Below are 72,089 nucleotides of genomic sequence, written 5' to 3' on the forward strand. Positions count from 1 at the left end.
AAAAAATATTATCACAGTACCCTCCTTCCCGATAGAACTCCAATGGCACCCTCTGATAGCCTGCATCATCAAAACCAGATGCATCATTCAAAAGCCTTCACAAGGAGCACCTCAGCTTATCTTGCAAACAAGCTCACCAACTCATTCTCTCCCTGACAGACAAAACACCCACTGTAAGAACCAACTTCACCAACTGCATGACAATATAACAACCTGGATCTGAATAAGCTGCTTGCAGCTCAACTCCAGCAAGACAGAAGCTCTGGTCTTCAGCAACAAGAACTCCTCATGGGACTCCATCTGGTGGCAGTCGGAGCTAGGACCAACCCCCACAGACCATGCAGGAAATCTAGGGATCATCCTAGATGACAAGCTTAACATGGCTGCTCAAGTCAACATAGTGTGCACCTTCTGCTTCCACATCCTATGCATGCTGCGAAAAATATTCAAATGGTTGACTCAGAACACCAGATGGACCATCATGCAAGCATTCATCACCAGCAGGCTGGACTGCAGCAATACTCTCTCTAGACCTGAATCTCCAAACAACTCCTACAGAGACTCCAGACTTTTCAGAACACTCCTGCAAGACTCATACTCAACCTCCCATGGGGCACCCACATCACACCGCACCCCAGGAAGTTTCACTGGTAACCCATTTACAAGCACAGCAAATTCAACTTTCTCATGCACACATAGAAAGCCCAACACATCACAGGACCCCTGTACCTGAACAGCTGCATACATTTTCACCAAATCACCAGACACCTACGCTCTGTCTCACTCGCACACATTCCCCACATCTGCAGAAGCAAAACTGGAGGTCATTCTTTCTCCTCAATTGCACCCAAGACATGGAACAACCTCCCTCAACACATCATAGCCTCCTCCTCACTTCTTGAGTTCCGCAAGAAGCTGGAGACCTGGCTCTTTGTATAGGCACCCAAGGGATCTCACACTTGCCCAAACACCTGGATGCCCTCTTGATTGATTAGTGTGCTATATAAATCAACATAACATAACGTAACATAACACCACCTCAGGAGGTTCTTGGCACCCTTGCAGCCAGGATACCATCACAGCAGACTAAGAAGTGTAAAAAGGAACAAATAAGGCAGCAGACCTTTTCCATCTACATACCCAGGATCTGGAACTACATTCTTGTATCTATAAGAATCTCACCCCAATGCTGCTCAAATTTAGGGAAGAGTCAAAGACTTACTTCTTTAAACGCTACATGAAATTTTAGTGGACCGTCCATTTTCCAATCAATTGTTGATTTTATGCTCGTCTAATCCTACAGCCTTTTGGCTACACCTGAGCTAGAGAAATACCATACACATAACACATAGCACATGGTCATGTATGAAAGATTAGCACGAGCCAGTGGGTGATTTCTTTCTATTTTAAACAGAAACAGAAGCTTATCTGTTTTTGACCAAGGCATGATTGTATTGGCCATTCAGAAAGCATGGAAATCCCCAGGAAGTTGTAAGTCAGTTGGATGCTTTAGGGCTCAATGCGCATGCAGCTTGATAACAGTTACGTACAGTTTTCGTACAGTTTTCTGTTAAGTACATCTAGATTTGGAATTGGGGACAAATGGTGCGCGCTGAACATTGCCGGACTTGGAACATTTCAGAACTGCCTGTAAACCTAGGACTTACAGGAAAATGTATTTTGAATACTGTGCTGTAAAACCACCAGTTTTGCCCTAACAGCCTCCATATTTTGCTCAATTACTGTCAGGGGGGTTCAGTTAAATACTTATCTGCAGGTCACAAGTTCGAAACCTGATGGGGTCAGCTCTGCCTTCAAACCTTCTGAGGCTAAATTGGGTGCTGCTAACATGTGTTACTCACAGTGCATATAAACGACAGAAGTGCTGTATAAAACGATATATAAAAACAGGTTATTACTTTTATTTCTGTCATTTAAGAAAATGCTGTAAGGCCTAATCCAACTGTAGAAGGTGAGGCACGCCTACTCTGGGCAAAGCTCTTGTCTCCCGGGCCATGGTTAGACAAAGGTCACCGAGTACAGTCGATTTCACTCGGACTACCCTGTCAATACATACAGACAAAAATGCTGCTCTGTGCGCAGTGCTAAAACAGATGAGCAATCTCCCGCGCTTTTGGAAGCCGTCAGAGTCGGTGCTGGCTCACTTCCGGTTGACTCGGCTCTGACGCGCTCTCTTGCCTGTCTCTCTGAGTCACAGCGCATGTTACTGAAACAGCAGTCTGGTACCCCTGATGCATCCCAGAAGAGGGAAGCGCCGGGAAGACGGGGGAGAAGGAAACGAGAAGTTCTGCCCAAGTTCGTCACATTTTATGACAACCGAAATCTGTCATTCACCGCGGTTGTGCAATAATTGAAATTCTATGTTTTTTGCTAGCACTGCAAATCGTTTTTGTTGTTGTGCCCACGCTGGGAAGGAAGCTGAACCTGCCTACACCAGCAAGGTGCGTCACTGCCACTGAAATGACTCAAAGTAACGAATCCCCACCTTTTTTCCCCTTGGAGTTAAGAAAAAATCACATAAACTGTTAATAAATCCTCTAATATAAAACTACATTGGGTCATAAAATCTATGCTAGTTTATTTGTTATATATTCAGCGGTTTAGTAGAGGCCTGAACATCTCCTTCCAGTGTGCAGTCGCTGGAGACTGTCCATGCACAGTGGTGTAAACTACACTGCGTTTTCAATGTAACTCGCGTCTGGTGTTGGGGGCTTATGTGTGCACTTTTTACAGGGCGGCTCCTCCACTACGGCGGAGGAGTGTCACCTACCCCCCTCCCCGCCAGCAGCTGCAAACCTTTAAAAAGAAAACAATAATAAACGATGTCTATAATCATTTTATTTTTAGCCCTTTCACTGCCAGACCTTTTCCCTCTCAGGTGTTTGGGGCAGTTCGCCTTAGTCCCTCATAAATGTTTGTCCACATAAGCTACCCATGCCAATTTTGCGCCATTTTTTCCAACATCCTATGCATTCTAGAGGTACCCAGAGTTTGTAGGTTCCCCTGGTGGAGACCAAGAAATTAGCCAAACTACAGCAAAAATGTATTTTTTTTTAAATGGGAAAAAAGGGCTGCAGAAGAACGCTTGTGTTTTTTCCCCTGAAAATGGCATCAACAAATGGTTTGTGGTGCTAAAATCACCATCTTCCCAGCTTTCAGGAACAGGCAGACTTGAATCAGAAAATCCAATTTTTTCAACACAGTTTTGGCATTTTACTGAGATATACCCCATTTTAACTATTTTTTGTGCTTTCCGCCTCCTTCCAGTTAGTGACAGAAATGGGTGTGAAAACAATGCTGGATCCCAGACAGCTAAACATTTCTGAGAAGTAGACAACATTCTGAATTCAGCAAGGGGTCATTTGTGTAGATCATTTAAGGATTTCCTAAAGAAAGTAACAGCTAAAATAAAAAAAATAAAAAATTGAGGTGAAAAAAAGAGCCTATTCCGTCCATGTTTTCCTCTATAACTTTTTCCATCTATGGCAGATTTTGAAAGCAATATACCATTACATCTGCTGGACTCTTCTGGTTGCAGGAATACATAGGGCTTGTAGGATCATCAAGAACCCTAGGTACCCAGAACCAATAAAGTAGCTGCACCTTGCAATGGGTTTTCATTGTATACAGGGTAAACAGCAATTCATTTGGTGAAATATAAAGAGCGAAAAATAGGTATAAAGGAAACTTTTGTATTTACAAAATGGGCCAATATAAGGTGTTGAGAAGCAGTGGTTATTTGCACATCTCTGAATTCCAGGGTCCCCATACTAGCATGTGAATTACAGGGCATTTCTCAAATAGACGTCTTTTTTACACACTGTCTTACATTTGGAAGGGAAAAATGTAGAGAAAGACAAGGGGCAATAACTTTGTTTTTCTATTCTGTGTTCCCCCAAGTCTCCTGATACAAATGGTACCTCACTTGCGTGGGTAGGCCTAATGCTCATGACAGAAAACGCATCATGGACACATCACATTTTTACATTAAAATCTGATGTGTTTTTTGGAAAGTGCCTAGCTGTGGATTTTGGTCTGTAGCTCAGCCGGCACCTAGGGAAACCTACCAAACCTGTGCATTTTTGAAAACTTGAGACCTTGGAAAATCCAGGATGGGGTGACTTGTGGGGCTCTCACCAGGTTCTGTTACCCAGAATCCTTTGAAAACCTCAACATTTGGCAAAAAAACACTTTTTCCTCACATTTCAGTTATAGAAAGTTCTGGAATCTGAGAGGAGCCACCAATTTCCTTCCACCCAGCATTCCCCGAAGTCTCCCAATAAAAATGGAACCTCACTTGGTAGGCCTAGTGCCCGCAACAGGAAATGTCCCAAAACACAACCTGGACATATCACATTTTCCCAAAGAAAACTGACCTGTTTTTTGCAAAGTGTCTAGTTGTGGATTTTGGCCTCTAGCTCAGCCGGCACCTAGGGAAACCTAGCAAACCTATACATTTTTTAAAACAAGACACCTAGGGAAATTGAGAATGGGGTGACTTGTGGGGCTCTCACCAGCTTCTGTTACCTAGAGTACTTTACAAACCTCAAAATGTGGCAAAAAAACACTGTTTCCTCACATTTCGGTGATAGAAAGTTCTGGAATCTAAGAGGAGCCACAAATTTCCTTCCACCCAGCATTCCTCCAAGTCACCTGCCTGTGTTGGTTTGAAGTACACAACCACCAACAAGTCTGCCAAGTATGTTGCTCAGTGCCTGTGATCATTAGGGGGGCTAGACAGTGATTAGCAGCTTTTTGCCTTGGCACCGAAGTTCAAGAGTGTGAGAGGTCATGCTAGGTCACTCCTGGCAGCACAAGCATCATTCAGGAGGTAACGCGGTACTGTGACTGCATGTGCCTCGAAATGAGCAGAAACAAATGGGTTCTGCTAATACTAGCCTGTGCCGGTATAGATTTGTTGGACCTAAAGACAATTGATCAACCCATGGACAAATCTTTATTGTAATCCCTAGTGACCTGCACCTTTGCCAAGCCTATACCCATATCTTTTCCTGAGTCCCACGAAAGAGAGAGGGGTGAGGAAGCGGGCACCACATGGATATCTGCATTTAATTAGACTCCATAGAGTGGTGTTTTTTAACCTTTTGACATCTCAGGACCACCACATAATCATTACTAGAATCTGTGGATCCCCCGATTTAATCATTATTGCAATCCTGGGATCCCAGGCAAGGTAATTTATTTCAATGGTTTGATCCACAATACATTACACAAAAATACAGAAACAAGCAGCCATCAAACAAATACACATAGGAATAAATATTTTATTTAACTCAGAAACAAATATACAAAAATCAAAATGGGAAGGTTGGATCTTTTCTGCATCCAGTTGGAGCACATTGTTCATGATGTGTTCTGTTTTTGGCACTTGCGCTGCTCCCAGGAATCAATCTGTGGATTTCAACTCCATTTCTAGTCTCCAGTTTATAATTTCTTCACATTCACAGAACATTTTAAAATTTTACGTTTTACATTTTGCTTATTAAATCATTTAATTTTCTAGCCAGTTCACGGATCCCCTGAGTAGGTGTCGCGGACCTCCAGGGGTCCCTGGACCACAGGTTACGAACCACTGCCACAGAAGGTAAACAACAATGTGACTGAACCCCCTTTGGAGTGGGTAGTTAATAAGGCCGTTTGATCACAGTACTTTCTTTTACTTAAGACACCAGCACTGAGCTGGACAACACTTTATTGTGTTTGTTGGTTGTTGATTTCCGAGCTCCTAACCACACACTCCTCACTGAGAAACCTGTGACTCTTTGCCCTCACTACCATGAGAAGCAAGCGTGGGAGGCGTTGTACTTGACCCAGTCTAGAGAGCCATAGTAGGATGAAGCTCAGGACATTAGGAGAAAATGACTTATACCACCAGGTTTGAGGAACTGTAGCCCCTCTCTACCCTGTAAGCCCCACAACCAGGCTCTGACAAAGTACACTTTATACTTATTGCATTGCAAAAAGGAGTATAAAGAAGCGAGTACAATATTTAGCACACATGGAGTTCTCTATTAAAAAATCGGACCTTGAATAGAAGTAAAGGCTGTATTTTTTGTGACAAAACTGTGTAAAATGAATAATCTATGAAAGCAGAGTAAATAAGTAGATGCAGAAAGGATATGCTACTAGAAATTGGGAAACAGGTGAGTATCTACGTTTGGGCCCCTTTTTGGTTACCAATTATTTAAATTATATTTAGGACAAGTGCATTTTGACTAAATAAGAGTTTTGGTAAACTCTTTGCACTTTTTACTTAATTTGATTAGAACCAAAAACTTTGATAGAATCATACACAACACTCAGAAGAAAGAGGCAATTTTGAAAATTAGAACTAACATGCCTAAATGGACCACAGGAGGAAAACTCAAAAGGAAAGAAGGGTTATTACGGTTCTATCTGGAAGGCCATTTTATAAAAGCTTTTTTATAGGATAGACAAGTTGAAATATCAGTAGCACTAGTTAAAGCGACTCCACATCAAAGATAATGTTCATATTATAAACTTTCAATTGCTCTCATATATAAAAGGGCATCACAGATGGACAGGCTTTAGGTATCCACCCCAAAAAAGGTATTCAAATTTGTGAAACAGTCTACCCACTCACAATCTCCCATCATCAAGAAGGATGCCTTTCCATAGCATCAGTGGTCTGCAGCATGGCATCCCTGAAGCTGCACCACCAAAGTGGGAGCCTATAAGGCTTTTGTCTCTTGATGATCGGAGCGGTGTCAGTCGCCTACCATCCATGAAGCCTGACATTGAGAAAGGTGAAAAAGAATGCTTAATGTCCTTGGTTCACTCTGACTTTTGAGTCTCCACCTGGGTGTCGGGGGTAGGACACCAGATGTTCACAGATTTAGGGGGGGCAGTTTGGTATCTTGGCTGTGGAGCAGGCCCTTGCCACCATCCAGATGTGAGAGTATGACGACTTACACAGAAGTTCTAAAGTCACTTTCTAGGAGAAAGGGTTGTAATTTCCTTAGACGAGAGAGCTGTTGTAAGGTTGTATTGTTTTGTTTTTACTATTGATTCCCTACGGTTAGGTCAGTGTCCAGGATGCAGGGTGCAAAAAATGAATGTTCCTGATTTTGCAGGTGGAGTTTGATTTTGTCTACCCCTGGAAGTAAATGGCACAAACATTCCTACAAATGAGTCTTGGTACTCGTCGGCACTCAAGCAGTATTGTAGAAATCTTCTGCACTGTGATGGCATGATATTACAGTATTTATCCAGCACATATTCTCTTTCCCTATGACTGCTTCTACATTAAGCACAAAGTTACAACTGGTCAGATTTCCAACATGTTCAGTGATGTACAGCGGATTGTCTGTTGGCAATCAAAATAACCTCTTCTCATTGTCATTTGTAAGTGCAGATGGCTAGTTATGAGTGGAGGTGGACTACCTCTGCTCTGTTGCAGTCAGCCGTCATCTGCTTTGAGCCCCCACCAACAGGACTGTCCCATCCCCAAAGCCACCCCCAATAACAGAATGTCATGGTTACCAGCCAAATCTCCCTCAATGATGCCCCAACCCATGTCCGCACGACATCACCAGCTCCATCTCCCACAGAGGACTCAACAGCCTAGCCTACCCAGGCACCTTATACATGATTGTGATTTTCAAAGACTACCTCCATCTGCAGAGTGCCCTTCTCTATAAGGCAGGACATTCCAGACAGGAAATCATCACGCCTCGTCGCTTGTGATAATCTTCACCTCTGATTCAGTCAGATTGACTTTGCATGACGTCACAAAATGTGCAGTCCCCCAACTTGGCAAGTGAAGTTTAAACTTAACCAGCACCTAATAAAAACAGCTCCTAATATAACATGACTAACCTTCGGGGCACTAGCTTTGTTAAAACTGCCCTGTTAAGAATTGTTGACTATACATAGTTATGCAATATGTCCCATTTGCCTTTGTCACATACACAGAACACAGTAGCACAAATCACGACAAATATGTGTCCCTTATGTGTATTCATTATTCTGCTTTGCAGATAAATTAACAACAATCAACCTGTGTCTCGTGGCTGCAATATGCAAGACCTTCTGCAACTTGTGTAATCTGCCACTTGTTCAGCCCTCTGCGAGAGTGGAATGCCGCCCCCTCACAGACAGACATCCAATCGCAAATGTGGATAACTTGGAATGGCCTGGAACTGTCTTGCCAGGAAAATGTTCCAGCAAGAAGCAAGTTCAGCACCAGGTCCCCTTATCATCGAGTACAATGGCCATGCCTGGCATCGACTCCAACAGCAGACAAAAAGGCAGATTTCTGAGGCGCAATGATCCAAATAGACTGCTCACTACTCAGTTACAGTGGCTGGGGAGATGTCTGTTGATACACATGAAAAGGCATGGAAGGGGTGTCGAGCAAACAATGAAGAAAGTGGACTAGCAAGCCAAAGGCCGATTTTTCAATGATCTGAAAAGAGGAATTTCCAGAGAAACTCCTTTTCATTTAAACAAATGTTGCAGCTGCTGCAGCAAAAAATGTACCCCAGCCCGCAGACCTCAGACATTGAGATTACACCCTAACACGCGTGGTTCAGGAGAGGGGCAGATGGGATACGGATGATGACCCAAACATATTGCTGGAAGGGACTGTAGGGGGAAACTGAAATACACACGCAGTGTCAGGGAGGTGTAAAGGAAAAAAGGGAAGAAAACTGTATTGGCCCATTTGTGTGGTTGTTGGGACTCTGCCCTCTCCATTTGTTTAAGTGTATAATGACTGAGGCCCTCATTTTGACTTTGCCGGTCTATTTCACTGACCGCCAAACCCGCCACTAGACCACCAGTGCTGGCGGTCTGAAAACCGCCATACTACGAGTGCTGGCAGCGGTCCACCATATTTGTGGTGGAAAGTCGGCAGCACTCTTGCTGGTGGTCGGCGGTGCAGAGGCGAGTGCATCGCCAGCACCGCCACAGCAGCAGGGCTCTCCTTGCTGTATTACAAGCCGTAATACGGCTTGGCGGAGTCCTGCTGGTGATGGAAGACCACCAGGACCCATCCCCTCCCAGACGTCCTCCTCATCGGGGGAAGGTAAGTGGGCATCCGAAAGGGGGGGGTAGGGTACCTGTGTGTGTGGGTGCATGTGTGCATGACTGTGTAAGGGGGTGGTGAATGCGTGCATGTATGTGAGTGAATATGAATGTGTGTGTGCGTGTATGTGCGCCTGTATGGGCGTGTCTGTGTTGATGGATGTGAGTGAGTGGGGTGTCTCTGTTGATGAATGTGAGTGAGTGGGGATGCCTTGAGTGCATGTATGCGTATGCTGAATGTGTGTGTATGTGAATGCATGCGTGCATGAAGGGGTCAGGTGGTGTTTGTGAGTGTATAGACAGGTGGGGGGATGTGTACATGTGTGGAGACATATGTGTATGTGTGTGCCGGTGACAGGAATGGATATTCCTGTCTGCGCGTGCGTGACCGCCAGGGTTTTCATGGCAGGGTGACCGCCACAGAAAGCCTGGCAGTTTGCAGCCTCATACTCCAGACGGCTAGCTGAGGCCTGCGACCGGGTTGAAGGTGCTCACTGCTGGCTGCGGCTGTGTGACTGTACTGGCGGGCCAGGTGGGGTTGTGGAGGTCGGCGTCTGCCAAGCCTCACAACTCATAATGTGGTGGTCTTCACTGCCAGCCTGTTGGCAATGCAACCGCCAAGTTTACCCTGGCGGTCGTCATAATGACCCCCTGAGTGTCTGTGAGACTGACTAAAGGCTAGCCTGATAGACACTCATCTCAAAGTGAGGCGCTTTACAGCACTAATGTGCCGGCATCATGCAGCCAAGGTCTAACCCTGAGGGCAGTAACATCATCAACCCATCAAAGCCATGTAGTAATCCTTCCCCTGATCAGAAGGGAGAGTGTGACTGAAAGACTCAGCCCTGGGTGCTCTAAGTTTAAACCCAGAAGTACCCAGGGATGACTGTCATCTTAATCTTTCACAACTCGTTACAGAGTTGGATGGGATCTGCAAGACTCACTCATTTTACTTCAACCTGTGATGAGTTAAGAAAGGTCCTCATCTCATTGGCTGATGCATGACAAGGTTAGCCAACGATAGGAAGCAGCAGGATCTTCAAGTTCTTGCTGCCTGAAGTATCAAGTCCCCACTACCCAGGTCAATCAATCAATCAATCAATCAATCGCATTTATAAAGCGCGCTACTCACCCATCAAGGGTCTCAAGGCGCTGGGGGGGGGGGGGGGGTGCTCGAAGAGCCAGGTCTTGAGCTGCCTTCTGAAGGAGAGGTGGTCAGGTATGGCGCGAAGGTGGCTGGGCAGAGAGTTCCAGGTCTTCGCTGCCAGGAAAGAGAAGGATCTTCCTCCGGCGGTGGCTTTGCGGATGCGGGGTACGGCTGCCAGGGCCTGTCCGGTGGAGCGCAGAGTGCGCGGAGGGGTGTAGAAGGAGACGCGGTTGTTGATGAGTTTGGGTCCAAGGTTGTGAAGGGCTTTGTGTGCGTGGGTGAGTAGTCGGAAGGTGATCCGCTTGTTGACGGGTAGCCAATGGAGTTTTTTCAGGTGTCCGGAGATGTGGTGGTGGCGAGGGATGTCCAGGATGAGTCTTGCGGCAGCGTTCTGGATCCGTTGGAGTTTCCTCTGCAGCTTGGTGGCGATGCCGGCGTACAGGGTGTTCCCGTAGTCCAAGCGGCTGGTGACGAGGGCGTGGGTGACGGTTTTCCTGGTGTCGGTGGGGATCCAGCGGAAGATCTTGCGGAGCATGCGGAGGGTGTTGAAGCATGCCGAGGTCACCGAGTTCACCTGTCTGGTCATGGTGAGGGAAGAGTCCAGGATGAAGCCGAGGTTGCGCGCGTGGTCGGTGGGTTGGGGAGTGCTGCCTAGGGCGGGGGGCCACCAGGAGTCGTTCCATGCGGTGGGAGTGGGGCCGAGGATGAGGACATCCGTCTTGTCTGTGTTCAGTTTCAGACGGCTGTCTGTCATCCAGTTCGCCACTTCCTTCATTCCTTTATGTAGTTTGGTCCTGGCTGATGTGGGGTTGTTAGTGAGGGATAAGATGAGCTGGGTGTCGTCGGCATATGATATAAGGTCGAGTCCGTGTTTGCGTGCGATGTTCGCCAGTGGGGTCATGTAGACGTTGAAGAGAGTGGGGCTGAGGGAGGATCCTTGAGGTACGCCGCAGATGATCTCCGTGGCTGTGGATCTGAAGGGGGGCAGGCGGACTCTCTGAGTCCTTCCGGAGAGGAAGGAGACGATCCATTCCAGGGCCTTGCTTCTGATGCCGGCGTTGCTGAGGCGGCGTATCAGGGTGCGGTGGCAGACCGTGTCGAAGGCTGCAGAGAGGTCCAGGAGTATGAGGGCCACGGTCTCTCCCTTGTCGGCCAGGGCTCTGATGTCGTCCGTGGCTGCGATGAGGGCGGTTTCGGTGCTGTGGTTGGCCCTGAAACCGAACTGTGTGGGGTCGAGGGAGTCGTTGGTTTCCAGGGCGTTGGTGAGTTGAGCGTTGACGATTTTCTCAATCACTTTGGCGGGGAACGGCAGGAGAGAGATGGGCCGGAAGTTCTTGAGTTCGGTGGGGTCTGCTGTAGGTTTCTTTAAGAGGGCGTTGAGCTCTGCGTGTTTCCAGCTTTCCTGGAAGGTGGCGGCGGTGAGGGAGGCGTTGATGACGTCACCTGCTGGTGCTGCCTTCTATGCAGAGCCCTGAGCATAAGACAGGATAGGTAAGTGGTTTATTGAATGTTTGGTGCATGTTTGTATGTATGAATACATGTGTGAGTATTTCCCCGAGTGTGCCTGTGAATGGGTGGGTGTGAGTAAATGCATGTGTGTGCTTCTGAATAGGTAGGTGGATGCAAGTATGCATGTGCATGTGATTGTGTTTTGAGAACCCCTATTCATTAGTTTAGAAACAGCTACAATACAGTATAGCTCACAAGACGCAGATGCTCCCAACATTGAGCAAATTACCATATTGAAAGGCATGTCAGCCACATCCAATAAGGGAGAGGGGCTTGCCTTATCACAGAGGAACTGTGATCTTTGAGTTCTACAAATGCTGGGGTAAAGTGCTGAATCTGTAAATCTTGCAGACAAAAGGTACACAATACCACTTCTGCTATCCCTGATGTTGTGACAAATCAACAATCATTTATTTTGTTGACTCCCAAAGGTATAATGGACAGGTAGACACTGATGATCGCTTACAGTCCAAGGTGGTGTGGAATGTGTCCTAGGTTGCGCACGTGGCTAATGGATTGTTGCTGACTGGAAGAGAGGTTCAAGGCTTCCATTGGCCAGCGTATTTTAAGGGTTGGTGAATATAGTACTGATGACAGAACTGAGGAGTGTGTGTGCAAAGACTACTGTGGCCAATTATAGACCATTTTTATTAGAAGTGTGCACATTTATAACTTCACCAGCGAAATTGCAAGCAGCATTTTTTTCTGTACTTTGTGAGATTACGCAATATTAGTACTTTGCTCAATTTTGCCTTGGGTGGGAAAAGGTTCCCCCCCAGCATTAAAAGTAAGTTTTGCCGAGTTTTCTCCTTTAAAATCTTTTAACAACTTTTTTGACCGGTTCGTTAAATAAAGTAAAAACGTCAATTTAAAAAACATCTTAAATATTGTATGTATGGGCTGTGTCGCTTTTGCACCACACAACGGGGTGCAAGCGTGACACAACCCTTAAATGCAATTTATCAAGCCACGCAGGCCACCTTGCATCCCTGATAAATCCAGAGTAACGCAATGAAGCCCAAGTCACTGCTCTGCTTTGCTGTGACCCAGGGTGTCACTCCATGGGTGGTGTGTGGGTGTCCCATGCAACACCCATGGATTTTGATGGTTTCCCAGGTTTACCATATTTGCTAGACCAGGGAATGCGCTAAAACTGCTGTGCCTGCCCAGGTGAGGCGAAACGAGGAGAAATATGTTTATTTCTCCTGGTTTTCCCTGTTTCTGTGTGTGCTGCATTCTGTCACATGCATTAGAAGGAAGAACATGGCTCAGGGGTATGGTTTTGTGCAGGAAGGTGCTCCTTCTTGCAGAAAAAACAATGCTGCTTACAATGCAGGCACCCTTGCAGCATGGTGCAAGAGACCCTGCACTGGTGCTAGGCCGCACAATGTGCTGCAGCGCTGGGGAAAGGCAGGAATGTGACATATTATTTGAAATAAGGCCATTCCTGGCCTTTTCCTGTCACCCAGCGCTGCAAGGTGCCTCGCTGCCTGCACTGCGTGACATTTTGATAAATGTGACCCTGAATGTGTAAATGAGTTCTACTGAGCTTCCCTGTCTGCACTTCGCTGTTGTGTGGATATCACGAAGGTCTTACTTGAGTCTGGCTTTAAACGGGAAAAAAGCACACCCGGGTGCCTCATCAGGGGCTCGCTCCCAGGTAGTGACGTAAGGTTAGGGCCTGGTACCCTTACCAAGGTTGCTTCGAGTAGAATGGAGGGTCAGCAAAAGAGGTCTGATATCCCAGGTGGTTTCTACAAATGCTTTATTTATTAGCAGACCGAAGCATGGCTAAGCGCTTTATATAGGAGCTTTATCACATGATCAATTATCACAACGCAGTTATACAGAGACCCTCACAGGGTAGAGTTATACAGAATCAATTCATGTACAGGGGATGAGAGGAGTGAAAGTCTATGTCTACGAAAGCGCATAGTATTTACTGAGCATAAGCAGAGGTGAACACGGTGACAATGACTGACCATGCCCTTAGTATAGGTGTTTCTGTTATATTAGTTCTCTCTTTAAGGAACTGATTTAGAGTGTATACTTTGCTTAGGTTGTTTTAAATTTCAGTCGTCTAACAGTAAAATTGTGTATTGAGGGAAGATTTGTTTACAGCAACAGATCAAATGTGGCCTTAAGCATGCACTGTTGTTAAACAACTCAAACTGTATTAAAACACCAGGGAGCATATGACATATGAAAACAAAAAATGGATCCATAAGTATACATATACATTATAATCGTGCTAATAAAAACGATTCAAACACAGACCTCAGCTCTGGGCCTGTTTTGATCAATGTAATGCACAGAATGTGTTAAATGAATGCAGAGGGTAATGAAATTTGAGTGACAGAATTTATAAACCTGTCCACTTTTGAATCTGTACTGATAAGGTTAGAGTTCTTTATATAGTGATAGGATCAGGTTGAAAATGTGTACCAATGCACTATTAAAAACAGGAAGGAACAAATAGGCCAACTTCAAAATATAACAAATATGTACAAATATAACAAACATAACAAATATAACAAAGGCTGTACACACCCAAATACACAAATTACATGTGAAGTATTGTATTGGTGATGTAAATGGGGCTTTCCACGTCCCTTACGACCCAAAGTACTTTCCTTGGTGGCCCTTTGCATTATTCACATAGCGCCTCACACCCCGGTCGCCTAGCATTCGGATTTCCTGAAGGCACATTCTACACAAATATATCGCATTTACCAGACTGGGTGCATCAGTTTGTACAAACTCTGAACTATCAGTATTTCAGGACATTTGTGAGTTAAAGACAGGTTCTAAAATGCGCAGAACGTGGAAAAGGAGATGGGGAGGAAGCTGGGCGAAGAAGAGATGGAGAGAGGGGAGCTTGTTACATTAATTAGACACATATTTAGTGATGAAATAAGCGTTAGAAACTGCTAATACATGACTAATACTCAGCTGGCTGGTGTGCCTAATAATTGGAGTAATTTGTGACACATTTATTCACACAAATCAAATAGAGCTGCTGGCAAAAAGAAGAAATATTTATAGCCCGTGTGTCCGCGTTCATATTACCAGACAGAAGGTGGTGGGCGTGATCATGACCATTAATGAAATATTTTGTAGGTGTGGGCACACGAGAGGAATGCCTGGACAGCTTTTTTGAAAATTCTATAGTTACAGGTTTGAGGCCCTCATTACGAGTTTGACGGACGGGAAAGCCCACCCGTCAAACTCCTGACAGGGTGGCCGCTGCCTTAGTGGCAACCACCCCGTTGGACCTATTAGGTGCTTCCCGCTAGGCTGACGGGAGAAAATCGAGGCTTCTGTCCATCAGTCTAGCGGGAAACAGGGGCACATTGTCTTCAGCTCGTAATCGAACCAGCAGCAATGCTGTCGCCTGCAGGGCACACCAGCACCCTCGCAATGTTCACTGTCTGCACCCTCGCAATGTTCACTGTCTGCACAGCAGACAGTGAACATTGCAAGGGTGCTCGGCAGGGGGACCCCTCACTGCCTATGCTAATGCATGGGCAGTGCAGGGCCCACTCTGTGGCCCCCTACACCAGTACTCTCCCAGCCTTTTCATGGCGGTGAAACTACCATGAAAAGGCTGGTCGAAAACGAGGTTGTAATCCGCAGGGCAGCACTGCCCTGGCAGATTACGATCTCTACCCGCCATCAACCCATCGGGATCACTGATACCAGCAGAGACGATGGAACCGTGGTGTCTGTCCACCAGGGTCCTTATGTGGCAGTCACACTGCCACAGCAGCAGCGGTCCTGACCGCCACCGCGGGGCTGGCGGTCTTAAGACTGCCAACCTCGTAATGAGGCCCGGAGCTTTCAATGAGCAAAACTTTAATAGTATGCCTTGTTTATGAGTCTCTTATTACATTCAGGCCTCCGCATGAATTTTTGCTGTAAAAAAAAAACCTATCTGTTTCTCCGTATGCTACTGAAACTATAATCTTTAGCATTTAGTACACTTAGCCATCCTGATGCATATTTTTCTCTCATTACAGCTCATACAAGGAGTACAGTAGCTGCTATATGCATACCTGGATTCAGTTCTCCACACTCAGTGAGAAGTGGCCAATTTCCTGCGTGGTTTCCATTGGCTGGATTAGGAAAAGACTAAAATCGGGCAAAAAGCGCATGAAGCACATCCCGCTGCGACCATCACTTAGTTTATTGCAAAGGACGTCTAACTCAAGTGCTACTGTTTGAACTGCAGGCCGCCCAGAATTCAAATTTAAACACGCATTGGTAAAGTCAATAGGTCTAGCATTGGTTGCCAACCTTTTGGCTCTGCCAGTGCTTGTTCTGTTATGGTTTTGGAAAAACATAATTGTTGGGGAAGCTGCTAAGGAAGTGGGGGCACCACACACTAGTCCCTAACACTGAAGGGATGTACTTTGTGAAAGAGCAGAATTCAGTCACTCACAGTGAAGTTAGCCAATGGCTGAAGTGGGCTGACCCAAAGCCCATGCTGTATGCTGTAGCAGGCAGAAGCAAATGTGAATGACACAACAGCAGACCAATGGATTAAGAGGACTGGCTGAAAGACCCCATACTGAAGTATATTTTATATGTAATTTTAGTAAAATCAAAGGGTTTTGGCTAACACCAGACCTAAAAAGAAAGGTGCTTCATGCACTTGCGGTTTGACAGCATTCACATAATTTCAGGCATGGCCCTTAAACAGGCATGCTTTATTAACATTAATCCACATTTTTCAGTATATTTCTAAAATCACATTTACCGTTTAATACACAAGCTCCTGATCCGTGTTTATAAACTAGAATATGAAAGATTGTGATTACCATAAACTCATTTGTGTACAGTATTCCACATTCAAGGCAAGTGCCAATTTGTGGCAGTGAAGTTGACAAACAGAAGCTGGGGTAAATCCTAATGGATATCTCCTTGTGATAACAAGGTTATTGTCATATGGACCTCACCGAGTAACACTGATATATCTTTCCTGTACGTAATTCCATGGCAACCCTATTACTACACTTCAGTGTTTTTGGTTACTTTATTCCCAGTGTGAAATTTGACAGGACGTACTAGGTGTAGGTAAGATATTCTCGTGGATTGATGGTCAAATAACAGTTTGACAATATGTTTTCTTCAGCAGATAAAAGTGGTTGAAACATCCTCAAGATCACAACCACAAAACACCAGTGAGACACCAGTCCGACAAGAGGAACAGCTTTGTGCTACATGTACAATCATGAAACTATTAGATCAAATAAAAATGTAAACATTTTTGACGAGCATGAACTACTCATACAAGCAGTTACCTCTTCATGAACCCTGCAGAAACTTATGAATCCTCTGATCCTACCTGGCATGGCAAAAAGGTGAGGCAGTCAAAGAAAGCTAATGCTCTGGGGTCCTCTAGAACACCTTTTCTCATCTCTGAAGGCTAACATGACCACTTACCAATAGTGGAAGAAGTCAAAAAGATACAGGACTCTTCCCATCTTTCATTTTTCAGTGCTTAATTTGAGCAAGTGGTTGCAGGTGGGGCCCAGTGGCACTTATTTTTTGTGGATTTCCAGTCATTTCTTCTTCCAATCCAGAGCAAGAGAAAGAAACACACGCAATGGGGAAAGCAAGAGAAAGACGAAAAACAGTGACAAGGAACAAAAATATAGAGGAAAAAGAATGTGCAAGAGCGAGATAAAGATGCAGGGAGTGCCTGTTGGTGGATTAAAGAGACATGGGGTACAATCATGACTATTCAGCCTTGTTGTTATTCGGCTCTCGGCCCCAAGCTCTAAACAAAACTTTAGGCTTGGTACTTAGGGGCATATTTAAGAGCCCTTAGCACCACAGGAGTGTCACTTTTCGTGACGCTCCAGTGGCGCTATGCCCTGCGCCACCTTGTAAATACAGCCCCTTTACACGCAGCCCTTTGCATGGAAGGGGTGTGCAGTGAGTGTTGCTGTGAGTGTGCCACAGCATCACCCATTGCATTTTGACCCAGCCTCAGATTTACAAGTTTTTGTAAACCTGTGGCAGCACCAAAATCTAACGCCACCTCGAGGGGTGTTTATGTGCAAGAAGGGACACCTTCCCACACAAACAATCACACCCCTCAACGCAGACATCTTTGCACTATTCCAGCCAATGCAAGGAGAGTCCCATAGGAAAAAGCCCTGTGTCAATTTTGTGACTTTTCTGAGCCGGTGGTAAAATTGTGACGCAGTGAAGACATAGAATGACGCAGTGAAAAGTTGTAAATTTCACTGCGTCAGTTCTACGTGGCTTTTTACGAGGGAACGCCTACCCTGCATACATTATCTGCATACATTATACCTAACGCAGGTAAAATGTGACGCAGGGCTTTACAAACTAACGCATTAGGCCCAATGCGTACGTTTGTAAATATGGAGATGTGTAGTGTACTGCTAGCGCCCCCGCTGTGTAAAAAAAAAAATGATGCAGTAGTGGTCAAAAGGGCTTGTAAATGAGGCCCTGAATTTGAAAATAGTTAACACTTGGTATCAGCACCTAGACACCAATTATAAGGCGTTCCACAGAATTGTACCAATTATGATTTAGTGTGGTGTGGGTTTGACTTCAGCTACCAAAAAAAAGTCTCCGGTACATCTGTTCTTCACTTAGGAGACAATCGCTGAAATACTAATTTGTCATGTTTTGCCACAAAGCCTCAAATCATTACGCCATACCCTTGGGGTAGTACATTTCCATTTACTTAGAGTCCAATGTCAAGCACTTCCACTTGGCCTTAAGTGAAAAATCCAGACAAGAATAGATACCAAGCTATGTCTATCACATGTTATGATACACACATTTGAATAGAGCACACCCTGCCTCTGGCATGACTTTTCATATGCTTTGGGCTTACCACACCTGACCAAAGTCATTCTATTAGAATGTTTTATGGCTTTTGTGCCCTTTCCTTTTTCTCATTGGGTGGCCACATCTTTTTCACTGAGATGTGTGTGCATGGTTTTGGTGTTTAGGATCACTCCTACCCTCCTTGACATTGTACATCCAGTCCCAGCTGGCCTCTATGCCCTACAAGTCTTTCAAAGGCATCTTTGCTCTCTGCAGAAAGTTTGTACCTCTTGCCCCAACCAGAGTCCCATTAACAGGTCCCTATTAGCTGCATTAAAGTGCCTTCAACTCCCCACCTTGCATGATCTGTGACATGGAGCCTGTGTGCAACCCTATGATTCAGTGAACTGCTTCTGACATGCTTAACAGCAGTTAAGTGCTCTGCCTTTTGCACATGTTAAACACTTACTTCCCAACACTGAAGCGACAAAAAAATGGGGCATTCCTTGTATGCCAGTCACTATACGGTATAAACAATGCGTCATTCGATTATTACTGCCTGCCCAGCTCTTGCAATGTTTCTACAGGTCATACAAACTGATATCAGACTGGCAGGAATATCATTGTAAGAACGACCAGGGCCCCTGGACTGGGGGGCGCTGACCGCAGGGGGACGCTGGGTTCAGCAATGACTTACGGAACCTGCGATTTAAAAAGACCTGCTATAAAGTTCCTTGTGCGTCCAACCTTCAGGAAACAATTAAAATGTCAAGCTACCTCTTGTGGTTAATGTTCCTGCTTAGGGAGAGAGATGGAAGTTTTGACTCGCCATAAAGTAGCATAGAGGGTTAATATGGCTCCTGTAAAGAACAGAATCATGTTTTATGTGGTTAGCTGAGTGGATTAGTAAAGCGAGTCTTTACAAGCGCTTTAAAACAAATGATTGTATGTGAAAGGGTGGGCTGTGGAGAGATGAGGGGCACATTCACAGGGTGATAGTGAGTGAATCCGAGGAGGTTTTCATTGGATGGGGGGGCACCAAAAAAGACTGTCGCACAGGGCGCCACCAGCGCTAAAGCTGGCCCTGAGAATGACAAATAATATTACTCTCACTTTGACGTCACAAAACCTCCCACTCTGCTCGGTGACCTATCTCTACTTATATGGGTGAACTGATTCTGGGCACGCGAAGCAAGGCTCGAACCCTCTTTCTTGTGGGTTCTGGTCTGACAAACAGGTGAGCCAAGCATTCTAGGCACTACTCTTTCCCCTCCATATTGCAGTTTTAAAAGACAAAAAACACTAGACGCATGACAGACGAGCGCACAAAATCTAAAAAGGTGTTTTTTTTTGTTGCAAGAAATACATTAGATAGATAGATAGATAGATAGATAGATAGATAGATAGATAGATAGATAGATAGATAGATAGATAGACAGTGTCAGACTAAAACTAAGTGGCAGATAATTATTTAACAACGTGTACTGAGTTCATTGAAAAATAGAGCACAAAGCATTACCCTTTGGTGGTAAAAGATAGAAAGATGGAGGTATTCATCCAGTGACTGAATTGCGCAATGCATAACCAGAAAACCCAGGTCCAAATCCCAGTTTCCCTACTGGACTAAACTGTGTGTTGCTCTACAAGTTACTTTACTTTAGTGTGCTACATTTTATTTGAGTGTCAAATTGAGACCACCGTGAAATTCAACGTATGGTGTATGCTATACAAAAACCTCACATGAAGACACTAAAGTAGCTTAAAGTACAGTAACCCTATTGGCCGTATATACAGCACACATCACAGACTAACACCTCTTCCTTCACTCACTGCAGAGCACTGGAGGTGGGGAAAAGTTCATGCTCTAATATAATTTACTTTAAAATATGTCACTGCAGTGTGTGAAACACTGGCATGCAAGAAAGTATTTACTTAACCTATGCATTATATCTCACATACCCTTTGCTGTAGATTTATTTTCTGAATCTTTTTAAAGGCTCTGTTGTGCTTTGAGAGACATACTAGGCCCTGACTCTTCTCCCGAAGAAGTTCATGGCTTGCCCATCTCTAGGATGAATAATTAACCAAAGCAAAAGATGCCAAAAACCCAGATCTTCACTGGATCACGCTGGGCCTGACAGACTAAAATATTCGAACACCTAAATTACACCGAGATATGCAAATGACCTAATTTAAAGTTGTAAATAAAGCTTTGAGCTTGACTTGGATCAACTTTGCAAGGGAAATCAGAACCCTGCTCATCTTTTGGAAGATTTTAGTGGGAGAACAAATATAGCAGCTCCACTTCGGAAGGGGCTAGCGATCTCCAGCCTGGGCCTGAGGTGTCACAGTGGGGAAGGGTAAGGTGACAAAGGGTCACAGCTCAATATAAATAAATCAAGATTAGCATTATAACACTTACCATTACCGAAGACAAGGCACCAAGTTACACATGCTTGCATTCACTCCTACTGTGTGAGGAATGGGAAAGGGTGGGATCTATGCCTGTGAATGATGGATGGCTGCCCTCACACAGGGATGAAGACTCCCAATGGAATCCATTGATGCTAAAAGCGCCACTGGCCTACAGTGGATACCAACATATACCACAGTGGAAATGTAGTGCTTTAGAAAGCTAAGCCCTGCATCCTGAGTCACAGTGCAGAAAAGTTGATTTACTGCCTGGCATCTATCTCCTACTTCAAAGTGAGGCGGGGCAGGCAGGCAGCCTAGGAATGACAGCCCAGAGTTAAATTCATTGATTTGTTTGGAGATACCATTGTATATCCAAACAAATCAATCTATTTAATATTTTTTAATGTAGATGTACAGGAATTTCCGAGGGGCGCAGTCCCTTATCCCTAATGGAAATACTGCCCCTGTGTAAGACTACATAAACATAGTGTCTTGTACATCATGACGTTATGAAAAGTAACTCCTGCAGGTCTCATCAATCTTTATGTAAACAATGAATACTAGAAAAACCTCTAAAAAAAATACAGGACATTAAACGCATGAAGTACCATAGAAAATCTATAGGTGTAAAAAAAAAATCAAAGGCAATTATCAAAGATGTTGAAACAGTCACTGATTGTCCTGTTGAGCTGTGATCAGCTTAGGCTATAAGATATGGCACCTCGATTGTCTTTTCATAACTCTACCACAGAACCTGTCAGATTTCTAAACTTAATCCATTCCCTCCACCCCACATCTGCCTGTGAAGGGGATGGTGTGTCGGGTAGTGCGGCAAACAGCCCGGGTATTCCATCTATTAAAGGTGTCTCCTCCTCTCCACCTGGAGTGGTTTTCTACTGATTCTGTCATAAAATATGTTTTCTTGGCTGCACAGCAGGAGCTTACACGTTGGACATCGGACGGGTATATTGATTACTCTCTCATTTCTCATCAGGGCAGAATTTCGACTGGCACATTATTTTGTAAAGGGTACCTCTTTTTAAGATATTCTTTAAAGAAAGGGCCAATCTCTTGGATCTTAGAGTGACCTTAATGTTGATCAGCCATTTATAATGTTTTTCATTCTATTAGCGCGCTCTCTAGCATGGCTGCGTCACTCGACAAATAGGAGACCTCTACCATCAGGCGCACTGAGGTGCATCCAAATAATGAGACTTAAAGGGAATATTTATGAATACAAACAACGTATGTGATTCCCTCCCTTGGAAAGTGTGAAATAATTTTTATGCTGGAGGAAATGCAGAGAATACACTCGTAACTACACTCAATTAACTACGTTTGGAACCTAGTGCTGCCTATTAGTGGTGCTGAAACATTTTTTAGAATGGGGGTGCTGCTATTAATGTTATGTCCCTGAAGACATAGGGACTGTGACAAAATCCAAGTACCATACAAAAAACAAATGTAGCAAATGTACCAGGCCCATTCAGCAGGAGAGTGGTAAAGGTGTGGTATGTAGCTGGGGCTGCATTTTGGAGCAGTGGTGTGGTAGTGCACTGTTACTGTGTATCAATAAAACAATAATGTGTTGAAATCGGGTTACATTTATCATTTGCGCACTACCAAGTATAGTGTCTTGATGATTTGTTTTGATTCTACTAAAATCTTTGTTTCCACAGGAAAGTGCTTCATTTGTGCTTTCCTAATTGCTGATATAATTTGAAATTTTTATAGTTCATTTCCCTATATATATATATATATATATTTCTTTTTTTATTTCAAAAGTTTTTATTGAGGATTTTAATACAAGGGAAAAAAAGAGGTTGGCATACATACATGAGGTAAGTTCAGTTTGAACAATGAAGTAGGATAGTGTATTACAAAATGATTTGTACATTGTGAGAAGACATTAGTCAGAAAGCTCAGTGGGTAGCAGAATTAACATATACCAACTGTACGATGGGAAAGTAAAATACAGGATAATAAGTGGGAGAATGAGAGAGAGTAAGAAGAAAGGAAGACAGAAGGATAGAGAAACAAGCAGGTGAATAACATGGATGGTCTGCAAATTTAAGTAGGACGTGCCAGCCAAGTCATAATAAGAGGTTATAAGAGTTTCAGATATATACTAGTTGGTGTGATGTTTGTAAGGTGGCTAGAGAAGAGACAGAGAGGATTGTCTCAAAGGGGGGGGGGGTCAATCCGCGCAAGGTGTTGATCTAGCTTGTTCCATAGAGCGTTATTAGCCAAAATCCAGGTATACTGGGTGGAGAGGATGGAGTGAGTGCCTCTAATGTATCTCATGCAAAAACAACGATGGATTAAACCCAGATCTTTGTGACTGGAGGTGAATGTTTGGTTTGTTCTTTTTGCATTTTTCGCCCCAAGTGGGAAGGGTATACCCAGACGTCGGTCCCATGCTCACTGCACCACTGGATTCAAGCTAGCCTAGCTGGTGAAGGGTTATACCCTGAAACCGGTCCTAGGATGCTTGTTTCCGGTCCAGGAAGGACCTGGCATGGCAGTTCAGGCTGGGCTGTTCCCATGAGGAACAGGGTCAAGACTGATTTGAATATGGCTAGGTCCAAACTGGGGTGGCGTGGTGAGCAAAAAAAACGATGGATTAAACCCAGATCTTTGTGACTGGGGTGAATGTTTACATTGTTCAGCATTCCATCCATCATTTGTTCTTTCTAATGTATCTCAGTCATTCCTACCATGTGTTATAAGATACCTTCCATAAGAACAGAGAATGGTTTTATGTGTCAGTGTGAACATTAGGTCTATTAGGAGTAAATCCTCACGTTGTCGACCTGTTGTGTATGAGGATTGAAAATGCCACAAACTGAAAAAGAAAATTTGCTGAGGACTTTGGTTTGAAAGATGTTGTAAATGGTATTGTGGATGGAAGTTCAGAAATTGTGCTATTGAGGGCATTTATACATCCTGTGGCGTAGGTCTGCATTTACTGAGTCACAGCTCCAGCAATTTTATTGATCTATATGTCCAAGTGTAACTAGGCGGTGCAGAGTCCCAAAGGATCTATGAAGCATATGCAGTTTGGTCTGGGCAAAGTTTGGGGTAATTCTCTTTGTGAATGGTGAAACCCATAGTTTTGGCCAGTCAATATCCAACGGGTTAGATAGTCCATCTTGAGAGTAGTCATTGCACCAGTTTTGCTGCACGACGTCACATATCAAAGATGTCATAGGCCTAAGTTTGGTATATATCTTAGAGGTCATGTGATTGCCATTTTTGAGAAATGTTAAAATGTTTGGAAGTAAAGCAGTTTTAAGAGGGGAGGCTTTGTGCCTAGAAATGGCAGCTTTAACTTTGAGGAAATCATAAAAGTCGGAGGAGGGAACATTGTATTCATGTGTGATGTCAGAAAACAATAGTGGGTTTAGTTTAGAGCCAAGATCAACAACCACAGAAATTTCCTTCAATGTCCATAAATCTCCTATGGAGAGGCTGGTGTCACATTTAATATATTTTGTTAACCAAATTGAAGTTTGTAGTGCATGTTTTATTTTAATCTCTGAAAAACGATGGTCAAGATGTAGTAAAACATGTCTAGTATGTTTAAGAATCAGGTTATCAAAGATGTGATAGTCTTTGGAGATGGTTAGAAGAGACATTATTGGGAGACTACTTGCTAGCAGCCGTTCAACTGTGATCCATGGCGATCTAAAATCAGGGGTGTTGTCAAACTATTTCGCCCCTTGGGTAGGCAGAAAAGCAAGTTGATATTTTCTAAAGTCTGCAAGGTTGGCTCTGCCTAGATGTTTGGGTAAGCGGAGTTTCTTTAGGGAAATAGGATGTTTTGGGGACTTCCAAATGAATTTATTAAGGAGGCGGTCTATGTTTTGGAAAAAATCATACAAACACAGAATGGGGGACACGTTTAATAAGTAATTAATAATCGGAGTGATAACCATTTTCATGGATTCAAGTTTACCCCACCATGTCAGGAATTTAGGTGACCATCCATCAAAATATTTTTTTACATTTTGGAGAACTAGGGACTCATTGTGGCAAATGGATTCAGTGAGGTTATCATTAAATTTGAGGCCTAGATATTTAAGAAAATTGGGTTGCCACGCGAAACCTGAAGAGCTCAGGACCTCCTTGGTGCATATAATGTTGAGTGGGTGAACTTCAGATTTATCCTTGTAAAGGATATATCCCAAAGCCAGGGAGTAATCCTAAATCTTGACCAAAATTTCAGGGATAGTGACGTCTGCATGTTCTATTATCATTAAGATTGCGTCCTTATAGGCCACCATTTTAAAAGATTTGCCACTGATGCTTAGGCCAATTAAATTGTTGTGATCATTAAGCAATAGTAGGTATGGTTCCATAGCTAAGAGGAAAAGTGATGGGGATAAGGGACAGCCCTGTCTTGTGCCCTACTTAACTGGAAATGTGTCAGATAATACACCATTGGATCCAATTCTAGCGCTAGGGTTTGAGTATAAAGCCATTACCATTTTTACAAAAGACTCGCCTAGATTAAAGCTGGACATCATGGCTTTCAGAAAGGGCCAGGCCACTTTATCAAATGCTTCTTCAGTATTGAGTGCTATGGCTACAACTTGAGAACGTTTGGCTTTAGAGATTTGTAGGATATGACCTAACAGCCTAATATAATCATTGGAGATCCAGCCTTTAAAAAAGCCAGCTTGGTAAGGACCGATCAGCAATGGCAGCTTCGCTTCAATATGTTTAGCTAGAATTTTGGCGTAGAGTTTATAATTTAGGTTAATGAGCTATATTGGTCTATAATACTTAGGGTAAGTATGGTCTTAGCCTTCCTTAGGTATTAGGGTTATAATTGCTTCAGCAGAGTTCTTTTTAATATGACCTGACTCAACATAGTTATGAAAAAGGTCCAGAAGGGGTCTTCGCAATTCATCTAAGAATGATTAAAAGAAATGTGCAATAAGGCCATCGGTTCCAGGTGCTTTAACTAGCTTAAGGGATTTGATGGTTAATTGTAGCTCCAAATCTGTAATAGGCTGATTGAGTGTAGGCTGGTGCTGTTCATCTAATTTGGGGAGATTGAGTGTGTTAAGATAATTTAAACTGTCTGAAGAGTTGATAGGGATATTCTCGTCGTACAGTGTCTGGTAGAATTCTAGAAATACTTTGGATATTTTATGAGGATCTAAGTGAAGATGACCTTCCTTAACTCTGATAGGGGCCATTTTTTAGTTGTTTTGTCTGTGTTTTAAATAGTGTGCTAGAATCTTACCTGCAGTGCTGCCGGCACATAGTTTTATTGAATTAACTTTATGAACCCATTGGCTGGCCCTGGTGCTCAAGAGTTTATTAAATTCATATTTCTTTCTGATTTAAGGTGTCTAAAAGCAGAGTGCCCTTTTCAGAGTAATGCCTAAATTCTCGCTGTTTAAACTTGGCTTCTAGCTTTTTCATCTGCATGTTTGCTGATTTGGTAATATGGATGCTAATACCTATAATTAACCCTCTAAAAGTGACCTTAAAGGCATCCCAACGTATCTGTGGTGAGCAGTCGTTAGGGGGATTTTTGTGGAAATTTATTTTTAACGGCCTGTTGAATCTTTTCCAATTGGGTTGTGTCCTGTAATATGTCCGAGTTAAGTCTCCGGGATTTATCAATTGGGTTAGTTGCTGTCCCTTCTAATGAAGCCAAAATTTCCGAATGGTCTGAGAAAACTCTTGGTTCGATGGAGGAAATCAGAGATCATTCTCATCAGGTTACTATATAACAATATATGGTCGATTCTATAGAAGGCTTGGTGAGGGGGGAGTAGAAAGTATAATCTGTAGTGTTGGGATGCTGAATCTGCCATATGACTGTAAAGGAGTATCTAGAACATATTTTATGGAATACTTTAGGAGATGAGGATGGCCTAAATTTGGCTCTTGAGCTGTGGTCTACAGGAAGGTTGAAGTTGCCCCCCCATTACCAGTCTGGAGTCATTGGAAAGTCCTGCAATCAGCTCATCAATATGTTTCCAAAAGTTTATATCGTTAGCAGTTGGCACATAGATGTTCAGCGAATACAATTCTTTATCAGATTTCAACAGTTTATTGGGTATCCACTTGCCGCTTTGGTCAGAAAGCGTGTGTAAAACTGTACTTGTGGCTTGTTTGGTAATGATTGTAAGGACTCCGTTCCTCTTCTTGTGCGGGTGAACCTATAACGTCTGCAAACCATGGGGCATTAAAGGAGGTAATATCTGAGATAGTAAGTTTAGATTCTTGTAAAAGTAGAATATCACATTTGAATTTGTATATATACTCAATATTCTTCCTCCTCCTAACTGGATGATTCGTCGCTTTTGTGCTTAGTGATATAATTTGCAGAGAATCACATTTTGGCATGGGTGATGTAGAGAGGTATTGAGCAAGTGTAAATATATAGGGTCATCCTGCTATGATGTGCAAGAAGGCTGCACATGTTACGAACATAATAAAAAATAAGTAAATAGATTAGTAAACCTCGCAATGAAGACCTACTGCTATAGGCAGTGAGAGAAATGCAAGTCAAGACCATCCTGCTCATGTTATAGAACATAAAGTAATCAGAAGAGAGAAAGAGGAAGAGTGAAGAAAAAATAGAATGAAACAAACAATTTGAGCCCACCAACTCCATAACCACCACCCACCCTACCCCCAACCTGAAAAAGGAATACCATGGGACCCAAAGAAATGACCAACCATCTTCCAGGTGCCATGATATAAATTTGTAGTCAAGTGAAAGAGCCCCAACATAATCACAATAATGCAAAAATGAATCACAGCGTGTGATTAGCTAAAGCAATGGGAATTGGTAAATAAATCTAACATAGAGCGTATGTAAATTGAGAAGGATGACAGAAAAACAAGTAAGTAGACAGTCTAACAATCAGCAAAACGAACAGCAGTTATTTATGAATAGGTGCTGTAGTAAAATCAAACGTAACATTGTGTAGTACATTGCATACTGTCTAGGTAACCGTCACATTTTGTGGTGCAGAGATTATGTACTGATAACAATTGCAAATGATGTTGTGAAATGAGTCCATATACTTATCACGAAGTCCCTGTAGCAGCGGAGGAAGTGTCTATCTCGGCTTCTAAGATATTATCTAGGAAGGAGGCCAAGTCTCAATGGTCTTGAAACAGATGTGGTGAACCTTTGTAAATGATACAAAACTTGGCGGGGCCTGAGAAGGAAAAGGGAATGTTCATCTTACGTAGTCTAGGTCTGTGGGACAGAAAGGCTTTTCTCATTTGGACCGTAGCTTTGGAGTTATATTGTGAGATTGTGATCTGGTGACCCTCCCAGGTGACGTACCTCTTCTTACGTATAAAGTCCAGTATTAGTTCTACATGTTGATAACACAAGGGTTTGCAGATTATTGACCTGGGGGTCTAGTTGTGATGATGCAATCACTTTGTTGTGTAGGGATAAAGTGTGCTCTCTCAAGTTCAAAGCGATTATCAAAGGAGATGTTAGCGTTGCAAGGAATCCAGTCTTCCAAAAAGGCAGTGCATGAACCATATTGTTTCTCTCTGTTTTTGGGAAAGCCAAAAAGTCTTATGTTGCCCCTTCTATTTCTATCTTCAAGTTTGTTAATAGCTCATTGCATTGATATTGAGGTGATGTCTTTCTTTGTCAAAAGAGATTTGTCTTTGAGGTCACTAATGCATTGTTCAGCTGCAGGCTGCTTGTCTGTAATTTGCTTGATATCAGATCTCATACCAGCCACATCATGTTGTATGATATCCATGCTGATGTTTGTTGTTTGTGCAAGCTGGAGGACATCTGAAAGTTTTTTGAAGGATGGTGTCTATTGTATCTTTCATCTCATTTTTGCTTTTGATGGGATTTTCAGTGTAGGAGGTTCTGATTTTATTATTTTCATAGAATGTTTAGAGTCTTTCTCAGCCATCTTGATGTTTTTAATCACTTTAGTGTTTGTAGTCATTGTGGAAATAAGAGGGGAAGTATATTTGCTTGGCTAGGTATGGTCACTCTTGCATTATAGGTCTAACAGTCCGCAAGTGTCCTTAGTAGGCAGCTGGGGACACAGCTATTTATGTAAAATATTGTAGGTATTAGTAGACCTTGCGAGGAATAGGTCTTGCTGATAATCTGCAAATATGTGATGGACAAGTACACAGCAGGCACTACACAGTTTCACAATAAGCTCCCCATTGGCTGTGTGATACTTGATTACAGCAGAGGGTTCCTATCAGCAAGGCATAAGACAAAACAAGGACTATCTTATTGCTCTTTTAGGAAGGCGGGTAGCAAGTTTATCAGGGTCTTGGTTCAACAGCTGCTCCCTTAACACCTTGTTAAAGCCAATCTCGGCCGGTCTCATTTGCGATCTAACCATGTTAGAGATCGGTATATGGTGGCGAGTATGGTTACACCGTCTTAGGTCGTGTTGAATCGTGGCAGTCTGGTTCAACAAAGGTAGCAGCGATAGCACAATCTCTCAGATCAATTGTTATACAATCAGGGGCTGCCTGCGATGATTGCAAGAATATACTAATCACTACGTCTTAAAGAGTAGTGATTTCCCCACAATGGAGGAGTCTAGGTGGCTGGGCGGCAGGGAGCAGTTCAAATGTATTCTAATCACCGCATACCAGCGCAAGTGGAGGCGTAAGCTCTGCAGTGGGGGTCTTATTTGTCTAAGCAACCAGACAACAATTAGCGTTATAAGCAGTTCTGTCAGAAAAGTTTAAATAAACAAAGTCAAGCACTGTATTCAGTGTAGGGAAGGATAAATGGTCGCAGGTTCACAGAATATGAAGTGATGATGTCGGATCTCTAATAGCGGCCGAGGCGTTGAAGCATGAGCAGCCATGTTGAAAGCCGGCTGCGGCTCGTTTCTAGTCATGGCGGTGCATCGGGATAAAAGTATCCGAGAGCGTTTCGGACTTGAGATTATTTTCTCTTTACGTTCTAGTGCCCTTTCCCTATGTTTTTAGAGATTAGTTTGTGATTTTATTACAAGACCGGAGGCTTATATTATGTAGTATTTTCTTGCTTTTATTTAAACTGCAGCCAAGAAGAAAACTACATTTCCCAAGAAAAGTAAACTACAAAGTGACATCACAATGAGGACAACCAATAGGACATCGAGTACAGCTACTAATACATTGATTGCAAACAACAAGTCCTCTTTTCTTGCTGCTCGCAGTCGAGATAAGTACTCCAAGTTCATTCAAAACATTTCTTATACTCATGTGCATTTATTTATGTGTGTATTTCTATGTAAGCTTTATTTTATGTAAGCTTTATTTCATATGCCCAGTCGCGCTCGCACTCCCACTCTGTTTCGCCTTCATGATGCCTCACGCGTCTACCAACGGTTATTTCTAGCCGTTATGGATGTGTGCAGCCGGCGCTTCATTTCTGCTTCAATATGCGTCTACATCTTACCGCAATAACTCCTGTTTTCGGCCGTGTTGCCAATACACAAAGCATTCCTTTGACTGAAACTCCCCTGGGAGGAGTTTTCTAATCCCCGTTTGCAACGCAAAGCATTCTTTCTGACAGAAACTCCCCTGGGAGGAGTTTCCTAATCCTGTTACTGCCTCCTGTGTCGCCGTAGGGCTTTTAGCTTCTATTGTTCACACGCCCACCCCTTCAAGGCCACTCCCTGCCTTCATAACCTGATTTTAACCCTTTATCTACTGGGTTAAATTTAACCTTCCAGTTTTTTCCTCAGTTCTTTTGATATTTTCTATTGTTTCTGTGAATTTTCTTAATTCACTATGTCTGACGAAGAGGATTCTCAATTTTTCAAAGAAACCTTAAAGTCCTTTATTAAGGACTCTGTTCAACAAGCAGTTTCTGTGTCAATGTTGGACATATCCAAAAATTTAGAAGCCTCCTTTTCTAAAATTATTTCTGCTACTGACGTGCTTTCTGCGAAAGGCAAAAAATGCGCGGCCACCCTTCCTGGGCCTTCAAAAGGTGTTTCTGTCTCCTTTGGTCCTCCCACCGAGAGGTTTCTAAATCGGGAATCCCTTCCTCCCCTCTGCATATTACCCAATTAAGAGACACTGATGATGATGACTCTCTTAGTCGCATAGATGATATGGACGGATCTTCGGATCCATATGCTTATGGGGCTTCCGAGAAAAGGCGCAAAATTTCTCCTATTGACCGTGGTGCCGTTCACCCTGTATCTCAGGTCTTGGTAGACCACTCAGGTGAACCTATGTTCGACCCTTCCTTCATGATTCACCCAAACTCTAAAGAATGGTTTCCCGCTGACCATGTTGCAGACTATATCTCGTTTTATTTATGCTATTCTCTTGACAAAGCTACCAGAAATAAGTTGAAATCTGAGTGTCCTCGTCTCTCTTTATCTGACAATGTCACTGCTACCCCTGTGATTGACCCAAACATGCTCATGTTTTTCACAAAATTCAGAAAAGACCCTAAGAAAGGAGTGGACAGAGCCTGGTCTGGTTGCTAGGATAAACTTTTGGATTTGGTGGGACCTCTCACTAGGATTTTTGATATGGCTGAGGACCATTCCCCAACAGACCCTGTGGTCCTTTCCAATTGGGTGTAACGCACTATTTGTATGCTTGGGAATGCAAACACCCAATTACCTATTGAAAGGAGGAAGAGTCTCCTTTTAAAGATAGATCCTAAACTGGCGTCTTTGGCCTCCAAAGAAGAGGGCCCTTCGGCTAAACGTTTATTATTTGGAGGTTCCTTCATAAAGGAACTGAGCAAGTACGTCTCCACCTTTGCCACCCTGGACAAAGCTCCTCATTCTATTAAGATTTGTTTTTCGTCATGGGTTTTCGCCAGGGCCGGCAAAGGCAGGAGTCGCTTTGCCGGCCGCTCCCTCAGAGATCAATATCCCAACTGAGACTCCTACAACCAGTAAAACCAGCTTGATACCTACTCAGGATACAAACCATGTTTCTATTCACGTCGCTCAAGAGGGTATCGTAACAGAAATTATGCCAACAAAGGAGAGCAATTGTCTGGTAAGTGTTTCCAGTGCTGGCCTTCCTCCAGTAGGAGGCAGACTGGCTTTATTTCCAGATTCATGGTTGCTTCTCACATCAGATCCCTGGATAATTCAATCCATTCAAGGTTACCTTTTAGAATTTTGCCAACACCCAAGTCAGTTCCTTTTTCCTCTTCCCCTTCTGTTTTCTCAAGAGCGAAGCCAACTTCTCCACAACGAGACCCAGTCCCTCCTCTCCAAACAAGCCATAGAACCAGTTCTGTTCGACTCCTCCAGTTTTCTCAGTACCATTTTCTTGGTTCAAAAGAAAAACCAGAAGTTTTGACTAGTTCTGAACCTAAAGAAGTTCAACAATTGTGTAATCTATCGACATTTCAAGATGGAGACTATCCTCCATCTCAGAGATATTTTGCTACAAAACGATTGGTCGGACAGATTGGACCTTCAAGATGCTTACCTCACAGTACCAATTCATCCCTCACACAGGAAATTCCTTCAATTCCAATGGCAAAACTCTTTTTACCAATTCAAGGTCCTTCCTTTTGGGCTCTCTTCGGCCGCTTGGTGTTTCACCAAGATTCTCAAGCCTGTAGCGGCCTTCCTTCGATCTCACAGTGTCCGTCTGATCCTTTATTTAGACGACTTTCTCCTAATGGTACAAGACAAAAACCTTCTACTTGTTCAGTTACTTTTTGTCAGGATCTTCTACTCAAGTTAGGTTTCCTCATCAGCTTTCAGAAATCAACCCTCATTCCAACTCAGAAACTGGAATTTCTCAGTTTTCTCATAGACACTACTCTTTCAATTCTTCAACTTCCCCAGCACAAGGTCTCTTTAATCAAGAAAGAGATTTGTGACTCTTTATCCCTTCCTCACATCTCCCTCAGAACTTTAGCTCGTCTAGTGGGGCTTCTCGCTTCCTCTATTCAAGCTATTTTTACAGGTCCTCTACATTATCCCGCCCTCCAACATTTGAAGATACCATCTTCACAAAGGCCTCGCCTATTCCGATCCACTGGTTCTAGATTTCGAGTCCAAAGAAGAACTTCTGTGGTGGCTAACACACCTAGATGCCTGGAACGGGAGAACTATCTTCTCTGCCGCACCAGATCTTGTATTAGAATCCGATGCAAGTCGGACTGGTTGGGGCGCAAGATGTGGTCGGTTCTCGACTGGAGGCGCATGGTCTCCAAATGAGTCCTTCTTGCACATAAACAGTTTAGAGATGCTTGCAGGTTCCTTTGCCATCCGCTCCTTTACAAAAGACAAGGTAAGTTGCATCATTCTTCTCAGGATGAACAACTTAACCGCCGTCAAATACATCAACCATCTAGGAGGCACCAGGTCCAAGATTCTATCTACCCTAGCAAAGCATCTCTGGGAATATTGTCTTCCTCGTCAGATATCTGTCAAAGCGGTTTACCTACCAGGGAATCTGAATACAGTTTCAGACTGGTACTCCAGACATCTTCACAATTCCAGCGATTGGCAGTTACACCCTTCAGTGTTCAATCATCTTATTTCCATCTTTGGTGACAAGTCCATAGATCTTTTTGCTTCTCGTCTCAATTCCCACCTTCCTTCCTTTTTCAGTTGGAGGCCGGATCCGCAGGCTCTTGCCACGGATGCTTTCCTTCAGATTTGGCCATCCTCTCTTCTTTACACTTTTCCTCCTTTCCTTCTGATTCCCCGAGTTCTTACACAAGCATGCAGACAACAATCCACTCTAGTTTTCATAACCCCCTTTTGGCAGGCTCAACCCTGGTATCCAACTCTTTTGGAATTAGCTGCAGACCGTCCGGTCTGGCTGCCTCAATTCCCCAACCAACTGTTGGATCCCCAGGGTCGACAACACCACATGGTCCTCGACAATTCCTTGTTCCTCATTGCTTGGAAGATTTCGGGTCGCCCTGGAGAACCCCAGGAATTTCAGAGCATGCTCTTAAACTCATCCAGCAGTCTAGAGTCCCGGGTACCTCCAGAGCTTATAAATCCGCTTGGGCCATTTGTTCCAGCTGGTGTATGGACAGGAGTTCAGATCCCTTTTCAGCTGATGTAGTGTTAGTTGTAAATTTCCTTGCTTCCTTGGCCTCCAAGGGTAAGGCCTACCATACTATCAACACTTACAGATCAGCCATTTCAGCCAAACATCATAGAGTCAACGGCAGACCCATTGGTAAACATCCCCTTATCTGTCATCTTTTAAAGGGAATAAGATGTATTTTTCCTCCATCTCCTAAATATAATATAATGTGGGATGTTAATCTAGTGTTGAAATTCTTTTCGGCTTGGCCAGATAATGATCTGCTTTCTCTTAAGCAACTGTCGGCAAAGTTGACTATGCTTTAATGTCTGATATCTCTAAAATGTGTTTCGGATGTTAAAGCTTTGGATGTTACCTCCTTCTTCTTCTCTCCTTTTGGTGTTTCTTTTCAGGTTCCAAGACGTACTAAAACTAACCTAGCATCTGTTCATTACCCATTTTTTCCCTCTCAACCCAAACTGTGTGTTGGGAATTGTTTAAAGAGCTATGTGACTCGTACTGCAGATTTGAGATCATCCTCAGCCTCTCAATTACTTATTTCTTTTCAGGAACCCCATAAACCTGTTTCTTCACCTACCTTAGCACTTTGGGTCAAATGGATCATGTCTTTAGCTGGGATCAATGTAGATTCTTTTGGAGCCCATTCTGCCAGAGGGGCCATAGCTTCTCGGGCTTTCTGGGCCGGGCCTCTTTACAGGATATTCTCAAGTCTGCAAACTGGTCTAATGAAAACATGTTTTAAACTTTTTACTGTAAGCCAATCTCTCATGTTTCAGACTCTGTTATTGCTATGCTTTGAACATGCATAATATGAGCCTTCAGTCTTGTAATAAAATTGAGATTTTCCTAGCCTTGGTGTCCGAAAGGCTAGATTTTATTAAAGACACGGAGGCAAGTATTATCCCACCACTCGATTAACCCTTCCCTGTTCCTTTGTTTTAGTTCCAACTCCCTCTTCCGGCGTTGGCTCCTCCTAGTCAACATGAGGTTCTTCCATCAAGACAGGATCCTTTCTTCAACGCTTCTCCTTCCTGTGCTCAAGTCTACGCTCACCAGCTTCAGGATTGCTTTATTGACTTTTTCACTGTGATGACTATTTTCTATACAGTTTTGTTAATTACTTATTCTCCTCTTTAATACTCGCATCAGGAAGAGAGGACTTGTTGTTCGCAGTCAATGTATTAGTAGCTGTACTCAATGTCCTATTGGTTGTCCTCACTGTGATGTCACTTTGCAGTTTACTTTTCTTGGGAAATGTAGTTTTCTTCTTGGCTGCTGTTTAAATAAAAGCAAGAAAAGACTGCATAATACTCGCCTCTGTGTCTTTAATAAAATCTAGCCTTTCGGACACCAGGGCTAGGAAAATCTAAATTTCAGCTTATTATGAAGGTGAATAAACAACGCAGCGGAGACGGAGCTAATGCGGCTATCTTCCTTGCATCAGGCCACACACCCGTTCATTTCCTTATATTTAAATGCAGAGACATCTTAAGAATTTTTGGGGCCTGGGACCAAACATAGTTTGGGGGCCTTGTTCGGGGCAGCATTGACCTTATGATCCAAATTCAGCTTTTTCATGCTCTTTTTGGCCTGTACACAACAGTGCACAGGCACACTGGCCCAAATCTTAATTCTGTTTCCATCTAATATTCAGTGATAGTGATTTGTGTTTTCAATACAGTAATATAGCAGCAGCTCATTAAAAATATTGCAAATAATCATTGCAACCCACTGCCATTTCTCACATGTGAGGTCCTGTTTGACCCAAAAGAAGCTTTTTTATGGATTTGCATGGTGTTGAAAAACATAAACACATTTCTTTGCAAAACGTCTGTAACAGACTCTAACACAGTGGTTCCCAACCTTATGACATCAGCGGACCCCCACTTTATCAATACTGGAACCCTGGGACCCCCACTGAATCATTATTGGAATCCAGGGATCCCCCACTGAGTCATTACTGAAAGCTTAGGGACCTAATCTTTTAAAATTATTAAATATTCTAAGCAGTCGGGGACCCCCTGAGGAAGCTTCGTGGACACCTCGGGGTCCCTGGACCACAGGTTGGGAACCACTGCTCTAGCACATTACCTGTATTAAAAATAAATTAAAGGAAAAGGGTATTTAAAACAATCTATGTTTCAAAAATCATTGACGGTGAGTAGTGCAGGACTGTGAGGAGAACAGACCTGAATCTATCAAGGGGGCCCCATAAAAGGCTGGAGCCTGGGTCAGAGCCCCCTTTGCCCAGGTCTTAAAACGCCTCAGTTTAAGTGTTGCTGTATGTTTTTTTTTAAAAAAGGACATGCTACAAACATTGTGTTCGTGTCCTGTACATCAGCAGGATTGTCTACTGGGTCACTTTTACAAAATGCTTTCACTTGGCAATCAGAGAAATAAAAGTATACTCCAGTTTCTGAATGAGCACCAATGTGTCACAAGAAATAGACTGATTTTGACCTTTGTCCTTGAACGAGGGGCTATTGAGATGAGATAAACACAATATTTAAAGGCATTTCTAGTGGCCATTAACCTTCTGAACTGCAGGATGATTATTTCTGGAGGTGCTGCAGCACCCACAGCACCCCTTCTTCCGGTGCCTATGTGGTAAATTATCTTTAAACAGAAGCAATGTAAACATGGACATAAGTTGACAAACATGCCATGGTTAGTATAGTGGACAGGGAAATGTCTAGAAGAGGAAAGGAAACAGGGGTCTTATAGTTTCCCTTACTCCCCAACAATGTCTTCTTCTTGATCCTTATGATCAGGAATTGCAAGGACAGTGCTAAGAATTAGGAGTGAGTGATAGATTCTGCTCCGCTGGTGGAGTTTGTGGTATTTTGACTTCTCTGTGTTACGCATGTAATGCGGAGTTCCGGACAAATTTCGTACTCCACCGACAGAGCAGAATTCATCACCCACTCCTTATTCTTAGCACTACCCTTGCAATCTCTGATCAAAGGGATCAATAAGAAGACTTTGTAAGGGAGTAAGTTGGCGAGCACGAGTGAGAATTGGCATCCCACAGCTTGTTTTTTGAGTGCTAGGAGGGCACCAGATGAGATTTTTCCAACGTGGCCGGTCATGACCGTTTGAATTGGGAAAGCTGCCGCTCAAGTAAAAAATCTACTCGAGCGGCAGCAAAACCAGCTCTCAGAGCTGCACCCTCTGATGCACCATGGGGTGCTGTTCGCACTGATTTCTCAGTGCAGAACAAGCTCCGGAACTACAAATCAGCGCAGGCAGCACAATGTACCAATTTCTTCCCACTGGCAGAACTTTGTGGAATCTCGTGGGGTTTTTATGCAACTCCGCAGAATTTGGCAGATTGAAACTCCACGAGTTCCGCCCACCCCACAAAGAATACCAATGGGTAAACCGAGGATAGCCCTGGACACACCTAAATGAGATCGAAGCACCTAGCGTCTATATGTACAAGTTCAAAAATAAGGTTTGAAAAGAAGAAATAAAGCCTTTATTTTCTCTAATGCATTTCATGTTATTTAATGTTTGTGCTAGGATTTCCTTGGCTAGTAAGATCATTGGTTTACAAAACACTTGTTTTGTCATTAAGATATTTGGAAGATGGCTAGAGAAGAAAATATGGACAGCATGATGGCATTGCAGCAGAGATAGATAGCATTAGTAACTAACTATAACATGCTGAACAAATAAGAAAATAAAGATATAATATGAGAAAAGGTGATTTACTGGTGAATATTGAAAGAGAGAATGGGGTCCAAAATTAAGTAAAAGAATGAAGAAAAGTGAACAATAAAAAACGATACAAATATGCAAACATGATGTGCCATTTTAAAATAGGCAAAAGGAAATCAAGGAAAGAACAAAAGGCAAAAATATTGTTATAAATGAAGGAAAGAAAGAAGAGAACCAAAACTGGAAGGGAAAGGAGAAAGTGAATAAAGAACATAAATAAAGACAAAATCTAATAAAACAGGTTAGTTATGAAAAATCCCTAAAATATGGTAAAGGAAAAAGGGAATGCTAAAAAGATATAATAAAAATCTATTAAATAGGGAGGGGAGACCTGAAAAAAAGAAAAGAGAACGCATGAAAGCAGGATGAATAAGTGTGAGAAAGAAATTAATTACGAAAGCGTATAAAAGAAATTTAAAATAAACTGAATAAATAAGGGAGGAATAGGCACAAGAAAAAAAAAGTACAAGCACAGAAGGAGTGGCACAGAAATGAAGAACACAAAGACATAGTAAAAGAAAAAGAGAAAACAATGCACACTCTGACCAGGAGAAATGCTTAAATGCTCTGATTCATCAACTTGCTATCACATCACTGGGCCGCTCCCGTCTCCTCCCTATCTAATATTTGCTGGGATGCAAAACCTAGACAGGTGGGGACAGATTTAGACACTGCTAATCTGATGGCCCACTTTCGAAAGGCAGAATGATTTTCACTTGTTGAACCTGTTAAGCAAACAAGTGTCTTGATTCAGATATGTGCTACTGTCACTACGCCTACATTTGATGGCACCTGTTCTGGGCCCAGCCTGTGTTTAATGACCTGGCCCCGCCTGGTTACATCTTAGCAGAGGAGGATTTGCTGAGTGAATAATACTTTGTTCTAGTATTTCCACGCGTATTTATTGTGTATTGTTTACCACAAAAGCTGGGCTGTTCTCCTGCAGTCTTATACGAAGATACAAAATGGACGTGACGCAGCTGATTATTGCTTTTACGTGATTTTCTTCACAAGAAGATAGGCCAGTTGATCTCAGCTGACGTAGTTGCGCGAGTTTCTGGTTTGTTCGACTACAGTGGCTTGATTTCAGATTTCAGCAGGAGCAAGCTTTTGTCTTTTAATCCTGGTGCCATAAGGGTAGGATCAGGAGTGGCTCACGGTACTAATGAGGGGCAGCGCGGGCGTGTGGGGGGAAATCAATAAGAAAATAAAATCACTGCAGCCGACCCGTCACCACCGCGCTGCTCCTCTCCAGCACAGACAGGCTAGACTGCAGGAATAGGCTCAAAGCAGCGTTAGGATTGACTGGGAGCACCCAACCAGGGCGCTCCCAGCAAGACTGGAAGCCTGTGCCTGCTCTATCCAGCCCATCTGGAGATAGCCTACTGCCGGCCCGAGACAGCTGGCATACTTGCATGCACTCCCCCTCAGTGCTCGTCACAGTCTGTGGCCCCACCCCTTTTACCAAAAAACGGTAATAAACATACTTTACCATCGTTTTTTGGTAAAAGGTTTGTAGCTGCTGCTGCTGGCGGGAGAGGGAGGGGTGACTCTCCTCCGCCCTAGCGGAGGAGCCACGCCTGGGTAGGAGTGTTCAATGTTGGTCCTTAGAAAGCAGACCCACACCAGTTTCTTTCTGCATACCCAGTCAATATCGGTTTACATATGAAAAAAACACCACACTAACTGAAACGCTTTAGCCAGTAATTTGTTAGACTTAAATGCTGGTAGCGGCATATTTTTAAAATGCGCTAATGCAGAATATTGCAAAAGTAATTATAAAACAAACAAATCATGAAGTAGTCAAAGGCATTTTTTATAGGACATCGACACGCAAAAATAAAAAAAATTAAAACAAAGAAAGGAGGCACAAATAAAAGGTGAATGATGATGAAGCAAACTAAAAAAAGAACTGAGTGTCAGAAGGCATGGGAAACAGTCAACAGCATGGAGTGAGGGAGATACTCTAGTGGGTAGAGTCAGAGTCTACTCTTAATATATTTTAAATAATTAGTAACAGTAGGTAATGCAGACAGCTGGGTTGTCAAGCCAGACCTAACAAGCATTGGCAAAGCCAATAGCTTTCGCCTTTGTCTTTTGTTTTCTTCTATGTAACTGGCTTACAAATACTAGAGAAATGTTATAATAATGCTTGTTTTATTGAATTAAAAACAAACATTATTATAACATTTTTCTAATATTTGTAAGCCAGTTACATAGAAAAAAAGACAAAGGCAAAACATATTGGCATGCGTGTTAGAAGAAAAAAGTAAGAAGACAGAAGACGGCAGAAGACGACAGAAGACGACAGAAGACTGAAGAAGACAGAAGTTGGAAGAAGACAGAAGAAGAGAGAAGGCGTGAGGAGACAGAAGAAGAGAGAAGGCGTGAAGCGTGAGAAGACAGAAGGCGTAAGAAGACAAAAGGGGTGAGAAGACGGAAGGCGTGAGAAGACAGAAGATGTGAGAAGACAGAAGACGGAAGAAGAGGGAAGACAGTAGAAGAGAGAAGACGGTAGAAGACAGAAGGCACGAGAAGAAAGAAGATGGGAGAAGAAAGAAGAAGACAGAAGGAGGAAGAAGACAGAAGATGAAGAAGAGAGAAGGCAAAAGAAGACAGAAGACATATGAAGATGGAAGGTATGAGAAGGCGGAAGGTGTGAGAAGACAGAAGATGGAAGAAGAGAGAAGATGATAAAGGAAAGAGGACAGCAGAAGACAGAAGGCATGGGAAGACAGAAGACTTGAAAAGAGTGCAGGCATGAGAATACACAAGACGGCATGCGGTAAAGAAGACAGCGAAGACAGAAGATGGTATGCAGAAAGTAAAAAGAAGATGGACGGCAACGAAGAAAGAAGACAGAGAAGAAGGCATCAAAGGAAGAAGACGTCACTGAAGAAAGAAAAACAGCATGCTGGAAGAAAAAAGAATACAGCAACAAAGAAAGAAGACAGAGAAGATGGCAGCGAAGAAAGAAGATGGCAGCAAAGAAAGACGGCATGCAAGAAGAAAAAAGAAGTACCTTCAGAGTCGCAGCCAGAGGAAAAACATCGGCATGTGTCCAATAGGAAGTGACCGGAAGGAGTACTTGGTCCACAGGCAACTCGACGGCAAGATTGGAATAGACGACGAGGATGACGACAGGAAGTGACGTGAAGAGGATATGCTGGCCAATCCGAAACAGGTAAATTAAATCGACGTTGGAGAAAGCCAATGGTGAGTTCAGGTAAGTAAGGGGCTGGTTCCAAGCCCCTTTAAAACATTTTTTACTAACATTTAATTTTGCAAGCATGCGCACATGCGCGCGTGCAGGCAAAACTTAAAAATGACTCCACTGGGTGAATGTGGTTGTGTTGTGCTTACTTTTGCCTCCCAAAACCTCTGTTGTAATTGTGTGCAGTGGGTGTCCTTTCCATCACCAGCTACCTAAAGCTAATATGGGACTTTTCACAAGTGGTTTAAGGGGACAGTTAATTCATGGTGACCAGTCTTTCATACTAAAGAACCTCCAGGCCTCTATAACAGGAGGTGCAAGGCTGGCAGGGATTTTCTAACCCTTTACATATACACCAGAGGTGGAGGAATTTGGCAGGAACTCTGCTTTATAAGCAAAATGCGTAGTGGCCAAAATTCCGCCAACTCTGCCAGCAGAGCGGAATTTACTGACAACCCCTAGTCAAAATGGTGTTTACATTGGTTTGGAAAAATTAATCAAATCTTTGGTGCACAGTTCCGTTATATATTACATTTGGTATAGTGGTGCATTAGTGTCACTGCAGGAAACTTTTGGTGTAATTTCTTTCGAGTAATGAACTGCTCATCAGGCAGCAGCTGGAGCCATCACAAAGCAATGCGTTGCCGAAAGAATGCTCTGCATTTGCCTTTTCTGTAAGCAGGGCATACCAATTTCTCAATATGCAAATTCACCATTCACTTGAAGAAGCCTGGCTACCATATTGGTAAAGGAGTTACGTTCCATTCGCCGGTGACAAACTAAAGCAGAGCACCACCAAGGCTGATGGCTTATCTGGCACCTTCAAAAAAAGATCCCATAAGTGATGCACAACTAGGAGGCTGAGGGAAACCCATAAGAGTTGGGTGTTACCCTATCAAGAGAGCTTACAGAGAGTCTGGTTCCTAGAATATCTCAGAGTTGCAAAGCTGATACACGAACATTTAAGGAATGGATGCGCCGGTAATGGTAACGTCTCTCAAATGATGTGAAGCGGTTACACTTGTTTAAACTGTGAAGGATATGAACCCATGATCTAATGTCATGGAGATCTTCCACTCACTTAAACACTTTTGCCCTTTCGTATCAATTAACAAAATTGTTAATTAGTCCTCCTTGCAAAATACCATGCTAGATTACTGAAAATTGCCATGGGTAACACAAACTAGATGAATCATGCTATTGATGTCTTCCAGGAGGTACATAGCTTCCAAAAATACCTGAGAAGATAGTGGCCGTAGAAGGGGCTCAACAACTGCAAATGTTTTGGCTGTTCTGGAAAAAACGATTGAATATCAAGACCTGTCAAAGGCACAAAGCCGGCTGTGCTCGATGCCGGAGGGTAAATGCTAAAGGCAGCAGACAATGGAGAGATCTCGCTTCTGGTGATACTGGACTTCACCAGTACGCGTGGCAGGGTCAACCACAGAACCCTGATGAACAGGCCGCAGGAAGTGGCAGATCATAACAAAGTTGCAATCGATTTCAACTGGAAGTCCTTCGGAGGTCAGAGATGGTGCTTAAAATGTGAAGTTTTTTACATTATACACTTCGGTCGCTAGGACTGGTCAGGGCCATTCCTTTTACTGTACAGTGTCCAAGCTCACTGGCTGACCCCATGCTCACTAGAGTGTAGAACCTGAATGTACACCCAGTCATAGCCAGAAGGGCCTCTTTTACATCGATTTGAAATGCCTCCTCATTATCTTCACAAATGTATACAAAAAAGGATGGCTAGAACGTTTGAATGAATCTGATTCATTTGGAATTACTCAGGGGCGCAACCCAGTCCATCGGTATTTTTTTGCACACCATACCGCTTCAATTTGGACCCAACTGTATGCAAATCAGTTGTGACCCTGCTCCAATGGGAACAGTCCAGCCCGAACTGCCAAGCCAGGTCCGCCCTGAATAAGAACACAAGCGACCCAGGACCGGTTTCGCCTTAGTTAGGGCTCATCAGGCAGGTATAGCTCGATTGTAGTGACAGCGTAAAGCTCTACAGCATGCCCTCTCGTGAGAAACCATTGGGAAACTGGAAATCATCCAAACTGTCACAAAACTGACCTTTTCAGCCATTCACAGACCAGGCCTGTAAATCTCAATACATCAATGGATCCGTCAGCTCTCAAACATAAAAAACTGGGGAGACTTTGTTCATGTCATTACAGACGCAGTTTCCTTAATTCCGCTTCTGTGTGTCAGTCTAATGCATTCTGGGTGTAGTAGTCCTGATTTTCTTTAACTGAGCAAATTAGTCTATCACACCACACCTGATAGTAATTATTTATATATAAAAATGTCATAACTGGAAACTGTGTCCACGATAACATGGGGCGAGGAGGTCACCCTGAAACACAAACACATGCTGTGCTTTGTCCAGTGATATGGAAACCACACCCTTCTCCATGGATCTCCAGTCCTATTTTAAAACTAAAAATGACTGCATTTCTGCTGAAAAGGTTGTGTATGAGAGACGAGGATGCCCCACAAAGTTTAACAAAATATCTCTACTTTTCCAAGAAAATGTCAACTGCAAGTGAAGATTAAGATTGGGGTTGATGGCTGGAGGGTCCCAACCACCCAGGCACCTCTGCTCAGCCAGACTCCAACCTATTCACAGAAGCAGAACAGGAGGTCGAGTCTTACATCGCCCCCCAAAGCATGGTACGAACTCCCACTTCACATTAGAGCAGAGGTCTTCAAACTGGGGGGCGGTCCCCGCTAGGGCGGCCTCAAGTGATCCTACGGGGGGCGCCAGACACTGGCCAAAAGAAGCATTATAAAGATAAAATGCCTTTGTTTTAAGTAGAAGCTTGTTTATTGCATTTTAAAAAAAAGGTAACAGTACTTAACTGCAATGTTTAAATAGGTCTAGACATATTTAAATATTGCCATTTTTATAAAACAATTGTGAAAAATTCTGAGGAGAGGCCCAGTGATTTTTATTTTTCAACTAAGGGGGCGCGGCATTAAAAAGTTTGGCGACCAATGCATTAGAGGCTCCAACTCCCTTCCTGGATGTCGCAAGAAGCCACAGGTGTGGCTCTGAGAATAGTTCCTCTCCCCTCCCGAGGCTAGCCTCACAGCACCAAGCTACCACCCCCGAGATGATCGTTCACTTTACAAATACAGGTAACATAAGAAAGGTGCACGGGGCGGAAGGTGAAAGGTCCTTTAGGTCGAGACATAAATCTCGCCCCACCAGATCTCAGTGAGACGATGCAAGGTAAATAATAGTTTGTTGTTCGCTTCGGCACAGCACCGTATTCTGTTGTTATGTCTTTCTATAATTTATCACTGCATGCACCCGCTTCCGTGGCACATGTGCCCTTTGGGTTTCACTACATCTGTACTGTCATTTTCTAAAACTGCTTTCAATACAAGCTCATTCATTTGTTTTCCATTAGGTTTGTTCATATTAATGTGTTTTTATATAGTGCTTTTCTGGCGATTCTAAGCGCTGTAATTAACACATGTTAATGTTGTCCAGTTTATCGAGGGTAGATTGATGGATCAGGCTTCTTTAAACTCCGACCACCGCGCACTGTAAGTGGTTAGCGACAAATGTTCAAAGCAGTGAGCTATCCCACAAGTAGACAACCACTCTCTGACTTGTACTTGTGAATGGGATTGAATCGTGTCTGTATTCCCAACAGTGACCTCCTCCGTAATTAGACCGAGGAATATCCTTCGAGAAACTTCTAGAAATAAACCACCGCTTAGCCAAAGGTGAGGCCAACACTTGGCAAACAGTGACGCACGCCCTGAGGCGTTTTTCAGTTCGCTTTCATAGAATGTTGTAAAGCAAACAAAATGTAAAAACATGGGGTTTTCAATTGGTGTTTTTCATCAATGTAATATTTTATTTAAACACTCAAGCTTGGAGTTCATTGGCTTTTTCCTTGTTTTTTTTTTTTTTTTTTACAAACCGAAGGAAGCAAACCTTCTCCCGCCCTGCACAGCGTCAATGTCAAGCCTGTAAACTACATGTAACCATTGAGAAGAAAGCGGGCCCGAAAACCTGAGGCTGACCGACCGCAGCAAGTTCTGTTTCTCCAGCTGTCAGGCTCCGGGCCTGGGACAGAAACCAGAAGCGCGCGAGTTGCCAGCACTGCCCGCCATCTTTGTTGTGCTTAAGGAAGCGGTGGCGGGAGGAATGACAGCAGGCCGAAGAGGACGAACCGGCTCTGACTTTGTAAGGCCTGCGTTCCCTGCTTCACTCTGCACTGTTACTTCTGCGCCTGTGAGCAGCAGCTGAGGCCTGACTGCCTGTTGCATAAGTGTGTGGGTGTTCGTCATCATTGTCAAAGAGAGGATGCCAAACGCAGTTTCTTTAATTTAGGGCCGTCCTTTTGCACCTAGCTCCCAGGTGGCCCTATGTTCAGGGGCGGCTCCTTTAGGGCGGAGGATCATCGCCCAAATAACAAAAATGCCCCCAGAGAAAGCCCCAGTGATGAAAAACAAAATGGTAATGCCGATTTTTCACCAACCCGAACCAAGGGCCTTTTTTACAAACATTTGGCATAGGGCAGGGCTGCAAGCCATTTACGCCAAACTTAAAGGGTAGGAATGCACCATATCTGCCAGCGCAGAAATTGCTTCCAAGCCCCAATGCAGAAACAATTGCAACATGGTGCAAGAGTGTCTGTGTTGTTGGCACGATTGTTTTTGTGCAAGAAGGGTCAGTTTCCTGCACAATGACAAGAGGCGTGTTCTTCTTTCTTTGTGGGCTGCAGAATGCAGCGAACATAGAGAAAATGACAAACAGAAATGTAATTGTTATGCCTGCTCTGGTGTAAGTTTTTGGCACTGCCCCAGATTTTTGCTATGTGGTAAAACTGAGGCAGTGTAAAAAAACGTGGGTGTTGAGTGGGAACACCCACAGCAACGTCCATGGCACGCCTCCTAGACACAATGTGAGGCAATGCATCAACTTGAGCTGTGTTGGCTTACACCATATCTACAAGGCCGTGAAAATCCATGCAGGGTGGCTTTGCATGGGCTTGCAGATACAGGTTTGCACAATGGGCCACCAGAGTGTCAAAAAAAAGTGACACTTCGGTTGTGCAGGGGGCTTGTAAATAATCCCCTGAGTGTCCGGAAAGGGTGGGGCTATTCCTGCAGCAGGGAGGAGTGATGGTCTGGCTGTGCACTTAAGTTTAAAATGTGCATGTCTCTTTGGCTGGCTGTCTAGAGATGGCCAGCCAGACGTGCATTTTAAACCTCTCTAACTGGGCTGTCTTAGACAGAGGTTAGAAAAAGCACAGGCCTCCAGTGCTCTCAAGAATGCTGAAAGATGCTGCTTCCTTCTATCCATGTGTATCTCTCATGCTGGTTACCATCAGGAGAGCAGTGCCAGGATTGGTCAGGGGATTTAACTGGAGCCTGCAGAGCCTGGCGGAGAGAACTCCAGAACATGGACCGGAGCGAGGAGGACGTCGGATGTCATGCAGCAAGCAAGGTAAGTGAATATTTCCTTTCATTTATAGTAGCCACTCACCCTACATGCATGTGCCCTCCCACCACCCATTTGCCCACCCCCTACTCTTCCTAGTTGCCAGCTGCTGCTTATATGATATGTGACAGCTTCAGCCATTCCATTTTTTGCCAGCTGCTTGCTGCATGCTGGGACTTGCAGTTTCACTTTTACCACTGTATGACCTAACATATCCTTCAAACTTGCCATTAGTTATATTGCAAAAACAGACCGAAGGTGTCTCATATGACCTGTGTCAACATGGAAGCTATGGTTTTGGTAAAACATTTCAAATTTTATCTTTATATACTTTTTTCTCTATGTGTACAAAATGGCACTTGAGCGAAAACCAGCATATTGTTTCCAGACCAGTATACGTACAGCATGAAACTCACCTGAACCCACCACGCCATCGTCCACAACACCATCGCAGGATCCCCATGAACCAACACCAAACCTCCCAGCTCCTTCCACCGCAGCTGGAACAAAGTCACAGAGACCCAATGGACAGATGCCCTCAACACTACCCATTCCGACTCCACAACCAACCTGGAACAGGCCATTAAGAACTTCTCCGCCTGGATCACCAACTGTGCCAACAGAGTTGCCCCTATCAAGCCAGCCAAGACCAAGAGATGCACCAAACAAGCTAGCTGATATACACCAGAGCCTAGGACCATGAAATGCAAGTGCAAATGCCAGCAAAGATCTAACTGACTGAGCCACCTTCAAGTCAGCCCTCAACAAATACCATCAATGCCATATTGACTAAAAAAAGACATGCCCTGACGCACCGCATAGAAGCCAGGTTCAACCACAGCAAGGAGCTCTTCAACATCGTCAGAGAGATTTCCTGCTCATCAGCCACCAAGAACACAATCTCCCCTTCCCAGGAACTCTGCAATACCTGGGCAGACTACTGCAACAAGATAGCCACCATCTACTGAAACTTCGAACCCCAACCCACTGGCCTCTGCAGCCTCCTGATGCCAATGGATGGCACCCACGCGCATCCACTCACCACATAGCAAGAGCTCACCACACAGAGCACCACAGCTATCCCAAACTCCATCCATTCTGGACCACAAATGGACCCCTGCCCTCACCACTTCTTCAACCTCAGGAGCAAGGAAATCAGCCGCAAACTCACCTCAATTCTCAAGACATCCAACACCACAGCCACCTTCCCCAAACAACTGAAGCATGCAGAAGTCAAACCCCTCCTCAAGAAACACTTTGCCATCCCCAGCAAACTCAAGAATTACCACCCCATCTCTCCGCTGCAGTTCCCCGCCAAAGTCCTTGAGAAGGCCATCAACTGACTGAACACCTGGAAACAAACAACCTGCTGGACACTTCTCAAACCAGCTTCTGTGCTGACCCCAGTACCGAGACCACCCTGATCGCCACTACCGATTACATCAGGACCCTTCCCGACCGGGGAGAGACAGCGGCTCTGATCCTCCTCAACCTCTCATCAGCATTCAACACCATATCTCACAACAGCCTCATCAAGAGACTCCACTGCATTGGGATCCAGGGAGATGCTCTCAAATGGATTGCATCCATCCTCACAGGATGAACCCAGAGAATCCACCTACCCACCTTCACTTCGGAATCCAAGAGCATCATCTGCAGCATCCCTCAAGGCTCATCCCTCAGTCCCACCCCCTTCAACATGTACATGACGGCCCTGGCCAGTATCATCAGAACCCATAGCCTCAACATCCAATCCTATGCAGGTGACACCCAACTCATCTTCTCACTCTCAGAAGACCCCTCCACCTCTAGGACCAACTTCAGCAACTGCGTGACGAGTGCTGCCGACTGGATGAAGACCAACTGCCTGAACCTTAGCACAGGCAAGATGGAGGTGCTGATTTTCTGGAGCAACACCTCCCTGTGGAACAACACCAGGTGGCCCCCGAACTCGTACCCATAACAATAGACCATGCCTGCAACCTTTGCATCATCCCGGGCAGTAAACTCACCATGAAACACCAGATAATCGCAACCGCCTCTGCGTACTTCCACACCCTCAGCATGCTCCGAAAGATCTTCAGATGGCTCCTCCTCAACAGGAAACCCTTCACTCAAGTCCTAGTCACTAGCCCGCTGGAATACGGCAACACACTCTATGCAGGACTCACCACTGAACTCTGAAAGAGACTTCAGACAATCCAGAACTCGTCTGTCTGACTCATCCTAGACCTCCCCAAATGGACCCACATAATCCCCACTTCAGGAGCATTCACTGGCTTCCCATCCAAAAAAGACACGATTCAATATGCTGGTACGTGCCTACAAGGCCCCCCATGACCAAGAACCAGCATACATCAACCACCGCCTGAACTTCCCCCAACCCTCTATCCTCCTCCCTCAGCCTCATTCAAACCCCCTTTTCTGACCTCACTATCAAGTCCTGGAACAATCTTCCCCCAAACCTCCAAAAAGCATCCTTTCTCCCAGAATTCAGAAAGGATCTCTTGACTGACTTTAGCAAGAACACAGTGCCTGGATACACTCACAAGTGGTTAGCTGCACTCTACAAATCCAAGTTGATTGATAGACTGATCCAGGAGCTCAGAATCCATGCCAGAATTGCAGGCTAGCCACTGACTGTGGTAATGAAGTTCCATTTCGGTTAATCATATGCATACATATGCATATCCTAGAACTGACCAAAACCTTGCTTTGTTGGACCTACCTTGAGCCCTCTTTATATAACAAAGGCAGGAGGGCTTTAAAAACTCCTGTGAGTTCTACTGTGCATCTCAACCTTGCTTCAAAATACAGATCTCACATGGGGCTGCCCTGTGTCACATGGTTTTGGCAAATTTGACACAGCTACCGGGTGAAACAGCATGCTCACACGCCATAATGCGAAAAATAGAATGCTTTATTGACTTATACATGCAACTGAAAAACCATCCTTCAGTACAGTAAGTACATCGGAACATTGGATGGTTCTATGCTTGGCTAGTGACCAGTACGCACTGATTGGAACACAGCATCATTGTACTGGAACATGTTTTAATGCCAGACGCAAAGTGCACTACGCTAAAGTAGACAGCAACTCTCACCTTCTTCAATATGCAAAATTACCACCTCCCTTTATCCTAAGATTGATTCTTGGGTCCAGATGGAGGCCACATGAAACTGATTTGGGTAGTTGAACCAGCTGTCCGGAAGAACACTAAAATTGCTTATACTGATGAAAGCATATTTTTCATGAATATTTTGTAGGAGAAGATCACTTTGAGGGATTGAAGCAAAAATATGTGTGTAGTAGAGATTGAAATTAATCATAGCAAGTGTATGGAAAAAACATGACATCGGATGTTTTTGTATGGGTTAACGATAAAGTAAGTTATTTAAAACAGAAAAATAAAACAAATACTACTTTTGGTACTGTATAGACCTCCTGTGAATCAATATTAGCTAAAGGGAGAGGGACATTGTGTATATTAATATAATGTTTGTTCCCTGGACCTCCAAACCTTAAAAGTGTTCCTTGCTTATATGGTATTCGAGGATACATGGGTCTACTCACAAGTTATTTTTATTTATTTCATAAAACTGAGATAATTGGTCATTTACAGTACACAGTTTCAAAGTATTTATTCTACATACGTCTGGCAGAGAACATTACTTCAGGGAATTGTGTACTGCTCATCTAAGCTTGCTTCTAAGGCTGCACAGACTGAGAATACATCTACCTGTCAGCACTGAAAGCAATCTTCTATCCTCAAGCCTGCTAGTGGCATTTCCTGTGCACTCTAAAGCTTGTGTAGTCCTCATCACACACACTTTGAAACAGCACCAGAGCTCACTTCCTGAGTTTGGACCATGGAGACTTGGGTTCTAATCTGTGCTTGCACACTTGACCAAACATGAGTGGTTCTGGGCAAATCACTTTATTTAACAGTGCTTGAAAGTTTCATAGTTTGCAATGTAAACTAGTAATGAAATGTGTGAAGAGGTATCTAAAGTATTACACGTCACGTCACGTACTGGCTTTGTATTGTTACAGGTGAATATCAGACACACCCACCACTGATCTATGTAACCATTGTACAGCCCAGGATAGAATCTCCAACCTTCTTGTTATTATTTACTGAGTGTCTGTTAGAAATGTTTCCTGCACAAATACATATACTTCTCATTAATCTTCAGTTACCAAGTACCAGAAGAAGATGCCACGAGTACGCCGTCTTCAGTATAAAAGGATGCCCACCAATTTCCAATTCTGAGTTGGTATTAGATGTTTGCAACAGTGTGAAACCTTCACAAATTAATTCAGCAACCGGAGCAGGTATGAGTGACGCCAAAAGGAGCGATGAGGATATTTGTGTTGCTTCTGCATAACACCTGCTCTGCAGAGGTGTTGTAAGGTATGGGTGGGAGATGGGTGATGCAGACTTCTTCTGGTGAGGCACCTGTGTACGCCACACAGAATTTTCAGACAGCCTGTTTCTAAGCTCTAGTTGACATAGGCGACCAACTATCCAAAACGAAGTCCGCTTGGAAACAATACGAAACAGTGCCCAAAGGTTGCAACAGACCACTGTGACTTAACTCAATGAGAATTCTAGGACCATAAACAGTGTGCAAATTCCAAAAACTCTTCGGGATATAACATAACGTGGGAATGCCCTATACAAAACTGACTATAACATAACATAGGCATACCACATGGAGCAGGACAACTTCTCCCTTTGATGACGGACTTGGTGTCACCAATTGCTGAACACTCTTTTGGCCATATTAGCCTTGGACAACCAAATAACTACCCAAAACTTTCAACCTTCCCATATCCATGCATGAATAGCTCATTCAAGCAAATGTTTTGCTTTGAATTCTGGTGCTTTTAGTCCAGCATGTATTATGTATGAGAAGTTTGGCATGTGCCAGAATGCAAAGAAACAATTCTACACTCATGCGCATAATTAACAAACTTCATAGTGCAGGCCACTGTCAGGGCTAGACAGATTGAATTCACCCATGAGAATATTGGGAGGCATTTAGTTCAAAGTGTGATTCACTGACATGCAAATTAGCCCTTCACCAGCCCTGCCAAAAAATCACCTTGAGTAAAATGGTAAAAACATACAATTTCTAATAAAAAATAAAATACAATTGTTGAAAACATAATTAAATTTGTGATTGAAACAAATACATTCTTTGAAAAAGACAAATTCCTTTTTGTGAAATCTAATCAATTTGCGGCAAAAAGAATTTGTTCAGCAAAATGACAAACCTTAGAGAAAAACAAGAAGGATTGCGCTCCACAGAAGACCTAACTAAATCCTAAATAAATATTGTTTACTCAATTGAAGACAGCCTCAGATTAATTAAATGCAATTACAAACTTAATTAAATGTTAATGTTGAACCTGTGGTATGTTTATATATTTGTTTTTAACACATCAGCTGAATAAGCAACAAACGCAGCCATGTACTTACTTCCATTTTTTTGTATTCCGTGTTTGCGTAGGTTGGCCTATTCTTTTATTTGCCCAATTAATTTAGGGGTGAATTTTGTTGGCTTCTTTGCTCTTTTTCATACTTGATCCCTTCATTTTCCGTTGGGTTTTAACATAGTCTCTTTGGATCTTTTTGTGTGCCTCGATTTTGTTTTTTTTGTTTCAGGGTACTTTTTTAAAATAGTTTAGGTATTTGTTTTGTTTGTTTACATAGAGATGTTTTTGGTAATATTTTTATTTTATTTATCTTGCCCAATTTTTTTTTTCCCTTACTCTCTTCTTTTTTACCCATCAGGTCCGTCCACCAGAGTTAAAAGGACCCTTCTGACACCCACAGAAAAAGCAAGGCAGCAGATGTCTTCATATGTACACCTGTGGACTCACTGTATTGTCACTACAACACGTATGTATTCATCTGAGCTGCACCTTGCCTTGTTCATCAGCCCCTCAATTCTATCTGTCTTCTCTGTGTCTTTCATTAAGCAAAGTGTGTTGTGGGTAACCCGTGGAAGCTTCGGACTTTTGTCTTCTCTCTCTACCCATCTCTATTACACTTCATCACTGTCTCTTCTACCTTTCCCTTGATCAATTCGTTGGCCTGTGTACCAACTCTGTCTCTTACTTGCCTCATCCAAGCCCACCTCATCACTGTACCTCTCACCTCTACTCTCCATCAGCTGATTTTCCTCCCTCTCCCACAGCCACCCACTGTATCTCTGTGCCATCGATGATTGCCCTGTACCACTATTCAGTGCGCATGCCCCTCTTCCTTTCCAATCTTTCCTCCATCCATAGAGGCTATCTTACACCTTTGTACAATTCACCAGTCCCAAGGTCCACTCTTTTATATACTTTTCTGCTGCACCTTCAACTCTTCCTCACAGTTTCAGCAATGGGTGCACCCTCTAACTTCAGTACCCACAATTACACTCACTAAGATCCTATCTCATCCTAACCTCCTAGTTAACCTATTTCAGCCTATAGACCTTTTCTCCTTCTACCCTGCTCAAGCTCTGACCTGCTCATTCCTTCCCCCTCCATCATCCATTCAATGGTCCCTCCACATAGTACACCTATTGCTTCTACAATTTCCAGTATGACTGTAGCTCTCCAGACCAGCATCTTTGTTACTCTTCGTAGCTTGAGGAATCAGGTGCTGTCCATAAACTCAGTATGTCTGTTGATTCAATAATGGTTTATCGTCATAACTTTATTGACATGCAAATGTAGATCTAAACTTTCAAGGTTTCACTTATCTGAACCTTTCTATGTATGGATTATTGAGTCTCGGATAGTGTCACAAGGTGAATAGTGCACTGTGACCTTTTCTGCCAAAACTGCTTTCTACGAGTAGGTAGAATATGGTGTGTGCCTCTTCAGGCTTTGTGACAGGGTGAGTAATTTTCCCATAGCCATACTTCGGTTTCCTGATATTTGGGACTGCATTTGAAGAAATGTATCTCGTTTCATGAGAAGTCCACAGCAGCATTCCTAGGAGATCTTTACCACTCTCTTTCAATATCCAGTCTACTATCAGTGCCCTTAAACTTGTTCTATGACTCTTCATTGCTCCACATGACCCTCATGTACCTATTAACTTTCTCATTTCAAGTCTACTTGTCTGTGAGCTGATCTGGGACCAGTGCATCTCACTGAAGCTCAGTGACCACCATGTATGTGTATGTTGCTCATTTCTAGTGCATCTGGTTTGCACGAACTAGTTTCATATGTGATCATATAATTTCCTCTCTCTATTACTTTGCTGTTCCCTCTGGGTTTTTTCCCTCTAAAGCCCACTAAAAGAACAAGTTGATGCTTTTATATAAAACACTGCATCCATCATTTCCCTATATTAGACAAGCTACATCCCTTCAAAGGTGCGCAAGCTCGAGTCGCCATTGGTTCCCCTATTTTTAGCATGGTGGACCTTGATGGATGGATGATAGAAAATTCAGAACTATGCTGCATGAGCAGTGACATGTGCAGCTGAGTTCTGTCATGTCACCACTATTGTATGCTTTTTACACCGGCTTCCTATCTGTGTCGGCATCCTGTTTCGGACGGACTTTGGAGCTTATGGGCAAGTAGTTGCGTAGTGTTGGACCCACCTGCTACATGACGCCCACGGATTGTGGTACCTGAGCCAGACAACTGAGGCCACTAGGTGTGAATCTCGCTGGCAGGAGAAGGTTCCTCTGCGATGTCTGGGAGGGAAGACATTGCACTTGTGCCTTAAACCATGAAATGTCCTTCACCAGATTTAAAAGCGACTTCACACCGAAGGGCTCAAGAAATGCCTAAAGACGCACATGTAGCACTTGTTCACAGTGGATTAAATCTTGAACTGAGGAGATCCGAGCATTTGGATTTTGTGTCACATGAATGCTTATGGTTGAGGCTATAGCTATGATGGTTTAATTCATTAAGATGGTTTATGGCTCTGGTGTTGCATATCGTTATGGGGTCAGGTTCTAGTTATGCATGGGGCCTCCATTCACCAAAATGCTAGGGGTAGTTGGAAGTGACATCACACACCATTTGACCTTTACTTTGAGTCACACACATATGCTTACACATACACAAGCATTCACCTACTCTCACATAAACACACTCACCCGCAAGCATGCTTACAACATACATTTAAAAGCATTTTTTACTTAAATAAATGCCTGACAGGGTCATATTTCTCCTAATTATATTCCTTTTTATGAACACTGGTGGTGAATTAGATCATTCACTATTTGTGTAATAAAAAAAAATGACAGAAATCCAGGAACAAGAAGCTTCGACCTTAAGAGGAACTGCCCCTGTGTTCCAGGCACTGATTTTGCCAACTATGAGTCCAGGGGTCACAAAGACAGAGGCAGGGGTCACCAGGGGCAAGCCAGGGCTCAGTTACGACCCCTGGCGACCCCTAAATAGTATCCATGAGGTTATGGTGGTTAATAGGATTTTGATAGCTCATGTAGTTATGTAGGCCTAGTTATGGTGGTTCATGTGGTTAATTGATGTTCTGGGTACAGTAGTTCATATGGTTTTGATAGTTCATATAGCGTTGGTTTATGGTATCTTGGTCTACATGGTTATGGTGGTTCATATGGTTATGTGCTATGGTGGGTCACGTCCTCTCGCTGCTGTCCCACCATGCACAATCACTGCCCCTATTTCTGCTGCTCTGTGTGTCTGTTTTCCCAAGCGTGTGGCAATGTCCTGCTTCCCGCCTCTCTGTGGGCTCCATGTGTTTTTCTGCACACACCTCGGGGGCTGGATACTATTACATATATGGCTTCCTGATTCTAGCGCTCCATGTGACATGAGCTTCAGGACATGCATTCCGGAGCCTCCAAGGTCCCCAGTTCCATCCGTGAGCACGGCAGATCTCGAGAGCTCTGAAGTGTCTGTGAATTGTATTGCAAAGTGTTACACCATCTGCTTTCGTGCAAAGTTTTAAGAATAAATTACATACACACAAAAAACTTGCAGAATCCATGGCTGGCAGCAACGTGCAGCGAACCACGCATTACAGCGCCGCGAAGGCAATGACTGCTGCGTTTGCACTGGCACGCTCCAGCTCGCGCCATTGTTTTCCGGCTTGTAGGCGCAGGTCTAACCAGCCGGGCGACTTCATGACTTAATATTTGAGTTGAGAACAAATAATTAACAGACTGTTCATCAGTCTGCCAAGTGCCGAGCACAGGTGTTTAGCAGTTAGTTTCGATGGAAAGACGCTGGCATGCGCAGCCGAGTAACACGGTCCAGAAAACAAACTTTGCAATCTACTTTTTGTGGTGCCAGTGTTATCGGGCATACAACTTGCACTGTTTTAATCAGTGGCGTAACAAAACTTCTCCCCTGGACCCAGTCAGGGGGCTGCAGTCCGTGCACAGAGTAGTGTGCTGAGGGGGACGGGGACCCCAGGAGCTCGGGGTCCCCCGCACCGCGGGGCCTTTGTGGTTTTAATTCACTCTGTGGGCCAGAGAGCCCTTATTGTCAGTGTTTAAAAACAGAAGAAAAATTGTAAAAAGCAGCAGCATTCATAGAGAAAACAAATGAGACAACTTGCGCTTGTGTCTGCTAGAATCGCGTCTTAAAGATTAATGTTATTTGTACGTTTTTTTTATAGCGCACACTAGGCCCGTGAGCATCACAGCGCTTTGCGCAACGCAGCATACCTTGTACAAATAACAGTCAATAGAAGGGAGTAAGAAAACACTCAAACATGTAACTTAGATTTGCGGCCGACCCGTAATGCGCATTGCATAAAATGTTCGTGCAGATGTTTGTGCAGATGGGGTACAGTTTAATGCCTGTTGTCAGGGGTCTTTGGCATAAAACGTCAATGACACATCAAGTGAGAAAAAGTTATAAATATCCGCTCTGCCACAGGCGTGCATGCACGAGAGGAGAAATACACGGGACTGCACAAGGACATGTAATGAAAAAACAGAAATGTAACTTATGAATCTGGCATTGCACATGCTTCAGACTAAATCACCTGTAGGCACTGGCCAATTGATTGCAATGAGAACTTGTGTGGGAACTGGGCCGGGGGTGGCCCAACTGTAGGGGTTACTGGGCTGCAGTTCTGTCTGTTAGAAATGCAAAAAGACTATTCTTAACTCAGGAGGTGTTTAAAGAAACCTGGCTGTTTCACAGAGGCCTAGCCCATCGTGTGCTCTGATACCGTTAAAGCCTAGAGACCCCGGGTGAATGTGGCTATGCTTTGTAAGTAGCCACCTGCCTGTCGAGATTCCTTGACCTAATATTAGAGGATGCCAGCTTTTGTGTGTACCCTGGTCCTTTCTGCCAAGTGTATTACGCATGGGGTGCTAGACTTTGAGTGGGGGCCACTGGGGTGTTTTTAAAGCAGGTATATTGTGATCACATTTCTTCAAGTTAAGAGCTTGCCTTACTGCTTAGTTCCACACATTATGCCCTTAGGTTAATACATATACTCAAACACACCCCAGTCTGGTGTGATCTCGGTGTACACTGAGCCAAAGGAGAGATTTCAGTCCATGGTCGTGCTCAGTGCTTAATTTGTGCTTGTTGTTTCCGGTGCTGAGCACCGGCACATATTTTTGAGGGCCGGAGTTTATTCTGCTGCGTCAAGCATTTGCTGCGATTAAAAAACACAAATGGGAACAACGGAGAAAGAGAAAAACGAATATGCGTCACAAAGGGAGAAAGCAGAAAGCTGCAAGGGTGAGCTGAAGGGGCAGGGATTGGCTATAAATGGATTGAAGAGGCCCGAGATGGCCTCAGGATTTCGCTGCCTCAGTATTCCATGCTCGCGCATTTAAATGCGGCAGTTGTGTGTTTAAGTGGAGGGCTTCAGGCACCGGCACGTTTTTATTTACAAATTAAGCACTGGTCGTGCTGCACTACTCTTCGACTCTACGCACCTGAACCTACAATATTTTAGGATGTATTTAAATCGATATTGCACTTTCCCTGCTTTCGATGTGGGTGAAGACTGGCAGCATTGTCAGTCCCAAATGCCAAGAACCAGAGGATGGTTGAATCCCTATCATTTATTAACGTGATGGTTGTAAATGTTACTGTGAAACTACTTCTGCATATTGAATGAGGTATGCAATTTAAATACCTATGTCAAGTGCAAGACAACTCTTTTCAACTTGCAAATGAATACGTCACCTTGGTTCGTGAATGTTGATCTTTCTGGCAAAGTTAGTCCTTGCCAGATGTTACCTTGAGCACCTGGCTTAAAGTAAATTAAAAACGCTATGATGTGGATCATGCGGTCAAAGCTGGCCACATCATAGCGCTTTTTTATTTTTTTTGTACTTTAAACCACGTTGCACAACATGTCAACTGCTGTCCACCGTTTAAAAAAACATTGACAACGACAACAGAATTTGCAAAGCCGAAACCTACTGGCTGTGCCAATGGTTGTCTTTATTTTCATTATTTCGTCCCTCCCATTGCTGATTTTATTGTTTGAATTTTATTTCAATGCTTTATCATAATAACCATACTGAAAAATGTACTTTTATTTGCCCATTAATCTATTTATTTCATCGTCTGCGTGTACAATGTTGTTCTAATTTCATGAAACTGTTTTGAATACAACTTTGAAAAACGCGAATGAAGGATCTAACCGCGCACCTCCAAAAATCACGAATACCAAGTTGGCGCCTCGAAGGATCATAATTTCACCTACAGGATCACTTGCTCGACTTAAACTGAGGTCACAGATCTCTTCTGGAAGCAAGAAAGGCACTGACTGCCCTAAACGCGTCCCTCTGTGCCAGCCGCATTCCTCAATCTGGCGTGAAGTTGGCACTGCGGGGCCCGCGCCTGCAGCATCTGTGAAATGTGCCTGATGGGGATGAAATAAGGTTTCCCCGCCGAGCTTTAAGGAACGCTTTCATCAGCGCTTTAAATAGGGACAATTAATGGGGATGCTGACACATGGTAAACTGAGACCCTCCGTCACCGGCGAGGGCGCGAGGAGGGTAGAAATAAAGTGCAACGAGCCACAAATCAGGCCCGCAGACAGGTTGTCTGCTTCTGCAGGGTGTGTGTCTCCGGCCTGTCTGAGGAGCGCGCTGCGCGCGCCGCCTTATCTCACGCGCGCGCCGCCTTATCTCACGCGCAGGCACATCATTCACACAGCTGCCCGCCTCCCAAGAGGGGCTGCCCGAAGCCGGTATTACTTTAATTCGACGTTAATCCAGGCAGTGCCCAGAGAGAGATGGCCTTACAGACAATGTAAGTGTGCGCCTTCTTCTGACACCTCGTTTCGCACGAACTGCTTAGCAGAAAAGTCATTACTGGGCGTTTCAGGGTTCAGAGAGGGGCCAAAGGCCCATCAGATGCATCCTTTGCCCGAAGTGGCGTCTCTTCGGATGTAGAGAGAGCTCGCCTGTCTGGTGTGCAGGAAAGAGTCCAAGTTTGAATGTTGCTCCGCTTTCCTCAATCAAGAGACAAAACCACTGCCCAGTTATGCCCTTTTTTTCAGGGGAGGATAGGGGTTGGGGGCGGCGACGGATTCTTCATCCCCAACGGAAACTGTAGTTTGCTCTCCCCAGCATCCACTCTCAGAGGGATCCATTTAATGCCTCTACTGGCAATCCGTTGCCCAACTTCTGATGCCCCCCCTACAAGCCTGTCGAGTAGGCCCCCACTCTCTTTCTGCAGCTCACTAACTTCCACATATCTTTTTGTAATTTTATAGAGCGCGAACCTGGCCCAGGTGCGTTACTGCTTTCGTTATACTTTTTTTTGTTTCAGTCAACGGACATGAAGCGGATTGCCGAGGATCACACGATGAACCTGTTTGCAAGATTCCTAGGTCAGCAGAGTCGCGGAGTTACATCTCCTTCCCTAGCCAGCCATCATACAGGGCATTTGTGCCTGCCTCTGTGTGTGACTGGACTACAAACAGCGCCTCAACACCGTCAGATAATTGTGAAATGCATATCCATTAAAAAAGAAGCCAGTACGTATAAATAATTGCCAAATGCTGCATTCTCGCTCTCTCTATATATATATACGCACACATACACACACACACACCCCAAATATATAAATAAAACAACAATAAGATAGGACAGGTTCATCCTTAGGAGCCTTTTTGCTAGAGATTAGTGGATTGAATGCTTGTGGTCGAGAGCAGTAAGGTCAGTGTTTCCAGCCTACCTTTCTATGTTGCAGCCCTTCACTTTACTGCGATAAACTCTGCAGGCGGCAATAATAGGCGCAGTTGTTTGTGATGTCAGCAGAGGACATGAGCAGGTGGCACTCCGAGCTTGGGACTGTACAGCGCCTGGTGACAGCACAAATTCAAAGCCCTTTCGAAGGGGCTGCTACCTATGTGCCTGTCTAGAGCATAGTTACAAAGACTGTGGATGCTCCAAATAACAGCGACCCATGATTTAGCAACTACCTGTCAATACATGGAACACCAAAGAATCAACCCAAACAGGTCACCAACTGATGACAGCAGGACTTTCAGGATGCTGACTTGGAATAGTGCCTAAAGAAGAATGGTGTCAGAACTCAGCTATTCACTAATTCATCCACCTATACATTCATCTCAGTGACATATGAACCCACTCCTGAGCTGTCTCTAACCTACATGCCACTGATGCCGTATCTGTATATGTTCTGAGAGAAGGACAAACTGTCCATATTCTGTGAGGAATCAAAGCTTGCCCTGCTACTGCCTAGTTTGAACCTGTCCTGTGACGGGAAAGGCTTGTGCCGATGCTACCCTCGCTGTACCTGTCGTTGGGAATTTACACTGTTTTTTTCCTAATGTGTACCTGTTCTACGAAGAGCGGTGTTTCCAATGCTGCTGCTCTGTTTATGAAAATACAAAGGATATTTTGAATGCACTTGCAAAACATGCCCAGGTCAGTCAGCAGCTTTTGTTGGACCCAGTGCAAACACACCAGTTGTGTATCCCAGACCCAGAGACACTGGTTTCAGTCACAGCTCCCCAGATTGTCCAAACTGTGTGACTCTTGGCAATTACTTTTCTTTCCTCTGTCTTTTTCCTTGATCATCACATTTGAGACTGCCTTGAAATAATGAGTTCAGGATGTGCACTGTACCAAACCCTCTCTTGTAAATGGTGTAAAATACAATAATGTTGCTTTGTTAATAACAATAATAAAGGCCTTGTAGTTGTGGAACTAAACAACTAACTTGCATCTTGGATCATCCTACCCTTGCTTTCAGTGCCAGGACATTTCTTTTTGAAGTATATGTGAGCCATACAAAATGTAATTCATTCATTCACTAATGAAATTGTCATTAGAGCAGGAGGAGATTGACTGTGATACCCATCCAGGACCAGAACTGCACAATGCATAAACGGAAACCTGGTTTCAATCCTGGTTCCCAAGCTTTCCCAGAGTGCTTCTTGCCTCTTGAGGCATTAATAAAACTGTCATGGTGGAAAAGGTGTGGTTCACTAATTCTAACAAAGGCCACTCAGTGCACAGATATAATCTACCGTGCTAAATTGAAACAATTCAAAATACACTTTTTTAAGACAAAATTCACAACACAGCTATGAATAAAGTGGCAGTCAGCAACACTTGCAGAAGGTTCGGAGGTCCAGGATGAGCTAAGAGCTGCTCTCCTCAGCATGCACTGCGCTGATTTTTCAGATAGTATCCTACACAGAAGGGACTGCTCAGAATTATGGGACGTCATTGCCTTACCACCATTCCCCTAGGGGTACAGGTAGCGAGGCATTAGGTGCTTTGGTGTTGGACACGTGGTTCACAGTCTCAAGGTTTTTGCACTCCCTGTTCCCACACACAGTCAGCTGTGACTGTAGCTTGGCAGCATGGGCGTGGCCTATTTCATAGCGCAGTCTACAATTACAGTATCTCACCCTGTGACACATGCTGCACGTTCTGACAGCCTCATAAATAGTACATTGTGAGGCCTCATCAAGGAGTGGGGCATAACAAAATTTGCCCCATCACCTACCACACCCTGTTTCCGAGGCTGGTGAACATGCCATATGATGCAGGGACTATTTCTCAATACTTGATATGAGATGCCTATAATCCAGGAAAAGATGCCTGATCCCATAGGGGCAACATTAGAGCGCCGAAACATGTTGATGAAAAAGAGAAGTGGGGTTGATTGCTCTGCCCGCCTGTTTTTAATCTTGTGGTAGGAGACACCAGTAAACAACATTTTAGCTCATTCACATATCATTTTAATATGTCTAACCGTGTAAAAAGGGGAGAACATAAGTGTTGACATACGTGACACAACCCACCCAAAGTAGGGTATCCATAGCTAGGAGACTGTACAAACAGTGAACAGGAGCACTCATAAAGGCTTCCCAGTGCAGGATGTGCAACACTACACTAGGTAGGTGAGTTTTCATGATCCTATCTGTGTACATGAATGCATGCTAATTCCGTAAGAGGTTTGGCTTTTCTTCCAGATGTTTTGTACTTCCTGTATGTTTATAACAGTCCTTTAATGCCTCTCAGTCACTCTTTAGTGTACTAGCTACCTATGTTATACATGTCCTGTATGTGTGAGGTAATCAAGTTATAGTCTTTGTATTACTGCCATATGTCCTTAACTTAATATTTGTGTTAGAGAAGATTGTGATGCTGCTATCCAAGTTGTACCTTTTTTGTGTTGTGAAGCTACACAAAAGAAAAAATATGATTCATATAGTCAACGCGTGTTTTAATATATAATATAACTTAAGGAGTGAACCCTCACAGAACAGATGAGCAGAGTTTACTTTTGAATTTACATATGAAATAAGCATCTTTTTTTAAATGGAGAGGTCGATTTTGCAACATTTTAAAAGATAGCACATGACGTAGTATAATTTTAAAAACCTAGCTGACTGTAAACTTTGCACTTGTATAGCGCACTACTCACCCGTTAGGGTCTCAAGGCGCTGTACTCATACCGCTATGGAACCCCTCCTGGCTTTTCCCTGTGAGGTGCCCACTCCTGGACAGCCCCAGGGTGAAACCAGGCATCCAAGCGCTGGTGGGGCCGTTGTGGAGATTAAGCAAGCTATTGCCCAGAGTTGCAGAGTGGGACCCATTAATTAGATTAGGCACCGAGGCGAGAATTATCTGGTCCAAGGGAATTGAGCCCAAGATCAGCCAAAGCAGGACTTGAACCCTGGTCTTGAGCCAGATCTCTGCTTCAGGGTCTGCTGCTCTAACCATTGTGCCACACTTCTCCACTAGCTGACAAGTGGCTAATTGTGGAATTTTTAGGCAACAGCACTTTGCATGATGGAGTTTTGAGTCAAAGATGAAACTGTTTAAAGCAAAACTACTAGGCCCACAATGCAACTTGCTATTGGGTAATGAAAACTGAAATAGATGATGGTATCCTCTCTTGATCCTCTTGTCCTACTGCAAAAGTTGCGACATGCAAAATAAAAGTAAGGTTTTGGCTCTCTTGCTTTTTTGTTGTAGGAAACAAAGAGTTAAACAGCCCATTGGGCAAGAGGACAGAGATGCTTTTCGCTTGCAATTGCAAGTATCTCACTGTTAATTGGCTAAGATTAACACTCCTTAGAAAACCTGCAAAGGGCGTCATGTACCAGAACCATGCAAGCAGTAACAGACATGTCTAAAGACACTCAGAAAAGAACAATACTGTCCTCTCACTGCTCTTCCCGAACTTGTCACTGGCTCGAACCTAGTAGGATTTAGCTGGTGTGGGATCACTTGGGGCACCCCTGGGGAGACCCACCCCCCAGTTTGAAGACCCCTGGTGTAGGGTCAGATGCAGTTGTATGAGGTCCTCCTTCCTCAAGTGTAGACTAAAGTTTCAACCCCTTTAGGCAGTTCTTTTATAGTGGTCTTCATCAGGAATGGGCGTCTGTCAGTGTTTGCCATAAAACTGCTTATAGGTACCATGTCCTTTAGCTGAATCATTGATTCCAGGTATCAGTAGCTCTGTGGTTAATGTTGCCGTGTGAGTTTCATTCAGGGAAATGTATGACTGGCTTACATTCCTTTTCTGCTTGGTTTTCTTTCTGTTGTCATTTTGATACTTGTTGAATTAGGATCTGCCTGTCACTGCTCCACATCAGTTTTTTTTAGCAAACTGTTGCTCTGTCATTTTCAGTAGAGAGGGCAGTGACTGCATGAGCGCGTAGTGTGAGGGGTTGGTTGACCCAGTCGCGCAGTATCTATTCTTGGTGAGAAGAGAGTGGTGGACCTCAAAGCGCTGTGATCTTAGTCACACTGTCACTGTCACAACTCCCTTCACATTTTCCTTCTCTCTCCTTCTTTCTAAGCTCAGTTCCAGCCGCTCCTGATGCAGCCTCTTCTAGAATCTCTGCATTAGCCACACGAAGCTGCAGGTGAACCTGCCTACTCGTGTAAATAGTCTACCCCAGCACGTGGGCCGCATGCGCATGCTGATTTTGTGCCACCTTTTTTTTGCTGTGTCGAGGTGGTCAGTATAGTGTGGTAGAGGCATATAGTAAGGGCATGTCTTCCACATCTGACGCTTGCACAGGGCAATGTTAAAAGGTGAATATATAAAATAAATACAAGCACCTGCTCTGATGCCCATGCACCAACAGATCCGAAATCCAACCCGCCACCGCCCCACAAACTCTCACACTGTAGGCGAGAACCTCGCCCGGCTTGTGCTTTCACCAGCCCTCTACCACACTCTAGAAACTTTAACTGGTGGAGCAGTTTCTACAAAATAGTAGGGTCAGCAGAAGTGGTATCACAATTATATTTAGTTTATCCCCTCCCCTTGTCCCAGGAAGCAATATCACAAGAACGTTGACCACAATAATAGATCTGTGTACTTTGTTTAACAATACTGAACAATTGATTATTGAGTGATTGCTAACAGACGTAACCAGCCTGCTACTATAATTAGGCAGAGTGCATACCTACTATTAAAATAGCAATAATCACATCTGTCGAATTCAGGGGCAGCAAACAGAGAGATATGGTAGCAACTGTGAAGCCCAACTACCCTTAAATTATTGCTGCCTTTGTCTCCTCCCTAGTTCCTATGCTTGGATCTAAAACGGAGCAACCTCAACCTCCCCCTCACCGAACAGATTCTAAAATGCTGCACTCAACCTATGCTGTGCCTGTGAAGGAACCCTGGGATGCGACCACCACTTGCTTCCTGTCAGGGACTTTTAAAATTAGATGACACACAAATGGTTCAAAGGGAAAGTCCCTGAATACCTCATCAACAAGATGAAGTACTATTTCTAAGCACATTTTTTATCCTCTGCCACATGCCATCTGTTCTATATCCTCTCTATCTCATTTAAAATGCGACTGTCCATTTACTGTTCCAGGCCGTGACCTATGGAACGAGCGAGCATCTCCACCAGCTTCTGCACCAAAAAAGTAGCTACCCTACAAAAAATATAAAAATTACCACTTGCCACCTGTACTAACTATCAGGTCAAGGGTGTCACCTAGGAGTTGCATTTGTGGCTTCTGTGTGTTCGCCGGTTACCTTGTTTTCCATCAGTCCAGTGCTTAATTTGTGCTAGTGGTTTCTGGTGCGGGGCACCAGCACTTATTTTTGGGGGCCGGCACATATTTTTCTGCCTCAAGTTTTACTGTGAGCAAAAGACATATGGGAAAGATGGAGGAAGAGAAAAACAAAAATTCAACACATTGAGAGAAAGCTGCAAGAGTGAGCTGAGGGAGCAGGGAGTGGCTGTAAATGGCATGATGAGATTGAAGAGGCCCCAGAAGGCTTTAGGATTACGCTGCCTCACTATTCCGTGTTCGCACATTTAATTGCAGCAGCCGTGTTCTTAAGAGGGGGGCTTTGGGCACCAGCACGTTTTTATTTACAAATTAAGCACTGCATCAGTCACAAGGGTGGCATAGCAGCCAAGTGGTTCCATGTTGCGTGATACCTTCAGGCGCTTCTGGCTTTTCAACCAACCAGTCTTTTCATTCTTGGACTTGTGGTTTGGTTTTTTCTATTAAGGGCATGTGCCTACACATCACAAAATGCAAAGTGTTATTGACTAGCTGGAAGGGTACTTGACTTTAGGGGAGCCGAGATAAGACTGCTTTCATGTATTCTTACAAGCACGATGAAGGAATAAAATGGACAGCCATTCTGTGGCACAGTGACTGTTTTATTGAGGCATAAACTAGAGATACACAAGGATGGCATCTGTGTGCCATATGTTCACCCTTGTAATACCCAGGCATCCCCTTTATCTGCTTTGTTGAGACTTTGAAGTTACTCTAGACAGTGCAAAAAAATTACATGCTTCCTGTGATTTCGTCATGGATAAACGCTGTGAGATGTCACTTCTTGTCATGTCAGCTGGAAGTCACAATGGTGCAATCTCTGCTAACCCTACGCTTTGGTGAAATGACACCAATGCACTGTATTTCACTTGCTCAGACTAGAGTGCCTTAAAGGAGTCATTTAGCACTACATTCATTTTAAAAGGAACAAATGCAAATCGTTCTCCATTCATTCACTTCAACTTCACGAACCTTTGCTATTCTTGCCATATTGTTCCCTTTTACAGCTCTTGTGTGGAATGTTCGTCAGGAAGGTACAGCAGGGATGTGCATTTTTATGTACATTTAAATAATGAATAATGCATGATTACCATGCATAATTACCTAACAAATTGTTTTTTTAGAGCACTTCATGAACCTTGCCCACCCCCTTCACAGGAGCATGTAAGGACAATGACAGGGTCACTGATGTACTTAAGACCTTCTATATTCTTTTATTTTACATTAGCACATATTGTGTCACTCATCACTCTTTCACTGGATGTGCAATAAGAAGCCAGCCCAAGGGGCATGGAATGCTGGAATGGAGTGTTGATTCCCTGCCGAGATCCCTTTACGTTGTTGTAATGCCATAACCACTTTTCTTGGTCATCTGCTCCATTCTCCAGTGTTTGTCATTGTGCGTTACCCACCACGTGTTATTTTCCTTTCAAAATAGATATCTCATCCAAATACGACTTGTTGAGCAGATCGACACTGCTAACATGTCCTGCTCAGTTATTCACGTCATTACACGATGGCCAGAGCACAATCTCCTGAAGACACAACTTTATTTTGAAAGAATTCAAATATCGGAAAATAATACGTTCTTTAAAGCGCGTCATCCCATCGTCTTCGAGAATGGCACTGCCTGTCGTGCCGTGGTGGACCGCAGCGCGAGCTGAGCAATTGGTTTGGGTCATGGCCACGGTTCCTAGCGGCTGGGCATGCACCGCCCTACTGTGCTCTATTTTCTCGCTCAAGGCCCCAAATTGGGCATGGGACCTCGGAGAGTCTTGGGCGCGGCACACCCAATATTTACATGGGCACCTTCTCCCACACCCCTCACTTACCTGGTGAGCCTGTCCTTTTTCTTTCATTCTTTTCTTTTTCTTCCTTTTCTCGTGTTTTTAGGTGCATATTCAGCAGCCATGTTCTTTCTTTTCCCCAGCATGTCTTCTTTTTCCCTGCATGCTTTAGGAACCTTTTTCAACATGGTGTCTTTTCTCTATATGTTTCTATGTTTCTTTCCCGATCCAATATGGTGACTTTCTACTTCCTGTTGGTCATTTCCTGTTCTTGGGTATATACGGTGAGTGATTCTTGTTCTCCTGGCTCTGCAACACTTCCTTTGGTGGTGATCTTTGCTCCTGCTACTTTTTCTCCAGTTATTTTTTCCTCGCCTGTTCCAGCTTCTTCCAGTATTATTTTCATGTTGGAAGACTTACCTTTTTGCTTCTTTTTGTTCCAGAGAGTTCCTGCTTTAGAGGTTTTTTCCCTTTGGAGTTTTTTCCTCTGGGACTCCTTCTGGAGGGCACGGACTGCTTTTTGGTGTTCCTCTGTCGGCAGCATTGTGGCTATCAGAAAGGGCCGCCCTTACCTGGGTCAAGGCAGAACCTGCAAGAATCAAGAACTTTCTGCAGTTCCAGTGGGCCAAAAACATAAACGACGAGTAGCCCGTGACCTGCCATAGTCTGGGTTCAAGGGTGGGGAATGTCAACTCAGGACAGACTCAATTATCGCACCAACCCGCAGTATGAATTTTTAAAAATACATTTTTTGTCCAGCATGAAGATTCAAAGAATTGATTTCCTATTGTAACTAATTAATTCATTTTTAGGTCGAGCCTACAAGACAAATCATACACTGTCTGTTGAGGTACATATTGTTGGCTTACTAAGAACATACCAGGACTTGGAGCCCATCTGTTGCTCACAATTGGTTGGCTTTACTGTCACTCTCATTTACCTGCTTCTTATTCGTACCCCAGATTGTTAATCTTGTGTTTGTCCCACCCATGGAGCATTGCCTCTTTTGACTAGCGGGCTTCAGTGCTTCCACTGCTTGCTTTTCATTCACTACTTTCTTCTTTTTGGTTAACCACTCTATGAGAATGCATGTGTTTTCCAACTGTCTCCCTTGTGTAACTCTCCCTACCTGCACTCTGTGTTGCTCTTTGTGACCATTGTGCTTTTCCCCACGCCCTTCCATGTTGGACTCGCGCTTTTGTCCTCTCCCCACATGATACTTTCTCACCTGTGTGTTTTTTCCCTGCCCAATGCAGATTACTCTCTTCTCCCCGTCCTTGCTCTCTGTGTTGCTTTCCCCGTTATGTGCCCTATTTCTGTTACCCGTTGCTTCTCCTCCACCTGTCTTTGTTGCTTCCCCCACCTGTGGCCTACGTGTTACTCCACCCCCTCCTTCTGCGTTGCTCTCTCCCCTCGCTCTTCAAAAAATGCTTTCATATGTTTTTCTTTTTATTTGCTGATCTAACTCAGACTAGCAAATAAAAAGAAATAGGCCCCTCCTCATAGGCTTTTTTTTATTTATTAATTTAGCTAAGCTGCACAGCATCGGGGATGCAGTACAGCTGACAATGCCAGAAGGTCTCAAAGGCAAGACATATTGACTTTAGCAATGCTTGTTAAAAAATCATGTAGTTTCTGTTAGAAATCAGTTTTTTAACATCCTCTGTGGGTGTTATTTTTGGGAGTGAATGGGGCAACTCGCAATTCACTGGCAGGTGAAAAATAAAGCAAAATCCAACATAAATGCTTTTTTGCTTGTTTTGGTAATTTAGGTTCCTCCAGATGTTGTATTATGTGTCTTGAGTGTGTTTTTTGTTTTATCATGGCTGGTGAGCTAATTTGTCTTTGAGGGGTTGTTGAATGTTAATAAGATTAGGGGTGGACAAAACTTGTGGAAATTCACTCCATGGAATTCTGCAGAGTTACATAAAAACTGAGTGAGATTCCATGGAGTTCTGCCAAAGGGCGGAAAAAATGCATGTTGTGCTGCTCACTCTGTAATTTAGCAATGGTAGCATTTTTTGCACTGAGAAATCAGTGTGAATGGCAACACACAGTGCACAAGAGCGTACTGCCATTCCAGTTGCCTTTGCTGCCACTCAAGTAGAAAATGTACTCAAGAAGCAGCCCTGTGACTGCAACTGGTCGCGTTTAGAAAATTACGGCAGAAGGCTTCCTACTGACTGGAAATCATGCTATGGAATGCCAAATCGTGCTCACAACCAGCTCGCTTGCTGGAGGCTTGTGTTGTTCCTCTTGTCATTGCGTTGCTCAAACAGGAAAAAGATTCCACCATGTGGCGATTGTTGGAATTCGGCCAGAAAACCCAGGTAAAAGAGTACTGCGGAGTAACCAAATTCCTCCAACTCCATGAGTGTAATTAAAATTTCCACCCGGGCCTACATAAGATTCTAAAAAGGAGGTTGGGGTATTTTTTACTCTGTTGGTAAAGCGAGACCATTTAGTTGTATCTAATAACTTTTATTTTTGCTTGTGGATAATTCCCCCTATCTTATGGGACAGATAGATAACAGATAGGGACTCACTCGAGCCACATGATGATGTGGTGGTGGCTTACTATTGTAGGTCCAAAGGGTTGTGGTTGTGCAGACAAGCAACAATAAAAATAGTGAACGCAGTGGAGATTTTCGAATTTTGGCCCACATTTATACATTTTTAGCGCCGTTTTTGCGCCGCTTTTTGATGCAAAAGCGGCGCAACCTTACAAAATACAACTGAATTTTGTAAGTTTGCGCCGCTTTTGCGTCAAAAAATGGCGCAAATGCGACACTAAAAAAGTATAAATATGGGCCTTTGTGTCCTAATGATCCACGGAGAGGGAGTAGACGAAAAGTATGTTGCCTCAAACAGAATTAAGACTTTCAGTTGAAATTACAATATTAAGATGGGAGTGAAGCCCTGAATGAGCTAGAAAACAGTGATGCTTATGTGTTGCAACACTTTTGCTGTTTCAGTTCTGGAAACTGTATTTTGTATTCTCAATTTAGTTTCACTGATCAATTTTAAAGTAAGAACGTGTGATGTCTTGTATATTTAATGTCTGAATGTTTTGTGGATAACACGTTTTTGCATGTCTAGATAGCGTTCGTGACAGGTGTCTGTGGGAGGGTAGTAGAGTGTTGACAGCAATCCTCACAAGTGACAAAAACACCAAGATCCGTAAGTATAAGTGACACACAGGTCCATAACTGTGCTAGGATCTAATATTCAGACCCTTCAGGATTTTTCAATTTGCGAAAATAAAATGAGAAATTGGGGCTTTTGTAAAAAAACACAAACAAAAAAAACATAATTTTTACAAAAGCCCTCTCAAAATCTTAAATAAACCCTATGTTCAAACCTTCTTTCATGAACCTCTCATGGGCCAATAAAATGAAGCTGGGCAGGAGAGAGGTGTGTCTTACTCTCTCCCTGCTGCATGTGTTTTTGCTGGGCAGGCGAGAGGTGTGTCTTACTCTCTCCCTGCTGCATGGCTTTTTGCTGGGCAGGAGAGACGTGTGTCTTACTCTCCCTGCTGCATTGCTTCCTGCTGGGCAGGAGAGAGGTGTATCTTAATCTCTCCCTGGTGCATGGCGTGCTGCTAGGCATGAAAGAGGTGTGTCTTACTCTCCCTGCTGCATGGCTTTTTGCTGGGCAGGAGAGACGTGTGTCTTACTCTACCTGCTGCATGGCTTCCTGCTGGGCAGGCGAGAGGTGTGTCTTACTCTCCCTGCTGCATGGCTTCCTGCTGGGCAGGAGAGAGGTGTGTCTTACTCTACCTGCTTCATGGCTTCCTGCTGGGCAGGAGAGAGGTGTGTCTTACTCTCTCCCTGGTGCATGGCGTGCTGCTACGCAGGAGAGAGGTGTGTCTTACTCTCCCTGCTGCATGTGTTTTTGCTGGGCAGGCGAGAGGTGTGTCTTACTCTCCCTGCTGCACGTGTTTTTGCTGGGAAGGCGAGAGGTGTGTCTTACTCTACCTGCTGCGTGGCTTCCTGCTGGGCAGGAGAGAGGTGTGTCTTACTCTCTCCCTGCTGCATGGCTTCCTGCTGGGCAGGAGAGAGGTGTGTCTTACTCTACCTGCTTCATGGCTTCCTGCTGGGCAGGAGAGAGGTGTGTCTTACTCTCTCCCTGCTGCATGGCTTCCTGCTGGGCAGGAGAGGGGTGCGTCTTACTCTCCCTGCTGCATGGCTTCCTGCTGGGCAGGAGAGAGGTGTGTCTTACTCTCTCCCTGCTGCATGTGTTTTTGCTGGGCAGGCGAGAGGTGTGTCTTACTCTCTCCCTGCTGCATGGCTTTTTGCTGGGCAGGAGAGACGTGTGTCTTACTCTCCCTGCTGCATTGCTTCCTGCTGGGCAGGAGAGAGGTGTATCTTAATCTCTCCCTGGTGCATGGCGTGCTGCTATGCATGAAAGAGGTGTGTCTTACTCTCCCTGCTGCATGGCTTTTTGCTGGGCAGGAGAGACGTGTGTCTTACTCTACCTGCTGCATGGCTTCCTGCTGGGCAGGCGAGAGGTGTTTCTTACTCTCCCTGCTGCATGGCTTCCTGCTGGGCAGGAGAGAGGTGTGTCTTACTCTACCTGCTTCATGGCTTCCTGCTGGGCAGGAGAGAGGTGTGTCTTACTCTCTCCCTGGTGCATGGCGTGCTGCTACGCAGGAGAGAGGTGTGTCTTACTCTCCCTGCTGCATGTGTTTTTGCTGGGCAGGCGAGAGGTGTGTCTTACTCTCCCTGCTGCACGTGTTTTTGCTGGGAAGGCGAGAGGTGTGTCTTACTCTACCTGCTGCGTGGCTTCCTGCTGGGCAGGAGAGAGGTGTGTCTTACTCTCTCCCTGCTGCATGGCTTCCTGCTGGGCAGGAGAGAGGTGTGTCTTACTCTACCTGCTTCATGGCTTCCTGCTGGGCAGGAGAGAGGTGTGTCTTACTCTCTCCCTGCTGCATGGCTTCCTGCTGGGCAGGAGAGGGGTGCGTCTTACTCTCCCTGCTGCATGGCTTTTTGCTGGGCAGGAGAGGGGTGTGTCTTACTCTCTCCCTGCTGCATGTGTTTTTGCTGGGCAGGCGAGAGGGGTGTCTTACTCTCCCTGCTGCATGGCTTCCTGATGGGCAGGAGAGAGGTGTATCTTACTCTCTCCCTGGTGCATGGCGTGCTGCTGGGCAGGAGAGAGGTGTGTCTTACTCTCTCCCTGGTGCATGGCGTGCTGCTGGGCAGGCGAGAGGTGTGTCTTACTCTCCCTGCTGCATGGCTTTTTGCTGGGCAGGAGAGGGGTGTGTCTTACTCTCTCCCTGCTGCATGTGTTTTTGCTGGGCAGGCGAGAGGGGTGTCTTACTCTCTCCCTGGTGCATGGCTTCCTGCTGGGCAGGAGAGAGGTGTATCTTAC

This window comes from Pleurodeles waltl, chromosome 4_1 (genome assembly GCF_031143425.1).
Source record: "Pleurodeles waltl isolate 20211129_DDA chromosome 4_1, aPleWal1.hap1.20221129, whole genome shotgun sequence".
NCBI classification, from domain to species: domain Eukaryota; kingdom Metazoa; phylum Chordata; class Amphibia; order Caudata; family Salamandridae; genus Pleurodeles; species Pleurodeles waltl.